Source organism: Lactuca sativa, chromosome 6 (assembly GCF_002870075.4).
Source record: "Lactuca sativa cultivar Salinas chromosome 6, Lsat_Salinas_v11, whole genome shotgun sequence".
Classification (NCBI taxonomy): domain Eukaryota; kingdom Viridiplantae; phylum Streptophyta; class Magnoliopsida; order Asterales; family Asteraceae; genus Lactuca; species Lactuca sativa.
The window spans coordinates 154212787-154284875 of record NC_056628.2 but is presented as its reverse complement, the minus strand read 5'-3'; the positions used below and the strand labels follow the sequence as shown (position 1 = coordinate 154284875).

At 35.0% G+C, this 72089-nt stretch overlaps 5 protein-coding genes across 9 annotated transcripts; all 5 read right to left on the bottom strand.

The window, feature by feature from the left end:
- Positions 1 to 29236: 29236 nt before the first annotated feature.
- On the bottom strand, positions 29237 to 31010 carry LOC111901124 (BTB/POZ domain-containing protein At5g41330). The gene has a single exon (XM_023897000.3). It carries the CDS (start codon positions 30825 to 30827, stop codon positions 29400 to 29402), a length of 1428 nt encoding a protein of 475 aa, XP_023752768.1. The 5' UTR covers positions 30828 to 31010; the 3' UTR covers positions 29237 to 29399.
- Positions 31011 to 32782: 1772 nt separating this feature from the next.
- On the bottom strand, positions 32783 to 35093 carry LOC111901123 (uncharacterized protein At1g76660). The gene is made up of 2 exons (XM_023896999.3): positions 34824 to 35093; positions 32783 to 34297 (listed from the first exon to the last, which is right to left on the bottom strand). The coding sequence occupies exons 1-2, from the start codon at positions 34917 to 34919 to the stop codon at positions 33230 to 33232; spliced, it is 1164 nt and encodes a 387-aa protein (XP_023752767.1). The 5' UTR covers positions 34920 to 35093; the 3' UTR covers positions 32783 to 33229.
- Positions 35094 to 38563: 3470 nt separating this feature from the next.
- LOC128126900 (uncharacterized) lies at positions 38564 to 39075 on the bottom strand. The gene is made up of 2 exons (XM_052765064.1): positions 38914 to 39075; positions 38564 to 38779 (listed from the first exon to the last, which is right to left on the bottom strand). The coding sequence occupies exons 1-2, from the start codon at positions 39073 to 39075 to the stop codon at positions 38564 to 38566; spliced, it is 378 nt and encodes a 125-aa protein (XP_052621024.1).
- A 4930-nt stretch (positions 39076 to 44005) lies between these two features.
- LOC111901120 (puromycin-sensitive aminopeptidase) lies at positions 44006 to 56578 on the bottom strand. 2 transcript variants are annotated; one of them, XM_023896997.3, is made up of 29 exons: positions 51529 to 51910; positions 50418 to 50558; positions 50256 to 50331; positions 50012 to 50088; positions 49617 to 49730; positions 49461 to 49535; positions 49251 to 49358; positions 48955 to 49167; positions 48798 to 48859; positions 48686 to 48713; positions 48504 to 48590; positions 48372 to 48397; positions 48226 to 48289; positions 48060 to 48140; positions 47919 to 47966; positions 47798 to 47821; positions 47626 to 47694; positions 47250 to 47359; positions 47088 to 47168; positions 46247 to 46430; positions 46022 to 46170; positions 45764 to 45902; positions 45541 to 45687; positions 45364 to 45445; positions 45097 to 45272; positions 44893 to 45003; positions 44662 to 44778; positions 44386 to 44457; positions 44006 to 44275 (listed from the first exon to the last, which is right to left on the bottom strand). In XM_023896997.3, exons 2-29 carry the CDS (start codon positions 50505 to 50507, stop codon positions 44195 to 44197), a joined length of 2691 nt encoding a protein of 896 aa, XP_023752765.1. In that variant the 5' UTR covers positions 50508 to 50558; positions 51529 to 51910; the 3' UTR covers positions 44006 to 44194. The 2 variants fall into 2 exon arrangements, 1 of the variants encoding a protein (XP_023752765.1); XR_006184438.2 differs by lacking the exons at positions 44006 to 44275; positions 44386 to 44457 and adding an exon at positions 56054 to 56578 and having other exon boundaries at positions 44739 to 44778; positions 45156 to 45272.
- A 798-nt stretch (positions 56579 to 57376) lies between these two features.
- LOC111901119 (puromycin-sensitive aminopeptidase) lies at positions 57377 to 64557 on the bottom strand. Of its 4 annotated transcripts, none has more exons than XM_023896993.3 (31): positions 64402 to 64557; positions 63266 to 63343; positions 63122 to 63166; positions 62820 to 62960; positions 62658 to 62733; positions 62486 to 62562; positions 62290 to 62403; positions 62129 to 62203; positions 61924 to 62031; positions 61628 to 61840; positions 61471 to 61532; positions 61342 to 61369; positions 61162 to 61248; positions 61035 to 61060; positions 60890 to 60953; positions 60720 to 60800; positions 60590 to 60637; positions 60467 to 60490; positions 60289 to 60357; positions 60053 to 60162; positions 59847 to 59927; positions 59594 to 59777; positions 59360 to 59508; positions 59140 to 59278; positions 58902 to 59048; positions 58735 to 58816; positions 58467 to 58642; positions 58264 to 58374; positions 58033 to 58149; positions 57757 to 57828; positions 57377 to 57646 (listed from the first exon to the last, which is right to left on the bottom strand). In XM_023896993.3, exons 4-31 carry the CDS (start codon positions 62880 to 62882, stop codon positions 57566 to 57568), a joined length of 2664 nt encoding a protein of 887 aa, XP_023752761.1. In that variant the 5' UTR covers positions 62883 to 62960; positions 63122 to 63166; positions 63266 to 63343; positions 64402 to 64557; the 3' UTR covers positions 57377 to 57565. The 4 variants fall into 4 exon arrangements, with proteins under 4 accessions (XP_023752761.1, XP_023752760.1, XP_042751846.1 ...); XM_023896992.3 differs by lacking the exon at positions 64402 to 64557 and adding an exon at positions 64070 to 64320; XM_042895912.2 differs by lacking the exon at positions 63122 to 63166.
- Between the last annotated feature and the right edge of the window lie 7532 nt (positions 64558 to 72089).

Sequence of the window (72089 nt, the reverse complement as noted above, 5' to 3'; positions counted from 1 at the left end):
AGCGTCACAATACACTACAAAGTCATCCAATCCATCGGGTAGTGCTAAAATTGGGGCCTCACATAATCTTTGCCTCAAGGTCTCGAATGCTGACTGCTGATCTGGACCCTATCGAATGGTCATGCTTTTCTTGGTCAATTGGGTCAAAGGTACGGCGATCATGGACAAATCCTGAATAAATCTCTGATAGTACCCTACAAGACCCAAGAAACTTTGGATCTCGGATGCGTTCTTCGGTAGTCTGTTGTAAATCATGGAACTCTCTCACCAAACGCTGCACCTCAATGGGTGGTGCAAACTCCCGATCAAACCTCCTCACAAACTCCTCCAAAGTCATCTCAACCACCCCGGCTGATCCCACCTCACGGGTCACCTCCTCCCACAAGTCTCATGCCCGATCCCTAATCATACAAGATGCGAACCCCAACTTGGCCACATCAGGGCAAGAACTCATGTGATGGGCATTCTCCATGTCTGCCACCCAACATCGGCTAGTGATGGGATCCCGGACCCTGAAGGACTCATGCGCTCCACACACCATGAACTCCCTAAACAAGGGAGCTCGGGCCCTAATCTGGCCTGCAGCAATCTCGACTCGAAAGGACCTGAGCCTTTCATCCATGATCTCCATGATGCCCTCCTTGACGGTACCGAAAATCACCAGGGTAGCATTAAGGATACCACAAGTAACCTCGTTTGCGATAAGGTTGCGCAACCTCTCATCCATGGGCTCTGCACCGGAGCCCAAACCTGATCCTGAACCTCGTGTGATCATCACCATCCTCAACTGCAAATATCACAAATAACCAAGATAAGGAATTCGAAAGGGATTCCTCCTTACTAGACTCTTAAGAACTACCAGGTCTGTCATTGCTTCAGTTACAGGTCCCGTGCTTTTGGTAGTACGGGCCCAATACTACTTTCCACACCAACCTATACCTTTCCTAAGGCCCTACCTGATATCCCCAAATCACCCAATCACAAATCATAACTCATAAACACATCACTAACTTTGATCCCATACTTCCCTAGGATTCTCAACCCTCACCAAACCAGGAATCCAAATTAATCATAACAGGTTGCCCTATGCATCCAAGTTATACAAAAAGAGAATCACATATACTGTCAAATAAAGCTTCTACCCTAAACCACAACCAAACAAGGAATATGAATAAGGAAGACTCCCTCATTCTAGGACTATGCAATCCTAAACATGTAGAACTTTGAAAGCATAGACTTAGAAAATAATCCATATAAGCATATTTCCATATATATCATAGCATGACTAAAACATTAGGAATACTTACTTGAGCTCGGCCGATTACGTGCATTTCATTCTCCTATTTTTCTTACAAAATTGTTTATAAGAAATTTAACTTTGGATTCTTTTTGAAAAGCAATTGTTACCATTCCTTCAGTTTGAGTTCTAACACACCTAGAAGTGTGTCCAAATCTCTCAAACCAAGGTTCTGATACCAACTTGTAACAACCCAATTTTCATAAAAAAAATTAACTTTTATTTTCATAACATCAACCATAGTAAATATAAAAATCCCAATACATATCCATGTTATTTAGAAAATTCAAAGTAAAAAGAGCTAAATGTGAAAACATCGGAGAATGCATGCCTCGTCATCAAGTCGGGCCCTTGCCCATATCAATAAAAGTGCTTGAAACATACAAATAAACTATAAGCACAAGCTTAGTGAGTTTCCCAATCACACAAATCATATAATCATATAATGTCATGCTCATACATTTACATACAAATTGCTATGGACTCCCTCAATGGTCTTCAATGGGATGACATGGGCTACCCCCATGGTCTTATATCCTCATGTCATGGGCTCCACCCATGGTCTTGACAAGTGTCATGGGCTCCCCCCATGGTCTTCACATAAACCTATACATAAATTAAATAACATACCATTTCCTATTCAATACAAACATATTACATAAATTAATGGGTTGGCCTTGGTGCCTTCGACCCATGAGTGTGGTGAGAAGACTCACCTCAATACTTGCACAGAATCTGACTAGGTCGAGATTCCAGTATCCACTCTACACAACCCCAAAAACATAAAAAAAAAAAAATCTTAATTGCAACTCAACATGCCCCAAAACCCATAAAGGTCAAACTTTGTCAAAAACCAAGGTCAAAGGTCAAAGTCAACGTCCTAAGTTGACCCAACTCGCCAAGTTGTCTCTTTAACTTGTTGAGTTTCCCTATTCTCTGATCAGATCGCAAAAAATCCCATCAACTCATCGAGTTCACCAATGAACTCGCCGAGTTGGCCAGGAATCCAACCTCTTAATGCATTAAGCTGTTTCCAATGGGTCCAAGGTCCACAAGCCTCATATCTCTTCCAAAATGATATCAAAAAGGATAAAGTTTCTAGCTTTACCCTCAAGAACCATCTAAAGATGTCAAACTCAAACCCTAGGTTCTTTAAAGAGGGTCTTTGACCCATTAAGCCCTGAAACTCACATATCAACGTCCCAAAACACATATATGATGTCCCACGGTTGGCAAAACATGTAAAGTCTCCAACTTTACATCCATGCATAATATAACACACTCTAAGGCTCATTATTGACTTGATAAGAGTCTTATTTCATAAATGGGACATAGGGACCAATAAAGTTTGCAACTTTAAGCCAATAGATATCATGAAGGGGTCAGATCTAGCTTAGCAACCCCTGGAATCCACATCTTCTTGGACAACTCAACCAAAACCCCAAAATCATGATTAAACTTCAAATAAGGAGATCTAGATGAATACAATGTTGGATTAGTGTCTAAGTCCATAACTATTTTGGTATGTACTTGACCCGATGGTGCATGGTCCTTTTGGGTTGCCTTCACCAAAGCAACTTGATAGGATGAATTATGGAGAGAAAGGATTAAATATGATTTATTAATATATTATTAGAATAATATATTAAAGGAGAAATCATATTGTTTAATTAATATTAGTCAAGAATTAATTAGTAATTAGTTTTGTGACTAAAAGAGATTAATTAGCCATGGATTGCTTTATATGAAGGAGTGGACGAATTCTATGGGGAAGTCCATAAGAAATCGTCCAAGGCCCTTAATTAAAGGAGTCAATGGGTTGCTTAGGGCTTAAGCATCCAAATTAGGGTTTCCTTGTTAGATAACCCTAATAGCCTCACTATATATAGACCCCTTAAGGTCCAAAAACGTGGCTAAGCTTTATTCTAGGGTTTCACACGTTTTAGGGCAGCCTCCATCCTCTCTCGTCTTCATCCTCTTGCTTATGGTGTTTGTGAACCATTAGAGGAGTGACATTTGTGACTCTAAGCTTTCTAAACTCAATACAAGGAGATTTGGGATTGTTATTGCTACATAACAATCAAGGTAACATCTTAAACCTATTCTCATGTTAATATGATTACTTGAATGCTAGAATTAGGGTTTATAGTCTTGGATAACTTGCATGTACAATAGAGAAACCTAGATCCAAGCATTAGGGTTTGTATGAGCACATATGATGTTCTTAGGACTATAACCCATCAGTGGTATCAGAGCCTAGACTGGTTTCTATTGTATTGATGCATTATATGATTGAAAAATTCGTTTTTTGTGTTTCTGGAGGCTGGACTCGCTGATTCCATAGATGAACTCGCCGAGTCCACCCTGACTCGATGAGTCCATGCCTGACTCGACGAGTCGGCTGGTCAGTGAGAAGGAAAACCGGGATTTCTTGTTGTTTTTGCTTGAGGATACTTGCCTTATCATATTAGATCAATATAAATCCGATTTTTTGATATATATATATATATATATATATATATATATATATATATATATATATATATATATATATATATATATATATATGACTATATTCTTGATCTAATTGAAGATATTTATCAATTAATAAAATATTTGTTTCCTTATGTGATAATTGATTAATTATTTTGATTAAATTGATAAATTGTTTTGCAAGAAATCATTAAATAAATCAAATATGGATAATTATGTGATTAATTGTTAATTTAGATTATTTGTTATTTGATCCTTGTGTTATGAAAAGTTTCACATTTTCCCCTTTAGGTTTTATAGTTTAAATTTGACCTCAAAAGTTTTGTTGTTTTGAAATTTAAATAGTTGAAACCCTGATGTTTTGAAAAAGGTTTCAAAACTTGCCCTCAAGTTTTGGAATTTAAATTTTGATTAATTGTTTAATTTTGATGTATATTTAAATTCTAAACCCTAATGTTTTGAAATGTTTCAAAACTTGCCCTTAAGTTTTGGAATTTAAAAGTTGATTAAAAGTTTAATTAGGAATGTTAAATTCTAAAACCCTAGTATTGTTTTGAAAAAATTTCAAATCACACCCTTATGGTTTTATTAATTAATTAAGGTGTATAATTAAAAGAGGTTTAATAAATCCATAAAGTTTTTGGTTTAAAATTTAATTGAATTAATAGTATAATTGTTAAATTTGACCACCTAATATTTTAAAAGTGTAAAATACACCCTATACTATATATATAACATTAAAAGTCTAACATTATATATATATATATATATGAGTAAAAGTCAGTCTTACCGTTAGTAGGCCTCATTCACGAAGCTGGTCTATAAGGGGTGTTTAAGGAAATTGCCTATAAAATGGCGATTGAATGGGTATCCACTCTTACCCACCGCACTCTTGACTAGTGGAGGGTCGTTAGCTGAACGGGTAGGATGGGACAAAACCTTCCATTATAAGTATAATGAAGTATAAAAGTAACTAAATGTTTTCATAAAATTCCCAATCTTAGTTACTTAGGCAAAAGTGAATTGATGCAATTCCATGAAATTACACTTTGTGCCCTTGTGAAGACGTTAGTGGAGCGTGTGTGGTTTACCAGCACACTAAATGGTTCTAAGCAAAGGTAGCAAAGGGTGACTCAATGTTTGTCATAGTTCGGTGGAGCGTGTGTGGTTTACCGGCACATCGAATAGATGACTGTAACATGTGAGGGCACCATGTAAGTTTGCATGGTTATTCACACCCGCTTTGTGATCCTCGGCATCCCAGTCACAAACTAGAGGGGCATATCGAGATTTAAACATGTCGTTGAAGCATTCAATGAATCTCAAAGGATCTAGGAGTTTTCATAGATTTCAAAACTAAATTTCTTTTTCGTTTTTCATGGTGGAAATTAGTGAATCGTCATTCACTTACCTTCAAATGTTCTGCAATTTGGGTTACGGCATCCCTCTCCCGAGTTGTAGAATATTGTGTTGGATCCTAGCCTTAGTATCTCATTTGGGTGATTTACTAAGGACTCAATCAATCAACTAACTTGAATTCATTTTCTCCCGTTTTGTAGATGTCAAAGTTCGACAACTATGGTCTTCCCAAATCCCGTGGAACAAGCATTCCACATGAAGATGGTATTCCATGATTCGATCGAGGAACAAGAAATCATGCTTCACTTCCTCCACCTCCTCCAATTGTTCTCCCTAACCCACAAGTTCAAAGGCTTGAAAAGTTCAAGATCACTCAAGCCCTTTTGGCAAGTAAACATAAAGAAGGAAAGTCGGTGTGTGCACACGTCCTTGGGATGAAGTCACACATTGATAGGTTAAGAATGTTGGGATCTGTTGTCTGTGAGGAAATGGCTGTTGATTGGGTTCTTTAGTCACTTCCTAACTCATATAGTGAGTTCGTAAGAGAGTACTATATGATGAATCGCGACGTGACCCTTATAGATCTCACTTATATATACTTATTGCTGCTGAATCAGAAATGTTTTGGTGCAATGGAAAAGCAAAGTTCATTGGTGAATCTGCCTTCAAGACCTCTATGGATATAGACAATGGCAACGAAAGACATGCTATGATCAAAAGGTTTGATCATAAGAGAAAGGCAATGTCTAAAGTAGTTCCATGTCATGTTCCAAAAGAGTCAATTTGCTTTTACTGCCAAGAGAAAGGGCATTAGAGATGAAGCTGCCCCATTTACCTAAGAGATCTAAGAGATGGAAGAGTCGAAACGTATGGCTCTAATATAGGTAAAATCCACTAACTAACTCTTTTAATCTTCTATTCTAGATTCTTAATACATAATGTGATAAGATTACAATTGATGTTTTGTAGAATCGAAGAAAAGAAAGGAAGCTTAAGGGAAGAAGTGAGCAGAATCTAACCGTGAAGGAATGGATTTCGATCGCACTTCTCGAAGATTAGATTCTTGAGCTACTACTTAGAGTTAGAATTAGATTGCTAAGAAAGAAGTATTAGCATAGTTTTTCAATGAATTGCATTGTAAGGACAAATTTTTCCGCAATAAAATAAATTTTGATTTTATATTATTTTTTTATCCTTGCAATGGCGTATATGAAAAATTGACGTTTGAATATTAGCAATAATGGATTTGGTTCTTATTATGTTATTTATGGAAAGTCGAGAATTTACCAAATAGGGAGAGTTTCTCATCGCCCAAGTTTCAATTGGACAGAAACTTGGAATCATGCAACTTGGTTGCACGATGAATGAGAAATTTCATATTTTGGAAATTAGACTAATTCATTGACAAAGTGTCAAGTGAAAGACTAGGAGATCGAGCACACAAAGTTGCGTGTTGATCAAGTCCACCATAAGAGTAACAAAGATATTTGTCATGATTTACTAAAGGTTTAGTAAATATGATTATACTTACAAGATTAAGTGTAATTCTGAATTGATTGAAAAATTTTAAATCAATAGCAAAACGAATAAGAAAAATCAAGTAGGCAGAAAGATAAAATTTTCTCCATTCTAAGAAGAAGGGAGAGTACCTTTTATGCTTTATGATAAGTCTTAATTATTAAGAACCATATCTCAATTGATCCTCTAAGTGAGTCTTAGTACAATTGTTTGTTTAAGAAGAGGAATCAAGGATTGGAGAAATGGTTAAATCAAGAGATCAATCATACTTCGTTCCAAAACAAGTCTTAGAGTTAAGATTGCGACATTGAGTGATAAGTATTAAGAAGGTTTATAGCATTCATCAAATATGGAAAAGTTGTGATGTCTTGGATAAGACAAAGACCAACTAGGACCAATTTATGAAATGTTTTAATAAAAACTACGCTAACTCTTGAATATTTGTTTGTCAAGAAATGGTTATTGACAAGAGAATCCTATATGTCAAGGAGTAAGTGGGAGTCTTAATGGTATTGAAAGGTTTCAAGAACAAATCAAATATACATTATCGATCATCACTAGCACACGAGTTGAGGTTTACAACCTATCGTGTTGACATTATTTTGTTTCTGTGCCAATCCAATCGAGTTAATTATGCATGTGAGTCCTATGAGTTCTCATTTGAATGCACAAAAGGCAAGGACCTTGATCAATGGAAAGTACATTGATAAGAAAATGTGAGCTTCTTAACTACTTGGAAGACATGGTGGGTAGTTGTGCTACCATAAGGCAAGAAATCGAGATTAAGAAAGTTCAATCCATATGAGTTTGAATCTGTCGTAAACTTTGGTTTTAACAAATTCACATGGATAGGAACACATACACCGTTTAAATCTAAGTGTCATAAGATTTCTCCTTCATGAAAATGATTGTGAGGAAATATTTTCACTAAGAAAGATTTTAAGAAGATAGTGATTGTAAAATTGCATTCTCGAATTCAATTATGGTTACGGTATCCCTTTCCATAATTTGAATTGTGAGGTTTGGCAATTGTTTAGACACTCATATGAACTATCTAAGGAAAAGGTGTATAAGTTCAAGAAGCCTTGATAAAAGATTATCAAAGCACTAAGTATTAGAAACATGAACTTAAGAAATTCAATAAGCATTGTTTTTCTGAAAGTTAAGCTGCTTCTGAATACATGTCAAAGCTAGTGGGAGCATAAGTGTTATGTTTATAATAATCATCACGATAGTGGGAGCATAAAAGTTATGATTGTATGATTATTAAGGAAAGTAGTGCAAGTTGGCAATATTAATTATAGAAAACAAGAGTCATCTTTGCAAAGTCGTAAGGATGGAACAGTTGTTTTGCTATAATTAAAGGGAGAGAATATTATGTTTCATTTCAAATCTAAAGGCTTAGGTTGTGGAATGTTAATAAATTTAGTCAAAGGTATATAGTGTGTTCTCAAAATTTCGATTATGGTTACGGCATTCCTCTTCACAATTCGAATTTTGAGAACATAACAAATGAAATATTATGGCGGAAGATTGATAAAGTATAAAATCTTTATGTAAGACATTATGCATCGTGTCCCATGCGCTTCGGGTATAGGATCGATTGCAAATGCTATAATATTTGACCATTCTAAAATTTTCCAAATGTCTAGCGCATTTAGAGGGAAAAAGGACAAGAATTGGTTTTGACTAAAATAATTAAACAACTATCAAAGGACAATCCAAAGTTCGCCGATGATTGGTCGCTTGTGAGTAGTTGGAAGTATGGTATTGGAAAATATGGAAATGTTTCCATACTGGATGGATCATATCGACATTATTATGAATAGATAAGATTCTATTAAGAATGAGTTGTCATATGGAAAATATGGAAACGTGTCCATATTGGGAATTGAATATTGAAAATCTATGTCTAGATTAGAAACTTTTATGCAAAAAGATGTTCAAAGGAATGTACTTTGAGTGAGAGACATCATATCTAAGGAATTGTCTTGTAACAATCTCCGATAGAGGACTTTGTAATATCATTGGCAATAGTCTTTGTGACTTTGGTGCAGTGAATTTACGAAAGGACAATTGCATAAAATGTTAGAATCTAGCATATTCTATAAGTAGCAAGAATTTGATATTCTTTCACTTATGAAAAAGGATTTGGAGTTGTGAAATGAGAATGATTGGAAATGTGCTCAATTTCGTCTATTTAACAAAGTAAGAACCATAGGTAAACATTGTGTGCATGCTAGGAGCATGGGACAAGTGTAATAATTCAAGTAAGAAGTTGATTACCCGAAACGACAAATAATGAGTAATCGATATGGTGATAAATAAAAGGTGTTTTATTTATGCTCAAAGGTTTGAGGCCATATGGGATTAGTATTATTCTTGTGTTTCACGTTTGCATGTTTTGACTTCCTGAATAATTTAATTGGTTTACAACAGTCAAATTATTCGAACGGGACACAGTCGTTCATATGTTGGAAGTAGGTATGAATGAAGACTGTCGTGAATTGGTGTGTGGATTGTCTAAAAAGTATTAGACATAAGCAAATGTTTGTTGCAACGTTCATGAGTGCTTATGAATATGAATTTGAGCATTGGATTAAACCCACGCTCACTTGGATCACTCCATGGATTGTGTCACGAGTGATTGGTGAGACAATAATATCTTATATTCTTGAAACCGAGATGTGTGAGTTGTATCTTGCGAATCGGTTGCACATTGATAATATGTAAACGCACTAGTAACTTGGTGTTATAAAACATATTGTTGTGTAATTCGGTGAGTGAGTGCAAGCAAGAATTGTATCAAAGTTTATCTGTTCCTTTTATCTAAAGTAGGATAAAAGCGATATCTTTGGGCCCCTCGATGATTTAGTGATGACAAACGTAAATGCTCGGCCGGGCTAGGGCTAATTTGATTTGTTCAATTAGTCAGTCGTCATAAATCGGGAATCGAGATATAGTACAAAGAGAATGATTTGAAATCATATCTCATATGATATCTAGAATGGAGGAATACATGATCCCTTATCTAAAGGACACGCATATCTGATAGGATCAGAGTTGAAAGCGGCTTTGGAAAGCTACGATTGCAGATCAGGATCTGAAGTCATACGCATAATAGTTATTAGACTTATCCAAGTGGGAGATTGTTGGATTAGTGTCTAAGTCCATAACTATTTTGGTATGTACTTGACCCGATGGTGCATGGTCCTTTTGGGTTGCCTTCACCAAAGCAACTTGATAGGATGAATTATGGAGAGAAAGGATTAAATATGATTTATTAATATATTATGAGAATAATATATTAAAGGAGAAATCATATTGTTTAATTAATATTAGTCAAGAATTAATTAGTAATTAGTTTTGTGACTAAAAGAGATTAATTAAACTTAAGGGACTGGAATTGTATTTATAGGATAATTGCAATTTGGGCCATGGATTGCTTTATATGAAGGAGTGGACGAATTCTATGGGGAAGTCCATAAGAAATCGTCCAAGGCCCTTAAAGGAGTCCATGGGTTGCTTAGGGCTTAAGCATCCAAATTAGGGTTTCCTTGTTAGATAACCCTAATAGCCTCACTATATATAGACCCCTTAAGGACCAAAAACGTGGCTAAGCTTTATTCTAGGGTTTCACACGTTTTAGGGCAGCCTCCATCCTCTCTCCTCTTCATCCTCTTGCTTATGGTGTTTGTGAACCATTAGAGGAGTGACATTTGTGACTCTAAGCTTTCTAAAGTCAATACAAGGAGATTTGGGATTGTTATTGCTACATAACAATCAAGGTAACATCTTAAACCTATTCTCATGTTAATATGATTACTTGAATGCTAGAATTAGGGTTTATAGTCTTGGATAACTTGCATGTACAATAGAGAAACCTAGATCCAAGCATTAGGGTTTGTATGAGCACATAGAATGTTCTTAGGACTATAACCCATCATACAAGACAAGGTGATGAATTATATACCTCAAAAATGCTGCCTTTGAAGAAGAGTTTCAAGATCTAAGTTCCTTCCTCCAAGCTAGATGCTTCCCTCTTCCAAGCTCCTTTCAAGAATCACCAAAAACTACTCTCTAAGCTCACCACACACAAGCTTGCAAGATGAAACAACAATCTAGGGTTTTCTGGACAGGGAGGCTGGTAAGGAGGACATCCAAAAGCGTTGAAGTCTTTTATATAGGGTGCAACATCCTAAAATTAGGGTTCATCTTTGGCCGTCAACTCGTTGAGTTTGATCCTTAAACTTCACGGCCAAAAAGATTCCTACGTGACGAGTTGGAGCTCCCCAACTCGTCAAGTTCCAACCCAAATCCTTAAATTATTTAGAAATGAATAATACCTGGACCAAGTGTTACAAATAGTTATGTATAATGGCATCATCACTAAGTCCCACTAATCAGAACTTCATTGTAGTCGATTTCCACTACAATGGAACGTTTGCAGCCAAGCCCTTAGTCTACTTTGATCCCGACCCAGCATCAATGCGAGATGTTGACTTCAATGCATTTGGTTACTAGCAGTTCATGGAGTTCCTTCAAAAGCTCACCAGAACGACAGGCAAAGACATCTACTTCTGCCTTCCACAAGAGTCTTTAGGTCAGGGAATTCATACACTGGTGAACGAGGGTGATTACAAGGAACTTTTGGATTTGGCGTATGCTAATGACAAGAGAATAAATATATATGTGGATCACCATAATGAACTTATCTTCGATTGGATTGAGGTTGAGGAAAGTGAAAGTGAAGATGAAGACCTAGATGAAGATGAGGATTCAGTTACTGAAGATTTATATATTGTTGATCATGAAGAAGATGATTCTACCTATCCATTTCCAACAAAAAAAACCGCACATGATAAATTTTTAAACATCCTTTGTGAACCTATAGAGAGTGAAGATCAAGATGATATATACGTGCCACCCCAATACCCTGTGCAAGATGACAGACAACTATGGGATCATATGAAACCAATGATAGGTATGCGATTTTCTAACCCTACTGAGCTTAAACATATGTTAAGAAACTATGCAGTTGCTAATGGGTATGATCTATGATTTGAAAAAAAAATGACTCTGATAGACTGTTAGTGAAATGTTGCAAAAAGAATAAGTCACCATCTTGCCTCTTCAAACCATGGGCCTCTTGGATGGGTAAAAAGAAAAAGACTTTTCAGATCAAATTTCTAGTGAGTGAACATAATTATTGTAGGGTGTTTAAGTTTGGGTCAATAGTAACTTACTGATGGATATGCAAACATTTTATGATTCAAATTATAGAGAACCCAAAAATGAGTGCAAGGAAGATGAAAGCTAAAGTGTCAAAAACATTCAACATAAATGTGAGTGTGGGGTAATGAAAAAATGCAAAGAAAATTGCATCACAAGAGATTGAAGGAAGTCTCATTGAATATTATGGGAGATTGTGGTCATATGGTGAGGAAATTATCAGGTCAAATCTTGGGTCTACAGTGAGGTTGGATGTAGACATTATGCCAGATTTCACAACCTTATTTTCCAAGTTCTATGTGTGTTTCAAAGCTGTAAGGGGTGGTTGGTGAGAAGGGTGAAGGCATGTAATTGGGCTTGATGGTTTCTTTTTAAAGGGTATAATTAGATGAGAAGTTCTTTCAGCTATTGGCAGAGATGCAAACAACCACATCTACCCTATAGCATGGGTTGTGGTATATTTTGAGAACAAAGAAATATGGAAGTGGTTCATAGATTTTCTTATGGATGACATTAATGGTGGTCTTGGTACAGGCATTACCCTTATTTCTGATGGACACAAGGTTAGTACTAGGTCCTTTTATGCTTTTTCACTCATAATGATGTTGTGATTTGTAGGGGTTATTACAAGCAGTTAAGGAAAGATGTCCGAAAGCTAAGCATAGATAATGTGTCAGACACATTGTGGCCGATTTTAGTAAAAGGCTTACTAGTCAACAATACAAGAAGTTGTTTTGGAGGGCTGTATGGGCTAGTATTGTGGAGAAGTTTAGAGGTTTAATGGATAATATCAAATCTATTGATACTCATGCCTATGATTACCTTATAAACATATATCCTACTACCTATTATAAGGCATTCTTTCAAGAGGGAAGAGATGTGTGATGTAGTGGAGAATAGGGTTAGTGAGAGTTTCAATTTTGCTATTAGGCATGTGTGACAACCCGTAAGTTTCTATCTTGTAAGTCAAGCAAATCAATCAAAAGTTAGACTTGTTTATGTTACCTTTTAGCCTTGCTAAGGGTTATTCTATGAGTTTTTAAGCCTTGTACACTTAGGTTTTAATACTAAGAAGTGTGAGTAATGGATCTATGGAATGAATTCAAGCCAATAACATCAAAAAGGATGTTCACGACCACAAACTAGGTTCACGGCCGTGAACCCAAGTATAGCCGTGAACCCCTCACTACATGTATAGATTTCCCTCTTTTTTCTTAAGTTTCTTACATCTTCCAACCAAGAACTCAAACTCTCTCAAGTATCATCAAGGGAAACCTTCCTTTCTATTCAAAAATGTAAGTAATACTCGCCTATTTACTAGTTAATATTCATATACAAGTGAAGCCCTTTGATAACATCCTTTAATTCATCACTTTTCCTTCAAGATCTTCAAATCACTATCTTTTCACCAAGAACACCAAGAACATACACTTGTTCTTGGGCCGTGAACACCTTAAAAGCTTCCAAATCGTAAGTAGTTCATTCATCTACTTGTTGTCCATTAGAAGCTCTTGAATCCCCATGAAACAAACACCTCTTTGGCATGATTCTTCAAGAGTTCACGGTTGTGAACCCTTCATTGGGCCGTGAACCCTACATAGGATCATGATATGGCTGTGAACCCTTCATCCATGGCCGTGAAGACTTCATAAACCAAGGTTGTGCTATGAACACCTCATGTGTTCTTGGCCGTGAACACTCTAAGGTCGTGAACACTTCATAGTGTGGTCGTGAACTCCCTTCAATCAATCATATGTGATTGTAACACTTCATTTCAAGTGTTTCCTAGTTCCTAAGGTTGTTTACCTTAGCATGTTAGTTTATATATACACTAATTGTATATATATGTGTCATTATATTCCTTATAGGATCCGTTTGTGCTCAAGACTTCACTTGGCATGCTTAGCATCTTATATCAATTTTCATTCGAATCACTCACTACAGGTAAGTTAATACCCCTACAACTATGCTTTTAAATACTTTTAAATCATTTTAGGGGGGGAGGGAATACAAGTATAACACAATGAAATTGTGATAATGATTTACATGTGAAAATAACAGTTCAAAGGATTTCTTATACTCAAACTTGTTGAAAACTCTTTTAAAGCTTTAATAAACTCCTTTTGTATCAAATCATATTCATCTATCTATTTACGTATAAGTATTCTTTAACAAACTTAGGACTACTGCTAGATACCTTGACTCCTGTTCCTTGTTTGGTTGTGGGCTCGGGGTAGGATCACTAGTCTGAGTGTCGGTTAAATCGTAGTTATACTTATTGAATAGATATGTGAATATTAAACCCATTTTAAGGATTTTACTTAACTTAGTTGCTTGGTGAGTAATTGAGTCTTTTCTATACGTCAATAACAGTCAAACAATCATACTAGTAAACTATAATAGGTATAGTTTAGTGGATTACTACTTACTATTTCTAAAATAGTGAAACTTACAAGAGTCAGTTCTTACAAGAGTCAGTTCATACATGAGTCAGTTCAAACATACTATAACTAGAACAAGAAGCAACATACTATAACTAGAACAAGAAGGAACATACTTTAAATAGAACAAGAAGGAACATACTACAACAAGAATAGAAGGAACATACTATACACCGGAATAGGAAGGAACATACATACAAATACAAGAACAAGATAACATTAATATGAGACACAACTTCATGGCATGACAATATACTGAAGTGTCACGTTTTGTAACTAGAGTCTCCTGGAGGGAAAGCGTGAGTTTGTGTATAGATCTATACGAGATTGACCATCCTACACCTTGTTGCTAGCTACAGTGGGACCTACAGGTCTATGGGTGACAAATGTCATAGCATTTCGATGTCTTTGGAACGTCATGTTTTATACTAGTCAATCAAGCATGGTTATAACCTCATCACATTTTACCTTAATTAAACAAATTGGTTTTAAGGTAGTAGCACTTCAGTAGTTACTATATACAATACTACTGTACATCTTTATTTTTCCCATTACATTCATATAGTGATCTTCTCACATAAAAGGTAATGTAAACTATTTTATGGTAATGATAGTCACACTTGGGGAAAACACTCACTTTTACAAAAGAACAAACATACAGAACAGTCGGGTCTTGGTAGAAGACTACTTTCCATTTTAGTAGAAAATATAGGATTTTCTAGGAAGCTTACAAACATTTACATCAAACACTTACAAACATTTTCATCAAACTAAAGCAAACTTTTGACACTAAAATACTTATGAACTCACCAGCTTAAATGCTAATCTACTCTTTCAAAATAACTTGTATTCTCAGCTCACCAGTAGACAGGTACAGATGGCCAGGTTTTGAGAAGATAGATCACTTTCAAGACTCGTCTTTTATTTTGATATATATAATTTTTGGTGTCTTGCAAATGTTGGATAAGGTGTCTAAGTCCATAACTTATTTGGTATATACTTGACCCGACCCGGCATGGTCCATTTGGGTTGCACTTCACCCGAACAATTTATGGATAATTTTATGAGAGTTATACACATATGTTTATTAATATATTATAAGTTATAATATATTAATATGAGGTTATGTTATTTAATTAGTCTTAGTCTTAAATTAATTATGAATTAATTTAGAGATTAAAAGGAAGACTAATTAGATTATGGGCTATTTGTTTTATATGGTGTGGGCTAACACTCATTTGTTAATGGGATAGGCTTGGATGGAAGTCCATGGATGATCCATGGAGCTTTTAACCCATGGATCCTTGGAAAAGGAAAGGTCATGGGTTATTAGGGTTTCACCCTAACCATGTACACTATATAAGCATGCTTATGGTGCATGAAATGGAAACTAGTGAACTAGTGTGTGTGCTTGTGTGTGGCCGAAATTAGTGTGTGTATACACTCTCTCAAATTTTTCCAAGAGTTTGTGGTGATTTGTGATTCCATTTGAGGCATTCACATTATTGGTGCTTGGCCCTCAAACTCCCTAAGAATCAAACTCATCAAAAAAGGTATGTAATCTCTTCTAACTCTTTTATGTTTAAAAGTACCCCATGCCATGTTAGATAGGTTATGAACCTTGGAAAATTATTATTTTGCATGTATTTAGACAAACATAGATCCAAGGTTTATTAGGGTTGCATGCACACTTATGAAGTGTTAGATTGCTCAAAACCCTACAGTGGTATCAGAGCCTAGGCTTGCTTGTTTGATACTTGATGCAAAATAGTTGAAAAAATCGAAAAACTTGCTGTCTGACTGATGAACTCGCCGAGTCCATGGGGGGACTCGCCGAGTCCATGTATATCTTCAACCTACTTGCCGAGTAGGTTCATGCACTCGACGAGTAGGAGCCACAGAGTGCAGATTTTCGACTTTTGCTGCTGGAAATGGACTAGAAACATTACCCTAAACTGTTTTGGTGTTTTAAAACTTGTTTTAGTTGGTGTAATGGTTGTTCTAATCCATTTACAATAGCATATATCAAAATTCCATGATTTTATGTGTTCATATAATTCTTGAAATTTTGATGATCATGTTCATGTTCTTATGAATTTAGAAGATGATAGGAATTATTTGCTAAATTGTTTAGAATTAATTCTTGATCATTTATGTGTTTTAATGGAGTCCATAATTTGTCCTCAAGTTATGGATATCCAAAGGTCACTTTCTTTAACACACACATTTAAACACATAAGTTACATGAAAATGAAGAGTCTTCATTTTTATGAACCTTTAATTCATAAGTTATGAAATGAAAAGTTTTGGATAGTTACAAAACTTCCCCTCAAGTTTTGGAATTTGTAAAGTTTCACACACTTTAATAAACTTTAATTCCAACCCTTTAGAATTTTAATAGTTAAAATTCAACCCTTATACTATTTATAACTTAATGGTTAATTATTATATATATGTATAAGAATAAGTCGTTCTACCGTTAGTAGGCCTCATTCACGAAACCGGTCTATAAGGTGGGTATAAGGTTGTTGCCTATAAAATGGCGACTTAATGGGTGTCCACTCTCACCCACCGCTTGCTTGACTGGTGGAGGGTCGTTAGCCGAACGGGTAGGACAATGACTTTAAATCCTCATTAAAAGTATAATGATTATTATAAAGTAACTAAACCTTTTTAATTCCCAATCTTAGTTATTTTAGGAAAATGTGAACATGGTGCTAGTCCATGGAATTCACACTTTGTACCTTACCAAGTCGTTGGTGGAGCGTGTGTGGTTAACCGGCACACTAACTTGGACTAGTAAGGATCACGAAGGGTGACTTAATGTTTGTCATGGATCAATGGAGCGTGTGTGGTTTACCGGCACATTGATTAGGTGATAAGATTAAGGGTACCAAGTGAATTAGCATGGTTATTCACACCTTGTTTTGTGATCCTCGGCATCCCAGTCACAAAACTTGAAGGGCACAATCGAGATTGAAACATGCCATTGAAAAGTTTAATGAATCTCAAAAGAATCTAGGAATTTCAAATCCAATTAAAACTAATAATTCATTTTGTTTTTCATGGTGGAAATTGGTGAATCGTCATTCACCTACCTTTCAAATATATTATTACTTAGATTACGGCATCCCTCTTCTAAGTATAATATATTGTGAATGGGTCCTAGCCTTAATATTACATTTGGGTGTCTTATTAAGGATTTTATATATCTAATCTAAACTTGCTTTCTTCCTTCAGATGTCTTCCAACACTAATGCTTCAGGCTCTAACCCAACTGGTTCTTTCTCTCTCATGAATCTATGTGGGAGGGTCATCTTTGATGGTTCCAACTTCATGGATTGGATTAGGAACATCAGGATGGTTACTTGTTATGAGGACAAGGAATATGTCTTCGCTAAGGAGTTAAAAGAGCTTGATGAGTCTACTGCTACTCCTGAGGAGATCGCTGAATTCAAGACACATGAGAGAGATGCTACTAAGGTGGCATGTATCATGATGGCCACGATGACAGCCGAGCTCCAAAAGTCATATGAAGATTTCTACCCTTTTGAGATGCACCAAGACCTGATGGAAAGGTACCATCAGAGTGCTCGTCAGGAGCGGTATGAAATAATCTCCTCCATAATAACTACCCGCATGAAGGACGGTGATTCCGTCACGGCTCACATGCAAAAGATGCAAAGGTATGTGGACCGATTGCTGAAGCTGAATGTGAACATCCCTGAGGAGTTGGCAATTGACATCATTTTGCACTCCTTACCTTCTTGTTATGACCATTTTCGTATGACATATCATATGAACAAGGAGGAAGTTACCCTCAGCAAGCTTCAAGGACTCTTGAAGACCGCGGAAACCGGTCTTAAGGGCAAGGTGGTTGTTACCTCTCCTACTCCTACTCCACCATCTACCCCTATTTTAGCTATTGGGAAAGGCAAAGGGAAAAAGGGGAAGCACCCTTCGAAGGGTACCAAGGGAAAGTCTCTTGAAGGCTCCTCATCGAAGACCAAGAGCGGTTCTGTCACTCCTTCTGCCATTCCCAAGGATGATGAATGTTTCTATTGCCATGAAAAGGCACACTGGAAGCGAAACTGCCCTAAGTACTTGCAGGATCTAAAGGATGGGAAAGTGAAACCCACCCATGCAGGTATTTACACAATATTGTCTAATTACTCATCATATTCTAACTCTTGGGTGCTTGATACAGGATGTGGTATTCACATATGTTCTGATATGCAGGGCCTAAGAAGAAGTGAGGATGTGGAGCACGGGAAGATAAACTTGATCATGGGGAATAGGAAGGCTTCACCTGTTTCCAAGATTGGAGTTTATACTTTGTTGCTTAATAATGGGTTAAAATTAGATTTGAATAAATGTGTGTACTCGTCTGAAATGGCGAGAAATATTATTTCTTTTCATGCTTTGTACAAACAAGGTTTTACCTTTTCATTTGATAATGAATGTGGTGGTATTAATGCTTTCTTTAAAAATGTGTTTTATTTTAAAGCGTTACCTTGTGATGGTGTGTATGAAACTGTGTCGATTGTAGACAACTTAGGAAATAATGTGTTGTATATTGATTCTTCTATTAGCCTAGATAAAGCATCATTGTGGCATTGTCGTCTTGGACATGTAAACAAGAAACGCATAGGCCAACTCCAAAAGAGTGGAGTTTTGGAATCATTCGACCTTAAATCGGATGATAGTTATGAATCTTGTCTACTTGGAAAGATGACAAAATCACCCTTCACTGGAACTTGTGAAAGGGGTGAGGGTTTGCTGGACCTAATACATACTGATGTATGTGGGCCATTTAAAACCGCCACAAGGGATGCTAATCGGTATTATGTGACTTTTATTGATGATTTTAGTAGATATGGGTATGTTTACTTAATCAAACATAAGTCAGAAACCTTTGAAAGGTTTAAGGAATTCAAACAGGAAGTAGAAAATCAATTGGGCAGGAACATTAAGATGCTTCGATCCGATCGAGGTGGTGAGTATCTTAGTACCGAGTTCCTTGACTATCTTAAGGAGTGTGGGATTGTCTCACAATTGACTCCTCCCAGGACACCACAGCTGAATGGTGTAGCTGAGAGGCGTAATCGAACCTTGTTGGACATGGTTCGCTCTATGATGAGTCGAGTTTCGCTACCAATATCTTTTTGGGGGTATGCCTTAGAGACTGCCGCCCATATCCTTAATCTAGTCCCTACAGAGAAGGTTACCAAAACACCTCATGAGATGTGGACTGGGGAGGTTCCCAATTTGAACCACATCAAGATTTGGGGCTGCGAGGCTTTCGTGAGGCGTGAGACTCATGATAAGCTTGAACCCCGAAGTTAAAGGTGTATTTTCATCGGCTACCCACAGAAATCCTTCGATTACCTCTTCTACAAACCCAGTGAGAATGTGGTCTTTGTAGCAAGAAGGGGGGTCTTTCGTGAGAGAGAATTTATAAGCCAAGGAGACAGTGGGAGGCAAATTGATCTTGAAGAAATTCAAGAAGCAATTGGTGAAGGAACCTCAGTCACTAGCAATCAACCTGAGGAGGAAACTCCTGTTGAGCAAGCTGACATGTCTGTACCTCCGAGGCGTTCCACACGGGTTAGGAACACACATTCGTTTTATTATGGCTTTCATATTACTACGGAAGGTGATATGTTTATCAGAGATAGTACACTGGTAATTTTGGATGAACCTAGCAGTGTTAAGGAAGCCATGGCAGGCCCGGAGTCTGCTAAATGGAAGGAGGCTATGGACAGCGAGATACAGTCCATGTATGACAATCAAGTTTGGAACTTGGTTGACAATGTACCAGGCCGTAAAACAGTCGGGTGCAAATGGATCTTCAAGAAGAAGACCGACATGGAAGGAAAAGTGCATACTTATAAGGCTCGACTGGTTGCGAAGGGTTTTACTCAGACTCAGGGTATTGATTATGATGAAACCTTCTCGCCGGTAGCAAAGATTAAGTCTATTAGGGTTATGCTAGCCATTGCTGCATTTCATGATTATGAAATATGGCAAATGGATGTCAAAACCGCTTTCCTTAATGGAAAGTTGGTTGAGGATGTGTACATGAATCAGCCAGAGGGTTTTGTCAGTGCAGAGTACCCTAATAGAGTATGCAAGCTTGAGAAATCCATTTATGGATTAAAACAAGCATCTCGTAGCTAGAATCTTTGTTTTGATGAGAAGGTCAAAGAGTTTGGCTTCTCGAGAAGTGAAGATGAGTCTTGCGTGTATGTCAGGTCTAGTGGGAGTATAGTTAGCTTCTTGGTACTGTATGTGGATGACATACTACTTATAGGAAATGACATCCCAACCTTGCAGGAGGTTAAGTCCTGGCTTGGGAAGTGCTTTGCTATGAAGGACCTAGGGGAGGCTGCCTATATCCTAGGGATAAGGATATTAAGAGAAAGGGGTAAAAGACTAATTGGACTTAGTCAGAGTACCTACTTGGATAAGGTGTTGAAAAGGTTCAACATGCAGAATTCCAAGAAAGGAGATTTACCGATCCAAAGCAATGCCAAACTGAGTAAGACTCAAAGTCCGAGTACAGAGGCAGAGATAGTTGAGATGAGCCAATTACCGTATGCTTCCGTTGTTGGCTCGATCATGTATGCTATGACTTGTACCCTCCCTGATGTGGCATTTGCTTTGAGCATGGTCAGCAGGTATCAGGGGAACCCTGGCAAGGCTCATTGGACCGTGGTAAAGAACATTCTCAAGTATCTGCAGAGGACTAAGGATTGGATCCTTACCCTTGGTGGGAGTGATGACTTGAGAGTATTAGGGTATAGTGATGCTGGTTTTCAGACTGATAGGAATAACTTCCGCTCTCAGTCAGGCTGGGTCTTTACCTTAAATGGAGGGGCAATTTCTTGGAAGAGTTCCAAGCAGGAGACGATGGCTGATTCGACTTGTTAATCAGAGTATATAGCAGCGAGTGAAGCAGAGAAGGAGGCGATATGGCTAAAGAACTTCATCGGAGACCTTGGAGTTGTACCAGCTATTAAGGAACCTATGGAGATTTTCTGTGACAACAATAATGCGTTTGCCTTAGCCAAGGAACCAAGAGATCATGGCAGATCCCGACACATTGACAGAAAATATCACTTCATAAGACACAAGATTGAAGAAGGACTCCTCGTGGCAAGGAGGATATCGTCGGATGAGAATCCTGCAGATCCCCTTACGAAGGGACTGACGAGGGTTAAGCATTTTCAGCATGCGAGGCGCATCGGGCTGAGGGACGATATTAGTTTTACAGATTACATAGTTTTCCTGAAACTTGTAAAATGTAATCGACGTTTGATGATGAATAAAATTTGTGATTTATTTATGAGTAAAGTGTTACTATCATTGTCAATTATTTACTATTGTTTCAGTTTTGCATGTTTTGACTTCCAGAATAATTAATTTATTCAAACCTCCACAATCGGTCATACGTCGGAAGTAGGTATGAATCAAGATTGTCATGAATTGGGTTTGTAGATGGCTAAAGGTGTTTAGACATGGAAATGGTTGCTGCAACATTCATGAGTACTCATAAGTTATGAGTATTGGTATAAACCCACGCTCACTTGTATCACTTCATGGAATTTATCTCGAGTGATCGTGAGACGATAATATCATATAAGTCTTCAAACCTAGAGATATGAGTTGTTACCTATGAGTTGGTTATGCATTGATTGCACGTAAACGCATCAGTAACTTGATGTTATAAAACGTGCCTTTGTGTACAATTCAACAAGTAGTAGAACAAGCATATGAGTCAAAGTTTATCTGTTCCTTCTAGAAATAGAAGCGATAGCTGGGCCCCTTGATGATTTTGTGTTGACCCATGTACCGGGCCCGGTCAGACTAAACTGATGTGTTCAATAAAGTTCTTTGTCAAACAAATCGGAAATCGAGAAACAACTGCCAGACAATAAGCAAGACATAGTTCCATGTGTTTGTCCGGCTGATATCATGAGAACAGAGGATTAAATGATCACTTGTCTTAAAATGGCGCTTCATAGTTCAACAGAGTTTTCGAGAGCTACGATTGCTGGTTGGTTCCTGAAGTTATATAGGCAAATACAGTTATTAGACTTATCCAAGTGGGAGTCTATTGGATAAGGTGTCTAAGTCCATAACTTATTTGGTATATACTTGACCCGACCCGGCATGGTCCATTTGGGTTGCACTTCACCCGAACAATTTATGGATAATTTTATGAGAGTTATACACATATGTTTATTAATATATTATAAGTTATAATATATTAATATGAGGTTATGTTATTTAATTAGTCTTAGTCTTAAATTAATTATGAATTAATTTAGAGATTAAAAGGAAGACTAATTAGATTATGGGCTATTTGTTTTATATGGTGTGGGCTAACACTCATTTGTTAATGGGCTAGGCTTGGATGGAAGTCCATGGATGATCCATGTAGCTTTTAACCCATGGATCCTTGGAAAAGGAAAGGTCATGGGTTATTAGGGTTTCACCCTAACCATGTACACTATATAAGCATGCTTATGGTGCATGAAATGGCAACTAGTGAACTAGTGTGTGTGCTTGTGTGTGGCCGAAATTAGTGTGTATACACTCTCTCAAAGTTTTCCAAGAGTTTGTGGTGATTTGTGATTCCATTTGAGGCATTCACATTATTGGTGCTTGGCCCTCAAACTCCTTAAGAATCAAACTCGTCAAAAAAGGTATGTAATCTCTTCTAACTCTTTTATGTTTAAAAGTACCCCATGCCATGTTAGATAGGTTATGAACCTTGGAAAATTATTATTTTGCATGTATTTAGACAAACATAGATCCAAGGTTTATTAGGGTTGCATGCACACTTAGGAAGTGTTAGATTGCTCAAAACCCTACAGCAAATACATTCAGAACACACGTGTGCTAACTATATTATTAATGTAATGGATGATGTTGTTGCTTGTTTTACTATTATGCATTGTTATGATACTGAACATGACATCCTCCACCCCCGAACGTTTCCGCCGTTCTGGTTTGGGGGTGTGACATATTGGTATCATAGATTTGTTTATAGTGAATTAAGTATATCAACCCATAAAAGATATACAACTATAAACACATCGGGATTACTATACTCTGACCAAGAGTTTGTACTTTTTAAATAATAAAATATTTAACAAAAGTATGCATACATGCATTTATACTAGGATTAGTGTCATACTAGAACAGAACAAAAGTATTGCAGTTGTTGGACAGCACAAGTAGGCTTGGGGACATATAACCAGATATGGGAGTGATATAGCCTGATCAACTATATCATTCCGAGAAGTAATTAGCATGTGCCTAGGAATGGTTGTGGTGTTGCAGCAAGTCTAAAAACTTACCAATTCTATTACAATGAAAAGTTTAGAACATAACATAAACTTAAAATACTATAGGAGTATTTTGTGATACTATAATTACTTATTTGAGAACTAAAAGGTCTTTATTAGTAGGTCAGTAGTTGATGAGTGGATACGCTAAGGTTATATGTGACTAGGGTGTCATAGACTTAGAATTTGTGATCTTTGCTTTACTTCTTGTTCCTTGTTTGGTTGTGGACTTAGAGTTAGGGTCACTTATTTGAAGGTCTATTTTATCTTGGTTACATATAACAGGTATGCACTACGCCAGTATTGAAGTAACTGGTAGAGATCATCCTATGATTATCTTAAGTAGTACGTCTATTATATGTTTCTTACATCCCTTTTCTCGCTTGGATAACATGGTTGAATTCCATCTCCCTATAGACCCGTACTTTCCCAATCAAGGAGTCGAAGGATGGCTCGAAGCTGAACCCAAGAATGAGAACCCAATGGAACCAGCAGAAGAAGAGCCCGAGGAGAGTTCTGAGGAAGAGAACGAGGAGGAAGTCCAAGAAGAATCAGACTCAGAACCCGAGGTCTATAATCCAACCCAAGTTGCTGAAAATCCTAACCCTCGTCCGGCTTTTCAAGGCCCAACACCTTTGTGAGCAGTGAACTTGGGTAGGTGGAGCCTAGAACATGGACAACCACCTCCCTAAAACAGATATCAGAGTTACTACAACCTGAATGAGGGAGGCTCAGTAGACAGAGTCCTTCCTATTATGGTTCGTCGTGTTCCTTGCAATGATGAGCAGGGAAGAGCGAACTTTGACCAAGTCATGGAGATTCATTCCAACTCCGGAGTCAACATAGTTCGTCTTCGTCATCTGACTGATGACCAGGACTTTGAAAGGTCTCGTATTGACGCCCTACAGGTGGAGCTGAATGCCTGTCGATCTGAAACTAGGGATCTTCGTCAGAACCAGGTGGTACTGCAAAGACGTGTTTGGGAAACGGAACAGCAAACTGGCTGAAGCCAGGGCTGAATCAAGTACCAACCAGAACAACTCCCCTTGCGAGTAGAGCCTACTCTTCTCTCTCTCTCTCTCTCTCTCTCTCTCTATATATATATATATATATATATATATATATATATATATATAATTTAGGTCTATGTATAGACTCTAGTATTAATTCCCTGTTTATGTTAAGACCTTGAACTTTCAGTCTGTTAGGTCTTAGTGCTGTCAAATTTTCTCATTTTTGGTTTGATGTAAGACCTACTCCAAGGTCATTTTTCCCGAACTTGTTACATCTTTAATGCCAATGATATTGAAAGACATCTAATCTCATGGGAAATCTTTATCCAAATGCTTTCATCCTTCTATTGTTAGATCTCTATTGCAAGTACACTCTCATCTATTTGTTGAACTATGACGAGTTAGTTCATGGATCACTCTCATTATTCTCACTATTGAACGCTTACTATCGTATTCATCTTTGTAAACTTTTAGTTGAGCGATGCCTCCACGTAGAGTAACAAGACGCAATCCCCTGATAACTCCAACTCAACAACCACCTCCTCCACGTAGAGTAACAAGACGCAATCCCCTGGTATCAGAGCATTGTTTATAGTGAATTGAGTATATCAACCTATAAACGATGTACAACTATAAACACATCAAGATTAAAATACTCTGACCAAGAGTTTATACTTTTTAAATAATAAAATATTTAACTAAAGTATACATACATGCATTCAGACTAGGATTAGTGTCATACTAGAACAGAACAAAAGTATTGTGGTTGTTGGACATCACAAGTAGGCTTGGGGACATATAATTAGATCTGGGAGTGATATAGCTTGATCAACTATATCGTTCCGAGAAGTGATTAGCATGTGCCTAGGAATGGTTGTGGTATTGCAGCAAGTCTAAAAACTTACCAACTCTACTACAATGAAAACTTTAGAACATAACATAAACTTAAAATACTATAGGAGTATTTTGTGATACTATAATTACTTATTTGAGAACTAAAAGGTCTTTATTAGTAGGTCAATAGTTGCTAAGTGGATACGTTAAGGTTATATGTGACTAGGGTGTCACAGACTTAGAATCTGTGATCTTTGCTTTACTTCATGTTCTTGTTTGGTTGTGGACTTAGAGTTAGGGTCACTTATTCGAAGGTCTATTCTATCTTGGTTACATATGACTAGTATGCATATAGAAGACATGAAGGTTAAACAGAGGTAAGTTTTTTTAGTTTAATATGCATATATTAATTATGGAGATGTGTTATTGATTTGTAGTTTTTTTGCCTTAAATAGATTGTGGGGGGTTACTCCTTGTGGTTATCAAAAGTATGAGGTTAGATTCACTGATTTTGCATATGGAGTGGATCTAATTACAAAGAAGTGTGCCTATAGAATATGGCAACTTACAGGGATACCATGCTTACATTGAGTGGCTGCAATCTCTTACCTAAATCAGGATGTAGAGACATATGTGTTCTAATCCTACACTAAAGAAGCTTACCTAATATGATACAAATATTACATTAATCCTCTCAATGGTAGTGATACGTAGCCAGATGTTCCCTACCACAAGCATTTGCCTCCCAAAAGAAGAAGATTACCTAGTAGGACACCAATGAAAAAGAATATGGATGCAATTGAAAGAGGGATGAGTAGACCAAGTAGAAAAACGGTCACACGAAAGAGAGCCCTGATAAGGTGTGGTATTTGTAAGGAACTAGGTCATAACAAGAAAAAGTGTCCATCTAAACCAACAAAGCAATACATCAGGTAATTTTTTTTAAACGTTACATCATTTGAACAAAGAATTGATAGTTTAATTTTTCTTTGCAATACCAAGTTCATCCAGGGGCGGTGGAGCATGTCCAAGTTCATCCAGACCACCACCGCCACCTACAACCCAACCACCTCCTCCACTTCCACCACCACCACCTGCAATTCCTGTGCCAAGAAGAAGGGCCCCAGTTAGTAGAAGTGGAAGGAGAAAATATTTTGAACGGATCATCAAATAAGCATTGAGGAGGAAGATACATGGGGTTGGGAGCAATGCAGAGAACCGTTCAATTATTGATTAAGTTTAGGTAGTGGGTGGGTGGGAATATCTGTTGTGATTCGGTTGTGATGTAAAGACAAAGTAGCAGTCTTTTTATTATGCTTTTCTATGAACTGACAAGTGGGTGTGTGGGCACATGGTGGCCCTTCTTTTGTGTATGAGAGAATCTTTTGTGTTACCTAGAAACTACTTTTGTGTATGTAGACACAAACTTATTTAATTTCGAATAGTAATGGAGTATTTTCAATGAATCAAGCCACCACATTCAATTACTTCTTTGTTATATGTATGTACTATTGTCTCAGTGATTCCATTCCAGTCAAAATTACTTCTTTGTATTCATTACAATCAAAGAATTAAATCATATATGTATGCATTGTTATATGTATGCTTCCATTTATTCATTGTTATTGATTTCATTCCATTCAAACTTGAAGTTAAGATAATGATTCCATTCCATTCAAACATCTTTCAACACATCATTTCATCATATACACGATGATCAAAAAAGAAATCCTATGGTAAACTTATATATTTTTTCCTTCATTGCAATGTCATGAGAGTACTTTTCCTTCTTCATTTGCTCCATGTCTTCCTTCACCTTCTCTATTTCGGTTTTTAATGCTACTAATTCAGGAGGAAGCACATACGTCCCTCTTTTAATAACATTAGCCCTACATGCCACGTAGGATCAAACTGACACATAGGATAGACAAAACCATTGAAACCAGCAAAAAGCAGTCTGAAGGGGGAAACTTACACAATTCAACAAGTTAAAGGGTTAATAGAGCATGAAAAAAATTTAGTGACCAAATGTGACCAATCGCAAAAGTATGTTACCCTCTTAAATCATTTTCCCAAGATCTAAATGTTGATTTGAAATGGGATAAGAGTCTAAGATGGGCGATATGTACAAATAGAGAATTCCTTTACAACCCAAAATAATTACAAAAAAACATATGCAACCAATGAACTGGTAACAAGGCACACACGAATACCGTTTAATCTACAACTATTATGAATTTTTCATTTAACATATTATATATATATATATATATATATATATATATATATATAAACACTATTTTCAAATTGAGCCCTCAACTTTTATGGGGCCTGGGCCATTGCCCAGCCTACCCCACCCCTTGGGTCAGACCAGATTATAAGACGATGGATGTATGTTATTATAGTTTCACCGACATTTGGCAAACCTGAATTTCTAACTTTACATATAGAACCTAAAAAAATAAGATAAGATTAATGTTAGAAAAAAGAAGATGTAAGATTATTTGAGGTTATACTAGTCCATAATGTTAGAAAAAACGGGATACATATAAACTTGGATCAATGAGAGTTGTGAAACACTTTCAGATTAAAGCATTTCGAGGGTACACTCAAAATCTCTAAACGGATGAAACTCACTGTTTTTCTAGATTGGAGAATGAAGAAGATGTTATGAAATCTGTACCCAAAATGAATCTGAAATTGATCATATAACAGAAACTAACTTCCTGTCCTAAAACTGTCATATGGTAGTTACATGAAAACAACTTCATGTCCAAAAACGGTCATATTACCTGTCAAAAACTAACATAAAACTGAATCTATAAATGGATCACAAAACTGGATGTTTTTACAAAAAAATACGAATTTATGAGACATTTTTTATATAGTAACATAACTCATATGAAAAATTTCCGCACTAAACTGGCAGCTCGACCCCGGCCAGGGGCTCTGCCCCTTGGACCCCATCAGGGGCTGCCGCCCCTTTCACCCCGCGCCCAGGGGTGCTGCCCCCGGACCCCCATCAGTTCAGGGGCTTCGCCCCTAAATAGTAGTATACTTTCAACAATGACAAAATCAAACAAATGTGCACTCCGCACCATACTAATTTGTTCGATAATCGTCAAAGTGACATTGATCAACAAATTAACCCCAATACACTTGAATAATATTAGTGATATAAAATCACCAACACATAAAACCAGAGGGAATTGTGTCATGTCTTTTGCAGTGTTCATTAGTTTTTTGGAAGTCACGTCACTACAACATCAATTTTGTCATACTAGAGGTTCAACATGTCATTTAAAGAGGAGGGTTGCCAACTTGCCGTGGAAGTATTTTTGTTTTTGAAAACCTTAATACACGTGGAAGTATTTTTGTTTTTTGAAAACCTTAATACACATACAAACGCAAATGTTTTTCTCTCTCCTCTTCAAGACAATAGGAAAAACTGTGTTTTTGCAACATGTTAAGGTGTGTGTATGGGTGTGGGTGGTGAAGGAGGGGTGTTGGGGGTGTATATAATGATAATGCTCCCGACTCCCTTCGGCCTAATAACCAAGCCATTGTGATTTGTGAGTATTCGAGCATTATCCATCAGACTTTTTCAGCAAAATAATCAAATATGATAACATAATGATAATGCTCTATGCGATTATCTGGTCCATTTCATACTTTTTTATCGCCCATTCCATATAATCAAACCTAATCATTCAATTAAAAATGTACTCAAAATACAAAAGATTACAATCAACACTAGTTTTATTTGTAGTGATCAAACAAGAATCAAAGAATCAATATAACACAAAACCACTTTACAAATGAACAAAACATTAATCATATAAATCACTTCAAAAAATCAAAATCTTTTCCCTGAACTTTGCCAAACTTCAACACATTGTTGATCTTTCCTCGTCACAAACATCTTGTTTCCTCCAAATCCTACATTCGTGATCCTATTTCCACCCAAATCCTTCACTCTCCCTAAAACATTCTTCCTAAAAATTCGATCTTTTTCATTGTTCAAAGAACCCATCAAAACCTCCGACCATAACTCCAATTCCCCTTTCTTACCACAAAAAACTTGATTCCCATGGCTTTCAATCTTACACCCAAACCCTTCTTTCTTGCCATTGTTAACTTTTCGAGTGTCACCAAGACAATTCCATGAGTTATTAGATCCCAAATTTCTTAAATCAATGTAAGAAACCTCCCCTGAGTTTACACCAATCTTGAAAACAGCCAAAAGGGCATCAGAAACTGTTATATCCGAAAAACAATCAACATTTTCTTTAATTTCCCAAACTGCCCTCCCAGATCTTATGTCCCAAAACTTTATGTTTCCTGAAACCCCAAAAGGACCACTATGAGACCCAGAAGCCATTAACAGATTAACACTAGGAACCCAATTCAATTTTGTAGATGGGATTGCGGAATCAAGATCAGCACCAAAGATTTCATTACGGGCAATTTCTGAAACAAGTTTGAAATCATCTTTAAGATCATAAACCATGATTGAGTTTGAATTTCTTCGACCTGATTCGAAGCTAGTGAACAAGAATTCAGGGGAAATACCAATTGCTTGAACAGTTGAGCTGGATTTCGTAACATTTTCCCAATTTAGAGTTTGTCTAACGAAACCCAAATCGAGATCAAGAATCTGCAACCCAGAAAAATCTGTAGCGCCAGCTGCTACGATATTTGGGGATAAAGCTAATAAAGAATCGATAGCTGTGAAATTGGTCAAAGTTGTTGACTTTTTTTGTAAAGACCAATCAAAAGATGTGATTTTGCTACCATGGGAAACATGAAGTGACCCGTTTGGTGTTGTTGCAATCGCAGAAGGTGAGTCTCTACCACTCAGAGGCAAAATTATTGATTTTTCGAGGTCGAAAGGTTCAAATTGAGATGGGTTTGATTGTGATTCAACTAGAAGATCATTAATTCCGTAAAACTTTGCTTCGAATATGATATCTTGAATGTCGAATGCTTTTGCTTTTGATGGAAGATTACCTGTTCTTAATAACGAAAGAAGAATCGAGAACAGTTCAGGGTCTCTATCAATAAAAGGGACGCCATTATTGTCTTGATCACATGAATCAAAGAGATTAGAGAAAAGGGTCTTAGAGCCAGCTAGGGTTAGGGTTTGTTTGGTGGTTTGAAAGAGTTGACCACCCACATCAATGGTGATGGCATTGGTGGAGGGTTGGTGGTTTGTTTGGTTGAATTTGTTGTGATTGAGCGAAAACCCATTTGATATAGGGGTAGATTGTGAGAAAGGAGGCATTTTTTCAAGATTGAGGAAGCGGTTTGATTTCTGTTGAAGAATTGAGAGGGAAGATTTGGGGTTTGAGAAGAAAGAATGTGTAATGATTGGGAAAAGGGATTAGTTTTGTAGAGGAGGGATAACGGTGGTCAACAGAGATGGCTGGTAGTTTGTTTTAGAAGAAAGACGAGCTGGACGAAAGATACTTGGAGATTTTTGTAAAGTTTTTTAGTTGGTGTTTGGATGCATGTGTTGTAATTGATTATTTAAATTTTTTGTAATTGATTATTTAAATTTGTAGTGGTTGATAACTAATTATTTAAATGAATCTCAATTATTTATTTTTCATTTTGAATTAAGACTGCTTGATATGTTTCTTATAGAATATGGTAAGAGGTTGGTTTAGTCTTATTCGATCGGATTGAAATTGTTTGATATTCTAATTAGAAGCTTCGGTCAGATTCAAACTATCTGATACTCTAATAAGAAGACTCTTATTCGGTTATATTATTTATGATATGTATTTTTATTGTTATGATAAAAGGTTGTGTTTAGTTTTGACTCAAGTATTCAATTTGATCTCAAAAACTATCAAACAATCATTTAGTACAACCTAAATGATAATGTTCATTGTTAGAGTTTTCGAACAAAAGGAAGAAAATAAAGTAGTCTAAAGTACTTATACAACCGAATTGACCCAATTTGTTAAATAATCAAAACATAATATGAAATCACATGAAAGAGAAAAGACATTTCACCAAAAAGGTTTGAAGAAAATTTTGGAAGATGTTGCGGTTTTTACATGTTTTGAGGATATTTCATATTTCATTACACAAAGCCACAAACTCGTTGCTAGAATAGGTTTGTGAAAAATGTATTCGAGAGAATTTGGGAAGCGTGTTAACGGTTTGCAAACAATTGTCACGAAACAACAAAAAAAGATGGATTAAAGTATTAAGGACCATTTTGCAAATCATAAAAATCCTTATTCGCAAACGACATGCTCATTTTGTAATAAATGTTGAAAAAGATGGACAAATGATGATATCACATCCTCCATTTGACCTAATGTTATGATTAGCCTTTTCAAATTAGTTAAACTTTACATTTAAAACGGATAGTTGTGACTTTATCTCGTAATAGTCATTTCAACTATACATAAACGCCATCATCTTTTCATTATAATGGTCTTTACATATGTATTTCTAACAAATTATCCAAGATATATAGCAAATGTCAAAATACAGGTCGAATAACGAATCAAAACATATATTTTTAGTACCCAATGAAACAGGTAAGTCATATATGTTACAAAGATGACCTGTAACAAGTTAGCATGGTCAAACCAAACTTAACCATGGTTGAGTAAGAATTTTGACTTTGACAAGAATAATGGCCACTCATGCACACTTAGAGCATGCTTCTTTTTATATTTTCTTGCGAATATCTCTGCAAATTCTGACCTAAGTTTGACAACAAAGATAAACCATCCCAAGATTCCATTATTCATGATCATTCACCAGCCAATATTATAGAAAATTCCACACGATTGGTCAAACACCAATAGGATCATATCTAATTCAACAAACATATACATGTTTTTAACATAAAAGTTAAAAGTGGAAATCATAATCACCTTTAAGAAACCAATTATAGAGCAAAGGAGATGATTTATATATAATAATTTTTGGTTATACATAATAATTTATATTTTAAACAACTATATAATATATTGTATAATCTTTTAAAACATAAATTATTATGTATGATAAAAAAAAATATTGTATATGGATACTCGAGTTAATGGGGCATCCCCAATTCCCAAAAGATCTTTTAACTATGTATCATAACATCTAATCATATACACAAAATCTTATAAATACAATTATACAAGAGAAGATTTTTATACTATACAGAATGCATCATAACTTACACTTTCTACTCACTATTCTAATACATGTAAGAATACCAACACCTACGACTTCAAACATTCATAACTTTCAAACCACTTTCAAACCGAACAAAGTCACATTAATATATGAAATTAGTAAATATCATGAATAGAAGGAAAACCATTTCTGTAATTATCATGTTCATATGACTAAACTCACTGTGAAGGTTATCAATGTTTGCTCAATGAGCTACAACAGTCATGTCCGAGCTCACAGGTTTTAATCTTGAACCGGAGCCGAGTTTCCCTACTACCCGCAAAAAAAAAAAAAAAAAAAAAAAAAAAAAAACATATTTATTTTACATATATATATATATGGTAAAGTAAAGTTCCAACTTCCATGCCACTTTTTAGGCAGAAAAAAGAGTTCTTTTCTGTGTAGGAACACCAACCCCAAAAGGGTCATTGACTATCTAATTCTTGATTCTTGATTTCTTGGTTTCTTGGTTTCTTGTCGGGTGGTGTCCAATCATTAGCTGACACCTGGCTGCATCATCGGGAAGAAAGACCAGTTCTTGATTGACCCGTTTTCCCTTCCAAGAACTTTCTCATTGGTCCACCAATCCGATTCGGCTCCATCCGTACTATCAAAGTTGAACTCTTTAACAGATCCAAGCGTTGTATTTGATCTATGCCTCTGATGTTTTGCCATGTCATCGCCATGCGAATCCCGTCCATTTGCCACGTCAGCACACCGTCTCCTCTCCACACATCTCACAACTTGTTCCGGAGTAACCTCAAACGAAACCCTATGATCAACTAAATGTTGTTGATCTTCGTTTCTTGTTCCATAAGATGGTCCCATACTCGTGAGCAGGAAACCCTCGCGAGACCTGGGACCCACGGGATCCGGAGTAAGAGCCTCGGATCCCTGTCTTGATTCCCATTGACAAGGATAAACCTTGCCATGAAGGAAGTAGGGCCCGCCAGGGCCCCGAGTAAAGTCTCCGTCCGGAAACGGAGACGAGTTGCCGGAATTTGAGATTCCGGAGCTCGGTGATATCAGATTACCCATCGGGCTTCCGGGGTATAACTGATAAGATTGAAACTCATACGGTATAACATCGTTTTGGTTACTAGATCCGAGAAGCCGGGCATACGGAACTTCCGGCGAGGATGGGGTGGTCAGGTGGACGGATTCCGGCGGCGGTGTGAACGGCGCGGTGGATGGCTCGGTGGTGTAAGTGGAGAAAACGGGCGGTGACACCAGCTGGGTTTCGTGTGCGTATGGTCCAATGGCAAAAATGTTGGCTGGGCCGCCAGGTGAGTACATGCTGGCGGACACAGAGGTGAAGGAAAGGAAGCCGCCAGGGGAGTGGGTGGCAGACGGTGGTTCTGATTGGAGGAAGGATGCCGGAGATGAAGGAGGAGCAATGAACGGAAGGACTATTGATGATGGTTGTGACATGTGTGTGGTGGTCGGAGGTTCTGTTCTTGAGGAATTAGGCTCTGGAACAAGAACTGCGTGTCCAATTCTTTTGCTTTGCTTTTGAGATCCGAAACACCATGAAATGTTCCAACATCTTCCCCATCTTCTTTTCTGTATTAAGTCAAAAATTAAACACCTTTGAATCAAACAGAGGAACCACAGAATGTTTTGATATTTCTGATCAAAATCAACATTTTTTTTATCTAATACTGATTCATTCAGTCTTCCAGATTGTAAACTTTCTGTATTTCTCTATAATGATGGTAATTTTTAAGCATAAAAATACATTAATACTCAGAAAAATTCCAGTTAAAAACCAAAAAGAATCGGCTTTATTTGTTAACTAAAACTCGGAATACAAGAACAAATCACCTTAGCAATAAACAGCATATACATACATAATATACGAGCTAATAGTATAATTACATATATACCCTTTGCTATGATTGACACCCTTAGCTATGATTGACATGTATCAAGATCTATAGCTATGGAAATGATCAAACAACGAATCCCAGATCTTAAATTTTAAAGAAAACATAAACCCGTGAAACAATTTCATCAAGAAGGAAAACCCATCAAATAACTGATTCAAAATAGCAGAATCGAATCAAAAAGATTGAATTTTTGTTTTCACCTGAACTGAAGAAGATTGAGTTGCTCTATTCTCCGCCGACTGGATCGCCGTCGCGGCGGCGTTAATGGTCACCATGGTATCATTCACACCTCTCATCTTCCAAATCAAGGTACCAAATAAAAATCAATCTCTCTCTCTAGATGATTTTCTCTCTTTCTCTCTCTAAAAGTATGTATGATGCTCTATATCACGTTTGAGGTCAAACACGGCAATGACTTGAAGATTTTCTATAATTATTTGTATGTAAAAGTAAAATATTATTGGAAATATAAGCTAAAAAGTCTAAAAGGTGCTTTCGTATATATAGGGTTGCGCATTGTGAAATTACATAGATACCCCTTTTTTATTTCATGAATTGGTAATTTAATAGATGCACCTGAATTTCACTTGCCTCATTGAATGATTCACCTTATTTACTTTGCATTTAAAAAGCTCACACCAAATGGGCATTGTTCCTGCCATTATTAAACCTTAGCTTGCCAATGGCATGAATGTGGGCTGGCTTATTGTTGTGGAGTTATTGTGAGGGTATAAATGTAAATTGATGCAAGAAATTTTTAAAAAATGATTGTGGATGAATTAGATGTTCATACTTCATAGTTGATATATGAATTTGAATGTTGGGTTATTATCTTTGGGCATTTTGATGTACTAATATATAAGTATTGTTAGAAGCATTTGTATTGACATAATTTATTCTTATAACAAGATTCTTTATCATATCGACTTAAGGGAACTTAATGTCTTGTAAGATAATTTTAAAAAAAAAATCTTTATTTTTTCGAAATATAAACTTACAAAGAACTGGTATCCAATTTACTCTTAATTTATTGTAAGAAAATAATTAGTGATATCGAAATATTTAAGAAAATTATATTTTTCTAACGCAAGCATAGCAAAAAAGCCAACAAAAAACTGGACATCAATATAAAAAAATACAAAGTTAAGAGTAGTAACAACCAAGACAAACCCAAGCTAAAACAATAAGAAAACTATAGTAAAATATAAACGTATATAAAATATGGTAAAAATTATTTTAATTTATGAATATGTAAAAAGGTTACAAATGCAAAACCAAAAAATTATAAAAGTAATTTTTTATAAAATACTATAAAACCTCTTGTTACATATTTTGTTCAAAATAAGAAATATACACAATCCATGTGAAGATGGTGTTTTGCATCAACAGTTTAGGTTTGAATTTAATTGCTCAGGTAATTTAAAAGAAATTGACCCACCTTTTTTCGTTAATAAGGTTAGATGTTCTTTCTCTTCAATTATTTGGGTTTTGTGGGTTATTATGAAGAGGATAAATTAGTCATTTCAAAAGAACATGACCCTGTTTTGAAGCAAGAATGATAGCAATTAAATATTTATTTAACAAATCTTTAATATTAAAATAAAGAGGATTCTTTATAAAGTTGGAGTATAATAATGATGTGCACGTGTGTCCATCCACTTCTTTTATGGCTTTTCTCCCCTGCCTCCCTCCACCCTCTCTAGGTACCAAGTGGGTCCTACCCTTAAAATATTCTGACCATTTTACCCTTCCAAAGTATATTTACTTTATTCACCCTTTTTAAACTATTTTACTTAAAAGTTTAGTCGTAAGCCAAATAGTTGTTTTGGGAAAAATACCAAATTGTATCCTTTAATTTGTATTACGGAGAACTAAGTTAAAAAGATTACCATTTAAAAAGGTTTATATTATAAGTCTACACAAAAGTTAAAATTCAGAAATTCTTTTATTGAAACTAAACTTATTTGTGTTGGTCGGTCGTTGATAAACTAAACTTAACTTAGATTATAAAATTTTACGTTGAAAATTTATTTAATAGTTGAAAAATTAGCTTATTAATTAACAGTATTTGATAAAAACTAATTGATAAGGTTCTATATACTTTTTAAAAGTTATTTCAAAATAGTTTATCAAAACTAGCTTACAAAATAAATAAGTTACTTTTTTGTTTTACTAAACAACAAATTACAATAAACTAGTTTATAAGGTAGTTTATTTTTATTAAAGATTTAATATTAACTTTGAAAATATGTTTTTTTTTAATATGAATCAACTAAAACTATGCTTTTACATGTAATTTTTCCATGTACGAATGTCAAACATATATTATTGTTTGAATGTTTGTAGTAGTTGTTTGTATTTAATATTTTTTTCAGTATAGCATTAATTTATGTTTGATCAAACTTTATTTTAAACGATATATTTAGTTATACAAAATAATGATTTATTTAATGAATCAGCCACTTCAAGTTGCATGTTGTTTTCTCAAAGAGATATGCATTTTCAAAGAAACCAGTTTCAGTGTAACGGTCTATTATTTGCCGAATTATGGAAACCTAGTCTCCATGGCATTGGCCTTTTTCAGCCGCCTATGAAATTGAAAGATCATACAACTTGTTTAACTATTTTTTATAAATGTATATCATAAAATAATCAAATTAAAAAATATCTAAATAATTATAAAGTTCAACATTGCATTTTTTAACTTTATTATTATTATTATTATTATTGAAGTTAATAATTGTTTCCTCGCTATTTCAAGTTGTGTGACCTTCACGATCACAAGTTCAAAATTTTCATTCACTTGTTTTCCTTTTTGTTTGTAAATAGCTTTTCATACAAAGAAAAATTATGAAAATAGAAGAAAAACGTAAAAAAATATTTTTATTTGAATGATTTGTAGTAAGGTCTACGTATTTATATATCTTATTTTTAAGTAAAAAAATGATGAAAACTCCTAAAAAAGAATATTTCGAAAATCATAAACCATGAAGAATATATCTATTAATTTTTAGCATGTTACTAATCTTCTGTTCGTAAAATTTGTTAGGTTGTTTGCGTTCGATATATCATCAAACCAAGAGAAATGAAGACAACTATTGAAGTATTCATGTCTACTAAATGAAACATGTAGCATCTTTGTGGCCACCACCCACCAAAGTTGAAGTCAGATATGAGATGTTCATTGGAATCCTTCACCCAGTTGTGTTGTTGAAGGGACACAACATTAGTAGATAGAACATCGGGTGAAAGGTCCCTATTATGCATTATCTAGATGTCGAGTTTTTTTTTCCAATGTTTAGATGCAAAGAAGATGTTAAATGAAGCATATTCCTTACAAACACCCATGAATGGTTATCTACACTTTTTGGTTTGATATTTTGATAATAACTTGGGTGGAGTGTGTCTGAAACTAATCTTTTACGGAAGTTATTCGACTAAAGAGGTAGATATTTATTTCTAGTTTTCGAAATAACATGGTAGATGATTAGGAAATATATCCCTTGTATTAGTCATAAAAGTTCTCTTTGTTCTTAATACTTGTTCTAGATGCATCATCAATTCTAAAGGGTTGCAACAAGGGTTGCCCTAGAGCCTGAAACCTTTAGAGATCAAATGGAATTTCCCGAGCTTTTGAAAAGTCTCACATTGGCTCTCTCGTGGCTACGTGTGGAGTCTAAACTAATGAATATGAGTTTTAACATTTATAATCAAACAATGGGCCCAATTACCAATAAATCTCTTCACATTTCAAGCTACAACTCATATCGTTTGGTTCGCTGAAATCCACTGGAATTAGAAGGAATTGGAATTTAATTCTATCACTTTCTTTTGTTTGGTTCAAGCTTTCAAAATGAATTGGATTCCATAATAAGTTAAATTTTCCTTCCAATAAGAGAAAATAAATTTCATTCAAAAACTTAAGGAATTAAAATTTCTTTCAAGTGAAAATGTTGAATGTTACCATATTACCCATTTTACTTTTAACACTACATATGAAAACCTCTTTGTCTCCACCACCACCTCCACCGCCACGCACCATCACCACTACCGTTACCTCTGCTACCACTACCACCCTCCACCCACTAGCACCGTTACCTCTACCACCATCGATCACTGTCGCCGCTATCACCACCTCTGCCACAACCACCACCACCTTCACTACCATACATCATTGTCGTCACCACCCGCTATACACCACCTCTACCACCGTCGTCACCACCCGCTACACACCACCTATACCACCAAACTACATTCCACCTCCACCACCACTCACCACCGCAACCATACCACACGGCCACCATCACCTCCGCCACCACCACCAACACCTTTGCCACCACCTTCATCACCACCACTGTTACTACCAACATTGCCACCTCCACCACTACACCACCCATCACCTCCGCCACTACTCATGACCACCACCATCACAATTACTACCGTTACCACCATCATCACCTTCGCTACTACCCACCATCACCTTTGTTGTCATCATCATCGTTATTGTCACCGTCAACATCACTGCCACCATCATCATCACTTACTAATTTTATAATTTATATAATATATTTTTACATATAAGTTATAAAACAAAGTAAAAATATGCAAAAAAAAAAAAAGAAAAAAAAGAAAGAAAGACAATTTTGTCATTGTATATTATTTCAGTTTCATTTTCTACCAACCAAACATAATTTATTGGATTCAAATTTCAATCCTGCCAACCAAACTGAATATGGAATTTGATTGCAATTCCTGACAAATTTCAATTCTCTAACAGATTCTAATTCCTTCAAAAACATTCTGCGAACCAAACGACACCTATTATAAATTAATAAAATTTGCCAAACATTAATTTTAAACATGTGTTTATTAAATTAAAAACCGACACAAAAACATGTCTTTTTATGTGCAATTTTCCGTTTTAAGTCCAATTAAACAACCAACCTCGTCCATATGATGTTTATGTACTCGTATCTAATATTAAATATATCTAAGTTACAAAAATTGAGTGAAAATACATTGTTTTTGTTTGATATCATAATGCAATCATAGGTAGGGCAACAACCGTCTTTATTGGAGAAAAAGGTTCTTTTTCCAAACCAAACTTTTCATCAAGGAGTTCACATAAGGGAATAGCTAAAATTGCTTTATAGTAAGTACTACCTTTTACGATCCTTATAACAAAATTTACCAAAAGGTTAAAGGATTAAAAGCTTTTTGGATATGGATCCCACAAGACCATAACACATCTTTCACCACATAAATCATGTAGGCAACACCATCTTTCAACACATTGATGACGTATACAACACTTTGAGAAGTAGGATAGATTATGGTATTCTTTTTATAAATTATAAAATTCTTAAACAACCTCACAATAAAGCTTATAAAAAAACAAAACTTAACACACTTTGATTTATATAAATAAATTACTATCGATAGAACTGATCATCGAACTGTTGATATTTAGTTATGAAAGATCAAAACATGTTAAACTAGACCCCTAAATTTATAAAAATGTAAAAATTTCTCCACATGGACATTACCATCCTATATTCCTATGTGCCATGTCATGAAGGCAAATTCTTATCTATCTTCATCTAGGTGGTGATCACATGACGGCTATGTGGATTTATAAGAAAATACTATTTTATTATATATATCATTATTATTTAAAGAGTAAATTACAAGAATGGTCACTCTGATTTTGGGCAATATCTTCGTCCATAACTTTTTTTCCATTTGTACGGTACAAGTGGTTTGAATTTGTTTTGGTTTTAGTCACTACTAAATGTAAAAATATCAAATTTCTCTTATTATGTATTTTATTTATTATTATTTATCTATTATTATAAAAATAACATAAATTGAAACAAACTAAAAAATAAAATCAAAACAAAACAAAAAGAAAACTTAAACCTAATCAAAAGATTATAAACACTCTCTTTGTCTATTGTCTCACCGTCGATTCCATATAGCATCGTCGGAGATACCCTCATCCATTCTTTCTCAATCTCTTGTCGAAAACTGTCATCGACAACCAACACCAACATTTACTCTGCATCCTTCTAATGCACATGAATCCCTCCAAAGTCCAACCTTACATCTTCGCTGATTCACCACCATTTGCATCTTGAAGCATCGATGATGTTGGTCGAGCCAACCATCTTCGGAAACCCTCTAACCCCACATTGTCGTCGCCCCTGAAAATCGATAAGAAAGATATCGAGAGATAAGGTTGTGACTTTGATGAATGTTTTATTTTTGTAGTGGTATCATTTTTTTTCTACGGGAATCAATGGCTTGTTGGTATATTGGAGTTGTGTTGATAATTTTGAGCTACATTGATGGTGGTATTTCCATCATCTTCTTCCTTCAAGGTTTATTCATCACTCTAGTTGTGTCTTCTTTCAACTATTTTCTATATAATCATGATCTTCTTCATTCAACATTTATCTATTCTTGGAATCTCTTCTAAGGTGCATCAAAGTTGCCTAAACAAAAAATATTAAATCAAATAGTACAAAGATGATTTCTTTTCCCTATTTAGGGTCGTTTCAATTTGATTTGTAATGAATTCATTCATGTTGTTGATATTGCACCAACCTATGTTATGTCTCTTTGTTTTTCATTGTAGTTCTCCTACGAAAAAAATGATGCATGTTTTATTCAAAAGTGAACATAACATTTGACAAAATCTAATTTGATACACATTGTATACATATGTTATTATAACATTTAATGAAAGTTGATAAAAAAAAAATTAGTTTTTATACAAAAAAAAAAAAAAAAAAAAAAAAAAAAAAAAAAAAACTATATTACGTGTGTGTTATAATCATATGTGAATAAAAAGTGTATTAGATTTTTATTACAACACATTCATGATGAGTCACATAACAAGATAAAGGTGTAGAGAAAGATGGTTCCTTTCGAGGACAAGAGATAGAAGGTTCCTTCGAGGACAGAGTATAGTTCCTACGGGAACGAGAGTACGGTTCCTTTGGGTATAAAGAGTATGATTCTTACGGGAATATAGTAGAGGTTACTTCGGGGACAAGAGTTAGAGGTTCCTTCAGGGGCAAGAGATAGAGATTCATTTATAGAATAGAGTAGAGGGTCCTATAGGGACAAAGAGTATGATTCCTTCGGGAATGAGATTATGTCCCTACGGGGAAAGAGATAGACGATCTATTTTGGGGATGTAGATAAATGGTTCATGTGGGAATCCAGATTGGTATGGTTGTAGAAGATAAAGAAAAGGTTCCTTGAGAGGAACAAGATAAGAGAGTTCTTTGTAAGAACTTAGAAGTAATCCATGAAGGATTAAGAGTAAGGAATATGTGAGGGATTCAAGAATAAGAAGAAAGAGTAAGGAATGTATGAGCGATTCAAGAGTAAGAAAGATTAAGGGTCCACGAGGGATCACAAGAGAGAGAGAGAGAGAGAAAAGAGAGAGAGAGAGAGAGAGAGAGAGAGAGAGAGAGAGAAAGAGAGAGAGAGAGGTAAGATCATATGAGTGTGTGCGGTAATGTAGTGAGAAGTTGTTCCCTTAGAGTAGAGTATATGATGTGATTCTTGGGTCTAGATGAGAATAGAGTGTTGAGGCATTAGAGATGAGAATAAAGAGAGATGAAGAGTAAGTAGAGCATGTGAAGGCATGCTAAGAGTTAGAGCATAGATTAGAGAAGAGACATGTGACTGTTGGGTCTAGATGAGAACATAGTGTTGAGGCACTAGAGATAAGAGTAGATAAGAGATAGAAAAGAGAACATACCAAGAGATATGGAAGAGATGGATTAGAGAAGAGACGAAGTTAGAGTATGGGAAGAGCATGATAAGAGGCTAAGAGAAAGAGATAGATGAATGAGAAGAGTAGCAATGTATGATACTAAGAGAAAGAGATCAGATGATAGAGTATAAGATAGATAAGAAAGATGAAAGATAAGAAAAGATAAAATGATAACTCACCGAACACTATGTGTCTGATGTTGTAGATATGTTCAGATGTAGATATGTTCACTATGTGTCTGATGTTGTAGATATGTTCTTGTTTTGTAGATATGTTCTTGTTTTGTAGGTTCAGAAGATGTAGTAACAAAAGAGATGGCATGAGCACAAGAAAGATTTAGATAATAGGATGCTATTAATGTATTTCCTTGTTCTAATGTGTATGTAGATTTTTTATGTAAACTCATGATTATTCCTGGGAAGTAAAGTGTTTTAATTTTAGTAGAATTCCACATTTGTAAGAAAACACTGATATTTCCTTTTAATTAGATGTATAAAAATTTAGGTCGTTACAACATGTGAGTCATCCACCTCTAGGTTCTATGTATATCTTGGCGATAATCTTGTATCCTAGTCTTATAAACAACACGCTGTCTCTCGTTCCATTGCCTAAGTTGAGTATCAGGGGATGACTAATGTGGTGACAGAAGTTGGTTGGCTTTCTTTCTATCGAAGCTTTCTTGTCCACTTCCACAAGCCACTGTGGTCTTTTGTGATAATGTCGACATCATGTATTTAGCTTCAAACCCAATACAACACCAACATACCAAGCATGTAGAAATTTATTTACATTTTAGGGAAAGTGTAGCAACTAGTCATGTTCATGTTTTGCATGTTCTGATAAGATATCTTATCAGTATGCGTATATTTTTACAAAGAGTCTTCCTACATAGTTATTTTTAGACTTTAAAAACAATTTAAGTGTTCAAAAACCTCCTATTCCTGTTCCAACTGCAGGATCGTGTTAGACTATTATTTGTTTGTTTATTTATATTGAATTCTTGTATATAATATAGGGATCCTCATATAACCTGTACTTTATTTATATTGATATCAATATAAGCATAAATCCTACAAGGATTTTCCACGTTATCAAACAATATTAACTACCAATATTTTTGATCCATCAGTAACATTAATTGGTTTTGCTTGGTACAAATAAAGAGTCGTATTGTATGAATTGTTACATCACACATAAAGAGCAAATAATTTTGTTTTATCCTAGCTTTCAAAGTCTTTCGTCACAAAAGCATTACCCCACCTTTTTTACTGTATCCATCTTTAAATAACTAACAAATAGTAGAAAATTTTGTCCATTTTTACATACTCGACCAATTAAGATTATCAACCAAACCAAACGGAGCTAAAACGTCTTCGTTTACATGGGTTAATGACTTTTGTCATATGCATCCCCTATAACCATGATACATACATCATACATCATACATCATTTTCAAGTCATATTCGAGTTGAAATTCTAACCCTAACCTTGCCCGTTTTGTAAAACAGGTGACCTTGTTTTTTATGTTAAAATGATCAAATGCAATAAGCATAAAATGTATTATATTTGTTGAAAATTTCGGAACATAAGGACTAGACCAAGAAAAATAGCATTTCTTTTTCACCTGAAGATCTTCAACAAACTCAAAGGAAAAAGTTGTAAAATTATTCATGTTCTTACCATTTCAGGGGATTTTACCAGTACATAAGTAACTAAAACATCATTATTCTAATTCAAGTTTTATATGATCACCACTTTGATTCTTTCATAAAAAGAAAGATTCTAAACAGCCAAACTCTTTGAGGCGATTTCAAATACGTTCTCTGAGAGCCCGTTACAACACACAATCATCTCCAGCTGTGCCTGTTTTTCCAATTTCATCAAGAATTAGCAAAACATACTTTCAATTATTACTATTTTTTTGTTTATTATATATAGCATACGATAATTAATTAAAGATCAAGATTCATTACCTTGGCAAGGTTTTGGCGGGTATCATCATATCGCTTCCATCTGGAAAAGGCTGAAACCATCCTAGACGCCACCTGGATCAAGACAAGGGTAAAATGGTAATTTCAATCAACCCCAGAAGATTCGTATTGTAAAAGAGTTGGATACAAGAATGATGCAATTGCAACATCTTGCATCCAGCCCTATTGTAAAATGCTTTACAAGGGTGTTTTAAAAATCTGATTTTGGTCCTACTCGAATGAAGAAAGATAAAAGAAGGGTAATTAAGTCATTTTCACCTGTGGGTTCAGTTTGTCAAGCTGCACCACAAGGTCTCCCAAGAATTTGTAGCCTGAACCATCTTTAGCATGGAAGTTAACAGGCGATGCACAAAATCCTCCAATCAGTGAATAAACCTGTCCAAAATCAAAGTTCAAGAAAATAAGACTTCTAAACCATTTTGACCCATTTCTCTTTTTGCTTTTTTTTTCCATATAAAATGGTGAGTAAAATAAGAGTAAAGTTGTGACCTTGTTGGGATTCCTTAGGTCAAATGCAGGATGATTCAAAAGTTTCTTAACATTCTCAACATTCCCAGGAATATCCGATGCAGATTGAAGTGAAAACCACTTGTTAACCACCTAAAATTCAAGAAAACAAAACAAACATATAAAAAAAGATCCCTTTTTTTACTTTAATATATCCAAATTAAATTACATAAAATAACAATTTACCAAGTAATCATGCTGCCATTTGTCATAAAAGTCAGCCAAAGCATCTTCACGGGCTTTACCTGGTTTTTGAGCAATGGCTGCAAGAGCTGAGAATTGATCTGTCATATTTGTTGCACTTTTGTATTCATTCACCACAAGCTCGTTGATTTCTTCATCTTCAAGAGTCGCAAGATACCCTTTTTTTTCCAAAAAAAGTCAAAATCATAAACATCAACACTCACCAATATAAAAAAAAGGGTACTTAAGAGCAAAAATACATATATATACCAAGGGCAGTGTTCTTAAGAGCACGTCTTGCCATATTAACATGGTCAAACTCATACTTCTCTGAGCTCCTATTTTCTTCCACCTGTCAAAGTCAAACATGTCAACATTAATTCACACAATGTTCATATGTGGAGTGGGGTGGGGTGGGGTGGGGTGGGTAGGAGGCATATTTTTTACCTTGTTTATGAATTCTTGCTTCAACTCCAAAGCAAGTTGTTTTCTAATAAAAGATTGAACAGCATGAACAGCATCAGGGTCTGCTACTTCCATCATGTCCATAATCTCACCTTCACCAGGGAGTGTTATTGTTTGTGCAATAAACTCCTAAATATAAATGAATTGATTTAGTGTTGAGTTACCTCAAATCTAGAAAACTACGACAACTTCAAAAGAAAAATACCTTGTCTAGGCTCGAATCCAAAAGAATACATTTGATCCCATGAACAAATTGTGGATCAAGAACCAATTTATTATCTTTTTGAAAGTTAACAACTTGGCTTAGCATCAGTTTCCTTGCCAATATTTGTCCAGCTTCCCAACTAACAATAATAATAATAATAATAGTTTAATAAGAAAACCTTGAAAGTATAATGATGTAATAGAAAGAAATGAAAGTATAACACACACAAATATATGAAAGTAGATTGCCATTTCTTACCGATTAAATTCATCTGAATCATGAGCAAGAAGGAAAAACAGATCGTTTTCTGTAAGATCAGAGTGTAGGTGAATAGGAGCACTATAACCCCTTAACAGTGATGGAATTGGTTTTTCAGCAACATCTGTGAATACAAATTCTTCTTCAGCCTAAATTTAAGACACGAAAAATGATTTAGTTAGTAGATGGATAACTTGTATGGGGCCCTACGAAGTGTAAAATTACCTTTGTAACCCTGAGAACAGTAGTGTAGACAGGCTGAGCACCAGATGTGATGGACACTAACTTCCCATCTTGATAGAAAGATGATAATGGCATGTCTTTTCCACTTGAATCAAGAAGCCCCATAGCCACAGGAATGAACATTGGCTCTTTTGTAGGCTGACCTGGAGAAGGTGGCAACGTTTGACTGAAAAAAATAAAAATAAAAAAATATAAATACAAGCTTTCTAGGTTGTTTTTTAGGAAAGTTATTATAATAGGAAAGTATAATTGATTTACAACTTTTTTCCCTATTTTTAAGAATTTGAATTAGACAGCCCACTTTCGTATCTAGCCCATTGTAGTCCATTTGTATTTTGTGGTATATATACTACACGAAAAGCATAATGCCATTTTATGGGAAAATGTTTTCATAACATGTTGTAGATATTATGTAATATGAGAAATCAGACCAAGCCTTGTTTTCCTGTTTCATGTGTTGTTTTTATTTTTAATGACAAAAATTCAAGCATCGAATTACATTTACGAATATAGCAACAATCTTTTCTAAGACATAAGATTTAATGTTGTTTTCAAAAATTCAATAAAAAGGTATAGTTGAAAGAATTTTAAAAAAGTTCATAAGCTCGTTAAAGCACTAACCTTGCTAGCTTTTTAAATAACTAGCTTACAAGCTACTTTTTGGTTTGTCAAACATGTTAAACTAAAAAAGATTTCAAAAAAAAAAAAAAGCTAGTTGTGGCATGCCAAACATAACCTTAGTCACACCAGGGATTTTTTTTGGGAGGGACAAAAACGTACTTTTGTCCCATTGACATCAGCCCCACTCAAAGAAAAAACTTACCTAAACTTCAAAGAAAAGGTATGAGCTTCAACATTGTAAGAAGATGTAACCTTCACGATAGGGGTACCAGCTTGTGAATACCTAAACACAAGTCATGTTTGTTAACATAACAAATCTTTAAATAAAAACCATAAAAAAATATATATTGTAAAAGTAAAATACCATAATAAGAAATTAGCAAAATCCGTATTGTTAGCATCTCTCATAGCAGCAAAGAAATCTTCACAAGTTACTGCTTGCCCATCATGCCTTTCAAAGTACAGATCTGTCCCCTAAAACAACAAACATTAATTCTACAATACAACTAAGTGCTAAACACAAAAAATAGCAAAATATTTTCATTTATTTTTGTATTATAGCATCTTACTTTCGTTTTTTCTATTATAGAATTGTATTTTGTAAGTGAGAAGATTTTCAAACTACATGCTTTAATAGAAATAAATGAAAGTAGGATGCTAATTGAAGCACATTGCTATTTTCTACATTTAACCCTAAAAATAATCAGATTTGGTTCAGTCATTTAGCCATCTCTCCTTACCTTCCAGAACCCTTCACTTCCTAATAAAGTTTTGTACATACGGACAACTTCAGCACCTTTTTGGTACACCTGTCAATATTATATATTAAAAAATTAAATTCATTGACTTTTTGTGTTTTCATGTCAAAATAGAACAAATGGCAAACCGTGGGTGAACGAATCAGAAGCATACCGTTACTGTATAGAAATTGTCCATCTGGAGGGAAAAAGAAAAAACAGTTGAAAGTTGAGGGTAAGTTTTGAAACTTTAATAGACAAAAGAGAGATTACAAAAAAGGAAATAAGCTCCAGACCTTAATGTAAGAGTGAGGCCTAACAGGATGAGCCATGGGTCCTGCATCCTAGAAAAGACAAAGATTACGACATATCCAAATAAAAAATAAAAGGAAAAAACAATATTTAATTGATGTCCAATTTAGATTAAAGATGAGAACCTGTGAAAATTGGTATATACGAAGCTTTGAAACATCACCAATTCTCTTAACTGTTCGACTGCCTAAATCAGATGAAAATTCCTGCAAAACATGTTATAATCATTAAACGCATATTAATGATATAAATATAATGATTTTTTTTTTTAAATCTGCAACAAGATCTTACTTGATCACGAAAAATGGTAAGACCTTCTTTCAAACTCAACTGGAACCAGTCACGACATGTCACTCTATAAAGATTTATAAAAAAAAATCAGAACGATATTTCATATTTTTTTAGAATATGATCAATAAAAGTTTATATAATCAAACCTGTTGCCAGTCCAGTTATGGAAATACTGCAATATATAGAAAGGGTTATATATAATATACACGTTACTGTTTAAGCAATTAAAGAATATAAAACCTTTTTTTAAAAACACAAAATGATTAAAAATCTCAAACCTCGTGACCAATACAACTCAAAATTGCAGCATAATCCGCATCTGAAGCCGTCTCCGGTGATGCCAAAATAAGCTTAGAATTGAAAATCTATTCAAGAACGAAAAAAGATTAATAAAAAACTTTTTTTATGCGGAAAAGAGATTAGTTATATAATTTACTACTATATGTCTATACACACATACATTCAAGCTCTTGTTTTCCATGGCTCCCCTGCCAATTTAAAACCACAAAAAAAATGTAAGGAAGGAAATTAAATCTGGATAAGAGAACAAAATAAAAAGGGGTTTTGCCTACAAGTTGAAATCGGGAACAACCACGATGTTGAAGAGATCAAGATCATACTCTCGACCGAAAACCTAGAACAAGAGATGAAAAGACGAAAACACCCTTGAGTCAAGATGTTAATAAAGATGGAAGGAAGTGGGAGTATGGAAGAAGAAGAAGAACTAACATCTTCATCCCATTTCATGGCTGCTTTGAGAGAATACATGGCATGTAGGGTTTTAGGGAGATCTTGTGGTGGGGTCCATATTCTTAAATCAACTTTTCGACCCGAACATGTTATGAAAGTGTCATCTCTGCTCTCTAATTCTCCTGCAACCAATGCAAAAAGATAACAAGGTTTCTTGAATGGATCCTCCCAAACAGCAAAATGCTTCCCACCCTGCAATCAACAGCTTAATCTCTTACTTAATGCAGAAAAAGAATGACTTGATTTGTTAAGACATATAAGAAGACAAGTTTCACCTCTAAATCTCCTTGATCAATGAGGTTTCCATTGGACAATAACACAGGGTAAAGTGACTTGTCAGCCTCAATACGAACAGTATATTTTGCCATAATATCAGGGCGATCCTGAAACCAAAATAATAATATTAATAAAATATTTAAAAAAAAAAAGGGAGAAAGAATAACTAGAAAACAAATCAATATCAATAATCACTTCAAATAACAAACCTGAAAATAAGTTATCTTTCTGAAACCTTCTGCTTCACATTGTGTGCAGAAATTACCAGACGACTTGTAAAGACCCTACAATACAAACATTAATCAAATTTTACCAAAGCCCTAAAGAGAAGTAGAGAACAGAAATAAATAGTAGATTTTTTTTACCTCTAATGATGTGTTATGTTGTGGTGAGATTTCAGTAACAGTTTCCAAGGTAAAACTCCCACTTGGAGGTGCTTTGAGAATTAGATGCCGAGCATCTATATCATAATCTCCCTCCTGAAATTTAAAAAAAAAAAAAGTAAGGTTTAGCCTTCGGTGTTGTTTCTTTTTTACTTGATAAACTTAATGTGGACATGACTTAATATGAAAAAGAACGACTTAATAAAGAAGCTCAAGGAAATGAGGCTTTCAATATTAAGTACAACTTTTCAGAAATTTGTTGTATTTATCTTTTCGTAGCATTTCCAAAGTTTATCATCATTTTCTCAAATAAATAAACATCATTTATCAAGAAAGGACTTAATGGGAAATCAAATGTAAACTTTAGTGTTCCATACCTTCAGTTCAATACCATTAATCCTAACCGAAATCAGCTTGAGATCAACCCCATCCAAAGCCAATGGAGCAGCGACACCTGTCGCAAGTCAAAACAACATCCATTCACTAAACAATCAAGAAAAGAACGTAACTTTGACTCTATTAAAGGTCTTTTCATTTAATTAATATATGTTATTAGAAGTTAATAGACTTATTTTGGAAAGAAAAAAGTGTATGTCAATGAAAATCACAAAGCATATATACCATCAACTCTAGGGACAACTCTGATTTTTGCACACACAATTGTCTTTTCTTCACCCAATGAAAAGCTTAGATCCACCTGAATTAACAAATCATTAACAAAAAAACCATAAAGATGCAAACTTTAAAAAAATAACATGCATTTTAGTTGAACAAAGTACAAACTGTATCAAAGTAGTAATCTGGTAATTTGTAATCTTTTAGGAAAATCTCTTTAGGACCCTCCATTTTTGATTCTCCAACTGATTCTGACATGGATTTGGTTGCCACAGAACAAATGAGTCTCCTACTCGTTTGATTAGTTCTCTAAAAACCAAACATGAATCATTATTAAACAAAATGTACTCATTTAATAACAAGAATCTTATGAGTTATGAGTTATGACTTATCTTATGTGGAGTCCTAGATCATATATAGTATATACAGGGCCAGTCCAAACACAGAAGAAAAAAATGACCCCAATGTCAAATATCTCAATGCCAAATATAATAAAAATTTCAAAAAAAATATCATTTATAATAATAATCAATAATATCATCCAAACCAGAAATATAGTCATAGTATTTACAAAAACACCACCAATATTTACAAAAGACAATAAATTTCTAGCTTTATTAGATACAAAACTAACAAGATCAATTTAATCTAACATTTTTTTTTCTCTATACATAATATTGCCAATATCTTTCTCTATACATCTATACATAACTTTCACCTAAGATGTTTCTTCAATAACTTTAGCTAGCTTTGAACAACTTCAAGGTAAACTTCTCTCTATAGATGCCTTTTGACCTAGGTCATTTTAAGTTCTTGAAAACTTCTAACTTCTTTAAACTTCTTTATACAGTTGTAGAGATGCATCTACAAATGCAAGCTGTCAAATAAAACCACTATGTAATAAAAGTCATAAAAATGATAACTAAACTAAAATAAAAAATCTAATAAACAACTCCTCAAATTACAATATTAGCTTGTTAAACGAGATATGGAACTCTGAAAGAATAAAGTCATAATAAAAACAGTAGAAAAATTGGAAGATAAAACTTTTCTTTAGATAATTATATACAAATATCTAGAAACATAATACCTAATTGAGTGGAAATTCTTAAATTTAAAACATTGATTATCAGAACTTTCTGAATAAGTAGACTTCAGAAATCTGAGAAACAAAAAATCTGATAACATAGAATGAGAAGCAAAAATCAGGAAAAAAAAAAAATCTGATACACAAAGCTATAAGCTTTCAGAAACGAAAAATCTAAAAGAAAAATCATACCTTCTTAAATTCTTATCTGATATCAAGGAAGTCGCAAAGATTCGAAATCAGCATAGAGAATCGAGAGTGCGAATCATAATGAAAATGCGAGAGTTTGTGAGAAATAGGGGTTAGAAGCCGGGAAGTCGACTGCGACTGTAAGAGAGAACAGAGTGAGTTGGAAAGATGCGTTCTATTCATTTGAGTAATTCTTGAATCCCCTTATCAGAGGTATGTCGATTCACGACGTCGAGGTGGAGATATCTATCAAGTATGTCGATTCGATTAATGATTCATAAGACGCCCTGATTGGCTAATTCTTGCCTCCTTCGGTCTTTTTCCATTCCACAGAGGCATTCAAATAGAAGTAGATAATTTATACACACCAATCTACAACACCATCCTATACCAGCTTACTTTTTAGGTAAATGATGACTATATAATTATCATTTGCATTATTTTTTAGGTTATGATTACAATATAATTATTATTTTGAATAATTTTTATCGTTATTTCATTATAACAAAATCAATAAAATTTTATTATTTAATAATTATATTTTTATTACTAACTTTATTAATATTAACAATTTTAAACTTATTTTTAATTAAGATTAAAAAAAAAAAATTTATTTTTATAATATAATAATATAAATAGTATTATAAAAAATAAAATTCAAAATAAATTTTTATCCATATTTTTTTTACTTTATCCACGACAAAAACAAACGACAATAATAATTTTGTGCGGCTATGCACCTACGAAAGATTTTGGGTTTGTTAATGCCCAACATTGAGTAAATAAAAAGGGTTATAAATGTAATATTTGGAGATATCATTTCACTTCATCAACAAATTTGATTTAACAATTTAATTGCTTGATATAAAAATATAAAAGATTAAATAAACACATGATTAAAAAAAATAGTCATAAACTCATATAAACTCATATGTTAAAGAATAAATGCTTTTATGTAATGTTAATACATTATTATTTTATTTCAAAAATTATATATATATATATATATATATATATATATATATATATATATATATATAACTAAAAAAAGATCAAAGTAATGATACTTAATGTTTAAAAAAAATAGAAACCAATATAACTAATGAAGTATCATACATGTCGAATTTGTTTATATGCGAGATAGATTATTTATATTAAAAATAACACAAAATAAATATATCCAAAAATAAATTAATAAAAAACAATATGTTGTATATGTTTGTAAAGTTAAAGGGAGGAAAATAGAAAATAATATATAAATAAAGGGGCATAAACATAATATTAAATTAAATGTATTTTATTGTTTTCCTATTCTTATAGTTAATCATTGCGTCACTAGTGTTAAAAGTTGTGTTTAAGAAATAAAGAGAAAGTTAAAGTCAAATATATAGGTCAACACAATATTAGGTTGGTGTGCAGTAGACTTGGAATAGGATGATGTGTAAAAAGTAAAACCCTTGTTTTTTTTTTCTTTTTGCTAAATTGAGTTTGGGGCCGACCCTAGGGCGCTAATAGAAGAAAAGGTAAATATAGTCCCTCTACTATCAATATGTACAATGTAGGCTAAAAGTAATTATTAAACTAGTTTGTGTAAAATTTGCAAAACAAAATACAATTACGCCATGAAAACTAGAGGTGAGCGTGGTGCGGTTCGGTGTGGTTATTAGCCAAAACCTTACTACTAACCGCAAATGCGGTTAATCCATTTTCAAAACCGCTTTGTGTGGTTATTTTTGCGGTGCGGTTTTATTTTTTTGTGTTGCGGTTATTTTGTATTTTTTTTAACCACAGTTTAGAGCTCAAACGGTTTTCAGAGTTCAAACATATTACTTTTATGATAAAAATAAAAAAATAAAAAAGAAACATAAGGTATAAAACAATTAATTTAAATCACAAACAACTAATATTTTAAAAATGTCAAATCAATAGTAATTAACAATAAATATCTTTAAATTGTTTAATTTCATCATTTTCCAAAGTTAAGCATAACAAAAAACCAACACTTTTGTCTTCTAGTATTTTATCTATCTTTCAACCATGAAACTTGTCTTATTTTTAATATTTAATATAGTAATAATTAATAAAAAAATTATATGTAATATATGCGGTGCGGTGCGGTTTTTTGCGGTTTTTGAAAACTGATAACTGCACCGCACCGCAATTTGCGGTTTTTGAAAAATAGAAAACCTCACCATCGTTTTTTATTACGGTTGCGGTTAATTTTAGTTGTGGTACGATTTTTGCTCACCCTTAATGAAAACATATCAAGATTAGTTTTTAAAACACAAACAGGAAGATTATTTAATTATTATTGATGCGAACCTTTGACTTATGATAATATATGTATTTAGAGATGGTGTTTGAGCATTTTACTAATGGGATACGACACATAGGCTGAAGCTACAATGTTTCAATAAAAAAATTGTAAACCTTGCGTGAAACGTTTTAAAAAACATTAAAATATAGGTCGAGAAAATAAGTACGAAAACATAAAATAATAATAATAATAATAATAATAATAATAAATACGTCGAAACGTAGACAATCTCAAAGGTTTCTGGTGTCTTTGTCCTCTCCGGTCACCTTCTTCGACAACTCTCGCCTTCTCCGGCGAAACATGATATTCCGACGAGTTCTTGGCAAAGGTCGCACAAATATGAAGCAATTCATGTCGGGTAAGAGAGTTTTGATGGAAATTTTACACATACACAAACACAAAAATCTGATCCAAACTCGAAATCAGAAAATCAAAACCCCTAAAATCTAGGGTTCGTTCGTTCTTGAATCTCCTACCTATAAGAGAATTTTAGGTGTGTGTTGTGTGGAACAAATCGATTTCAAACCATTTGATTTCAAGGGTTTTGTTTCTGGGTTTTCAAAAACAAAGAAGAAACCCTTCGATTTGTGTGGAGTGTGTTCTTCGTATGTATTCTTCAAATTTGGAAACAAAATGTAGAAAATATTCTTCGTTAAGATCAACTTTGAGGCTTGATTTTGCCATCTTGTTCATATGAAAACCCTATAAACGATTTCAGATTTTGATTTCTCACACACAAACAAGATTTCATATTTTAGTTTTCGCGTTTCTGGGTTTTCAAAAACAAAGAAGAAACCATTTATTTCTCCATTAACAAGAACAATGAAGCTTCCATTTGCGATTTTCGATCTCGATCTTAGATTTTGAAACTCGATTTTGGATATGGAGTGTGTTCTTCGTGTATGTTCGTCAAAACTAAACAACTATATGTCGACAAATGTTCATCGTTAAGCTTGATTTTGAGGCTCGATTTTGCCATCTTCTTCAAATGAAAACCCTAAAAAACGACTTCAGCTTTTGCTTTTTCACACACAAACACAATTTCAGTTTTCAATCTTCGACATGTGTGGGTTATGATGTGACAATGCTTAAAACGATTTCGGATTTGACAAACAATAACACATATCTGATTTGCCAAGAACTCGCCGGAATATTCATGTTTCACCGAGAAGGTGCCGGAGAGAATAATCACCAGAAACCTTGAGTAACAGGTGATAGCCGTCAAAATGGTTATTGCGAACACAACTAATAAGTTGTATGGTATATTTGATACAAAAAAAAGAGTTCCCAAAAAAAATGATCTAAAAGTTAGTTCAAATAACTTTTTGGTAGCTTTTATGTTTTAGTTTTAATGTAATTTTACATCTTTAAAAGTTGACAACTATTTTTGTCGAACACTACTTCACAGATAAAAGTTATAGCTTTCGGTCATCAGTTAGTTTTGCCAAACAATATCCTTATCGATAATAAATTTTCTATCAACTAAATGTAATAATAATTATTTTATAGTTAATATAAATGACATAAATATTTTCAATAACATATGATTACCAAAAGTTTAATTGTATAATTTTATTCCGAGCAACATGTATAGGTTTTTATGATAAAAACGTTATAAGTTATAAAGTGTTATTTATAGCGTCATTAATACTCTTTTTATATAAAAATGAAATTAATATCATTTTTATGGCAAAATATATAATTTTCTTATTAGTAGAAAATCTATATAAAATTTAATACACTATATAACTTCAAATACACAAAAATTCTATTTTGTGATAAATACTCTGCTGTATATTATTCATCTGGAAAAATACCAACTTGTATATAAATAATCCTTTATGTAAAAATCCATTTTTACAGAAAACATAAAGTTTCATTGTATACTCAAAATCAATTATACATAGGTTATGTTAAAAATACATAATACGGCTAAAAAACTCGTATAATTAAAAACTCATTTTTGGTTTATTTTACTTTTCCAATTGAACCAAAACTATAGAATAAATATATATTTTATTTTTTAGATGATTTTTACAGAAAGTATATCTATAACTCTTTATATAAAACATACTAAAAGTACATATAAATAGGATTTCAAGTGTGTTTTATACATATTTTTGTGACTCCAAGTGAGTGAATGTAAACTTGATGGTATAAAAATATAAACTTTATGAATTTAAAAAGGGGAGATCTTAGACATATGTATACCTTAAAATGAACACAACTTCAGATTTTGAAGCTTCAAAGACCAAGCTTGCGAAGTATGTTACCTAAATACCTCTCTTGATATACCAACTCCTTGTAGGTGTATTTTTGGGGTTTTGCTTCAACAAAATAAGCCCCAAAACTCGAGAAATGTTGTTATATATTTAGAATGTATTGGGGAAGAAAGATTATGGTTATCTTGGCTTAGAACTCACTTAAGTACTCTTTTTCATGCATGCAAAAACTACATATGGGTTTTGAAGTAAATGAGAAACTATATCGACTCTTTCTCTTACTTGTGATCAACTAATGACTTAAGTAGATGTAATAATTAATGCAAGCCTATCTCACCTTTTTTCCTTTCTGTTTCTCTAACTGACACATATGGAATTCAAACTCAAGTTTGCTTGACTTAATGGTTAAAGACAAGAAGAAAGGATTCATTGTGGAAAAATGAAGCAAGAAGAAATTATGGGACTCTCCCAAGCATTAAATGCAAAAGAAAAAGACAAAGATGACTTAATCATTTATATTTACTACTAGTTTATAAATTTTCGCTTGAGTTATATATATTTATTAAGATCTCCATAAAATATGTGTCTTAATTCACAACCGTTATTTCCTTTTATGAATTTTTGAATGTATATATATCATTTCCGGCATAAAGAGATCAAGCAAAAGAAGGGCTTAATCAATTAAGTACTTGGATGTTAAGGCTTAATGATGTTAGGAACTAGTTTGGTTCAGAGTTTGTCCATTAAGTACTTAAAATTTGACTTAATCTCAATGTTGAAAAGGAACACACATCATTGGAAGCAACACAAATCCTCTGTTATCTGCAAATCAAATTCCAGTAGTTTACAATCTCGTCTGTTTTAATGATTAACAAACAAAAATACCCAGAAAAACTAAGATTGAGGAATTGTTAGCAAGTGAACATACAAAGATAACTAAAACTTATACCTATAAAGAATTTTACCAGTTGATATGAACAATATGTGGTCAAAGGGATTGTATAGTTTAGAAGAGAATGAAAAAACTGAAAATAAAGTTTTGATCTTCACGGCTAAGTCATTTCAGAATTACAAAAACGACTCGACTCGAAGGTTTTCTTTTCCTTATGGTTTTGGTTTTGTATTTTTCTAGTTTATTCGAAAAACTTGCATATAAATAAACGGGTCATTTTCAAGTCATATTCGAGTTGAAATTCTAACCCTAACCTTGCCCGTTTTGTAAAACAGGTGACCTTGTTTTTTATGTTAAAATGATCAAATGCAATAAGCATAAAATGTATTATATTTGTTGAAAATTTCGGAACATAAGGACTAGACCAAGAAAAATAGCATTTCTTTTTCACCTGAAGATCTTCAACAAACTCAAAGGAAAAAGTTGTAAAATTATTCATGTTCTTACCATTTCAGGGGATTTTACCAGTACATAAGTAACTAAAACATCATTATTCTAATTCAAGTTTTATATGATCACCACTTTGATTCTTTCATAAAAAGAAAGATTCTAAACAGCCAAACTCTTTGAGGCGATTTCAAATACGTTCTCTGAGAGCCCGTTACAACACACAATCATCTCCAGCTGTGCCTGTTTTTCCAATTTCATCAAGAATTAGCAAAACATACTTTCAATTATTACTATTTTTTTGTTTATTATATATAGCATACGATAATTAATTAAAGATCAAGATTCATTACCTTGGCAAGGTTTTGGCGGGTATCATCATATCGCTTCCATCTGGAAAAGGCTGAAACCATCCTAGACGCCACCTGGATCAAGACAAGGGTAAAATGGTAATTTCAATCAACCCCAGAAGATTCGTATTGTAAAAGAGTTGGATACAAGAATGATGCAATTGCAACATCTTGCATCCAGCCCTATTGTAAAATGCTTTACAAGGGTGTTTTAAAAATCTGATTTTGGTCCTACTCGAATGAAGAAAGATAAAAGAAGGGTAATTAAGTCATTTTCACCTGTGGGTTCAGTTTGTCAAGCTGCACCACAAGGTCTCCCAAGAATTTGTAGCCTGAACCATCTTTAGCATGGAAGTTAACAGGCGATGCACAAAATCCTCCAATCAGTGAATAAACCTGTCCAAAATCAAAGTTCAAGAAAATAAGACTTCTAAACCATTTTGACCCATTTCTCTTTTTGCTTTTTTTTTCCATATAAAATGGTGAGTAAAATAAGAGTAAAGTTGTGACCTTGTTGGGATTCCTTAGGTCAAATGCAGGATGATTCAAAAGTTTCTTAACATTCTCAACATTCCCAGGAATATCCGATGCAGATTGAAGTGAAAACCACTTGTTAACCACCTAAAATTCAAGAAAACAAAACAAACATATAAAAAAAGATCCCTTTTTTTACTTCAATAAATCTAAATAAATTACATAAAACAAGAATTTACCAGGTAATCATGCTGCCATTTTTCATAAAAGTCAGCCAAAGCTTCTTCACGCGCATTACCCGGTTTTTGAGCAATGGCTGCAAGAGCTGAGAATTGATCTGTCATATTTGTTGCACTTTTGTATTCATTCAACACAAGCTCACTGATTTCTTCATCTTCAAGAGATGCAAGATACCCTTTTTTTTCCAAAAAAAAAAAAAGTCAAAATCATAAACATCAACACTTGTCAACATAAAAAAAAGGGTACTTAAGAGCAAAATATATATACCAAGAGCAGTGTTCTTAAGAGCACGTCTTGCCATATTAACATGGTCAAACTCATAGCTCTCTGAGCTCCTATTTTCTTTCACCTGTCAAAGTCAAACATGTCAACATTAATTCACGCGATGTTTATATGTGGGGTGGGGTGGGGTGGGTAGGAGGCATATTTTTTACCTTGTTTATGAATTCTTGTTTCAACTCCAAAGCAAGCTGCTTTCTGATAAAAGATCGAACAGCATGAACAGCATCAGGGTCTGCAACTTCCATCATGTCCATAATCTCACCTTCACCAGGGAGAGTTATTGCTTTTGCAATAAATTCCTAAATAAAAAGGAATAAACTTAGTGCTCAATTTTACCTCAAATCTTGAAAACTACAAGAACAAAAAAAAAAGAACTTCAAAGAAAAATACCTTGTCTAGACTCGAATCTAAAAGAATACATTTGATACCATGCACAAATTGTGGATCAAGAACCAATTTCTCATCTTTTTGAAAGTTAACAACTTGGTTGAGCATCAGTTTCCTTGCCAATATTTGTCCAGCTTCCCAACTTCAATAATAAAAATAATAACAGTTGAATGGCTAAATCAACAAAATGGTGAAACTATACATAACATTTTGTCTTTCTTACCGATTAAATCCATCTGAATCATGAGCAAGAAGGAAAAACAAATCGTTTTCTGTGAGATCAGAGTGTAGGCGAATAGGAGCGCTATAACCCCTTAACAGTGATGGAATCGGTTTTTCATCCAAATCATGGAATACAAATTCTTCTTCAGCCTAAATTTAAGACACAAAAATGATTTAGTTTGTATGATGAATAACTTATAAAAGTTTTCACGGGCCCTACAAAGTGTAAAATTACCTTTGTAACCCTGAGAACAGTAGTGTAGACAGGCTGAGCACCAGATGTGATGGACACTAACTTCCCATCTTGATAGAAAGATGATAATGGCATGTCTTTTCCACTTGAATCAAGAAGCCCCATAGCTACAGGAATGAACATTGGCTCTTTTGTAGGCTGACCTGGCGTAGGTGGCACTGTTTGACTGAAAAAAAATAAAAATTACAACGGTAATTTATAAAAATAAACTAAAAATAGTGTCTTGAAAACTTACCTAAACTTCAAAGAAAAGGTTCGAGCTTCAGCATTGTAAGAAGATGTAACTTTCACAATAGGGGTACCAGCTTGTGAATACCTAAACACAAGTCATGATTGTTGACATTATAAAAATCTTTAAATAAAAACCATTAAAATATATATATATATATATATATATATATATATATATATATATATATATATATGGTAAAAGTAAAATACCATAATAAGAAATTAGCAAAATCGACATTGTTAGCATCTCTCATAGCAGCAAAGAAATCTTCACAAGTTACTGCTTGTCCATCATGCCTTTTAAAGTACAAATCCGTTCCCTAAAACAACAAACATCAATTCTACATCACAATCAAGTGCTAATATGAAGAAATGAAAATAGGAAACATTGTTATTTCTTGCATTTAACCCTAAAAATAACCACTGAATCTCTTCTTTCTCCTTACCTTTCGGAACCCTTCACTTCCCAATAAAGTTTTGTACATACGGACAACTTCAGCACCCTTTTCGTACACCTGTCAATATAAAATATATATAATAAAAATTTAAATTCATTGACTTTTTGTGTTTTCTTGTCAAAACAGAACAAATAGTAAACCGAGGGTGAACGTATCAGAAGCATACCGTTACTGTATAGAAATTGTCCATCTGGAGAGGAGGAAAAGAAAAACAGTTGAAAGTTGAGGGTAAGTTTTGAAACTTTAATAGACAAAAGAGAGATTACAAAAACGGAAATGAACTCCGGACCTTAATGTAAGAGTGAGGCCTAACAGGGTGAGCCATGGGTCCCGCATCCTAGAAAAGACAACAATTATTATAAAAAGGAAAAAATAAAAACAATATTTAATTGATGTCCAATTAGATTAAAGATGAAAACCTGTGAAAATTGATATATACGGAGCTTTGAAACATCACCAATTCTCTTAACTGTTCGACTGCCTAAATCAGATGAAAATTCCTGCAAAACATGTTATAATCATTAAATGTTTATTAATGAAAAAGATACAATGATTTTTTTTTTTTAAAAAGTCTGCAACATGGTCTTACTTGATCACGAAAAACAGTAAGACCTTCCTTCAAACTCAATTGGAACCAGTCACGACATGTCACTCTATAAAGATTTATAAAAAAATCAGAACGATATTTCATATTTTTTTTAGAATATGATCAATAAAAGTTTATATAATCAAACCTGTTGCCAGTCCAGTTATGGAAATACTGCAATATATAGAAGGGGTATATATACAAATTATTATTTAAGCAAATTAAGTAATATATATTTTCTTAAAAAAAGACCAAATGAATAAAGAATCTCAAACCTCGTGACCAATAACACCCAAAATTGCAGCATAATCTGCATCTGATGCAGTCTCAGGTGATGCCAAAACAAGCTTAGAATTGAAAATCTATTCAAGAACAAAAAAAAAAGATTAATAAAAAACATTTTTTTATGCGGAAAAAAGATTATATAATACTACTATATGTCTATACACACATACATTCAAGCTCTTGTTTTCCATGGCTCCCCTGCCAATTTAAAACCACAAAAAAATGTAAGTAAAGAAATTAAATCCAGACAACAAAACAAAATTAAAAAAAAAAAAAAAAAGTTTTGCCAATTTGCCTACATGTTGAAATCGGGAACAGCAACGATGTTGAAGAGATCAAGATCATACTCTAGACCAAAAACCTAGAACCAGAGATGAAATGACAAAAACGCCCTTGAGTCAAGATGTTAATAAAGATGGAAGGAAGTGGGAGTATGGAAGAAGAAGAAGAACTAACATCTTCATCCCATTTCATGGCTGCTTTAAGAGAATACATGGCATGTTTGGTTTTGGGGAGATCTTGTGGTGGGGTCCATATTCTTAAATCAACTTTTCGACCCGAACATGTTATGAAAGTGTCATCTCTGCTCTCTAATTCTCCTGCAACCAATGCAAAAAGATAACAAGGTTTCTTGAACGGGTCCTCCCAAACAGCAAAATGCTTCCCACCCTGCAATCAACAGCTTAATCTCTTACTTAATGCAGAAAAAGAATGACTTGATTTGTTAAGACATATAAGAAGACAAGTTTCACCTCTAAATCTCCTTGATCAATGAGGTTTCCATTGGACAATAACACAGGGTAAAGTGACTTGTCAGCCTCAATACGAACAGTATATTTTGCCATAATATCAGGGCGATCCTGAAACCAAGATTAATAATATTAATAAAATATGAAAAAAGGGAGAAAGAATAACTAGAAAACAAATCGATATCAATAATCACTTCATATAACAAACCTGAAAATAAGTTATCTTTCTGAAACCTTCGGCTTCACATTGTGTGCAGAAATTACCAGACGACTTGTAAAGACCCTACAAAACATTACAAACATTAAACAAATTTTAGCAAAGCCCTAAAGAGAAGTAGAGAACAGAAATAAATAGTAGATTTTTTTTACCTCTAATGATGTGTTATGTTGTGGTGAAATTTCAGTAACAGTTTCCAAGGTAAAACTCCCACTTGGAGGTGCTTTGAGAATTAGATGCCGAGCATCTACATCATAATCTCCCTCCTGAACATTTAAAAAAAAATGTAAGCTTTAGTCAAGACAGAACTTAATGGGAAATTAAAGATAAACTTTAGTGTTTCCATACCTTTAATTCATTTCCATTAATCTTGACCGAAATCAGCTTGAGATCAATCCCATCCAAAGCCAATGGAGGAGTGACACCTGTCAAAACAGCATCCATTCACTAAATAATCAAGAAAAGAACATAACTTTGACTCTGTTACACGTCTTTTCAATTAATTAACATCTGTTATTACCATTGACTCTAGGGACAACATTGATTTTTGCAAACACGATTGTCTTTTCTTCACCCAACGTAAACTTTAGATCCACCTGAATTAACAATTCATTCACAAAAAAACCATAAAGATGCAAACTTTAAAAAAATAACATGCATTTTAGTTGAACAAAGTACAAACCGTATCAAAGTAGTAATCTGGTAATTTGTAATCTTTTAGGAAAATCTCTTTAGGACCCTCCATTTTCGATTCTTCAAATGATTTTGACACGGATTCGGTTGCCACAGAACAAACGAGTCTCCTACTCGTTTGATTAGTTCTCTAAAAACCAAACATGAATCATTATTAAACAAAATGTACTCATTTAATAACAAGAATCTTAAATGTTTGTTAGATATGTGGAGTCCTATACTATCAATATATACAAAATGTCGGCTAACATTATTTGATATTTATTAAAACAGTTATGTGTAAAAACTAACCGGTGAATAAAGGTATGGAAATCGGCAACTTTTGCGTATAATTTGCTAAACAAAATACAATTATGCCATGAAAGTGGATCAATATCAGATTTTAAACACAAATGGAAAGATAATTTAATTATTATTATTGATATAAATACAAACCTGTGAATTATGATAAAGCCTGTATTTAGAGATGGTGTTGGAGTATTTTACTGATGGGATACGACATGTAGGTTGAAGCTGCAATGTTTTCAATCAAAAAATGTAAAAAAAACTCGTGTGAAACGTGTTAAAAACCATTAAAGTATAGGTCGAGTGAATTAGGAAAATATAATATAAACGTTTTATCGCACACTTTATGGGAACTTTTAATTATATAGATGAAAAAGTGTTGCATTTCTTAGGCTCCATAGAACATGGTTGACTTGGAAAAATTAGTCAACACATGTAATCTAGCACACTTAAATTTGACACCAAATATGACATAAAAATCTTATAAATGAATCCTGGAGGGGAAAAAGATTAAATTACGAAGAAAATCAACTTATAAAGATGTAAATAGATCAAAAGGGTAAAAGAAACATAAAGATGAACTTAAATTACAAAATATTGCATTTATGGAGTGTTTCAATGTGAGTTTAAACTAATTCTTGTAATTTGAAGTCACGATAATCAGTTCCATTTCTTTAGGTAAACTAAATATTATTCTGAATTTCTGATTATTAATTGCCAAAAAAGTAAGATTTTCTGCAAGAATACTGCTCCAAATAATAGTCAGATTATTCATGTAAAATTACACGATGCTCAAAAATCCCACCACTGAGAGTAACACACTAACACGTATCCTTAATCTTCACGTATCTTGAAAACAAAACGCTAACTGTGGAAAACTTTTATTAAGTTAATTAGATAATAATCAAGAACACAAACGAACATAAAAATTAATAAATGGTATTCGGTAATCACATGTGCAGACGAAATCAAACCCAAGAGACAAGTCCTCGGCAAGCTCGAACCTTTGCAGGGAATAATCAATCGAGCCATCGTCAACTAATTAAGATTCGAGTAGAGATTCGCAAAAAAAGGTATAAATTATTTCAAAAAAGATATCCAGAAAAACAAAACCCCATAAAAAAAGCTAGCCCTTTTAAACCCTAGTCCCTAATTGATACAATCGACTGTGAAGTGAGCTCTACCAGTTGGGTGTTTCTTATACGGCTTGTATACAAGATAGGGTTAATTTGAAATAATGGACAAGAAAAATCTGATTAAAAACACGAAATGAAAAATGAAATTACCTTTCTTTGATCTGAGTGATCAGTGATGAGGTGGGAATCTGATAGCCTCGATAAAACCTACGATGAAACAAGGATAAAAAGAATCGGCCCAATGAAGGGGTATTTATATAAAGTTTTGATGATGATAACGTATAGATGGGTATGGCCAGCGTGATAGATTCTTAGTTGGATTTGTAACGTTTTACAAATTAATTACATAACCTTTTTCTTAATTAAAACTTAAAAGATTTATTTTGTAAATTGTAATTGTAATAATGTATAATCCCTAAAATAGTATCGGGCATCTTTGTAAAGCAAGGGGTGTAAAATGTTCAGGAACCTGGAATTTACATTTTAATAGAATTAAGAATCGGAATGATATAATGAAATTGGTTTCGGGGATTTGGATTTGGAACCGAAATTGGGTTTTGGGCATACTGTGTCCCTTTTCCAATTTAAGGTAAAAAGTTAACTCTTAATTCATTATTTTTGTAGTTTTTATCCATCTTTTTCAACCAAATTGTGTCTATTGTGTTTTATTCGATTTATTCAATTTGCGGTTTTTATTCATATTTTGGGTGTTTGATGGATCAAATCATACGTTCGGACTTCGCATTGTGTTGGGAGGTATGAGGATAAGATCAGCGGAATTCAATTATGTTTTAACAAATAACGTGGAAGTGATGGTTGTCAAGTTCGTCGATATGGTCGTATCGAAAGGGTTTGATATCACACTTGAATTGATTTTGAACATATTCACAAAAGTGAAGAAATTTGGTAAAAACACCAGACTTGTTGTGTAAAGGATACACCGAAAAAAAAAATAAGAATATTAGTTTAAAAACATGATATAATATTATATACCGGGCCATTTTAGTCAAGTTACGAATCTTGATAATTGAAAAAGTTTTGTACCTCGACATCATTATTTGAGTCAAGTTTTACTTTTACAGTAAAGTATGTATTTGATTATAATAAGAAATAAGAATCTTTGTTTCTTTTCAAATAGAATTGTAAATGATTTAAAGCAAATAAGCTAAATAAATTGAACAATAATAAGAAATATCATTGTTAAATATTTAAATTTGAATATTTTAGGATTAATTGCAAATTCTTTCTCACAAAAATAGAAAGATTATTGTTACTGAAATAGGATGCTAATACATATTCATAGGCTAAGCACTTTCTTGTTTTATATGTATTTTCATATTTTGTTTAACCTGATGTTAAGTAATCTCTCTACAATTGTGCTATATGTCACATCTTATCTTTGTGTGGATCACAAAAGGATTCAAATGTCACTAAGACTAGTAATAGGTGAATTTCAAATATCATAATGAACCACATCAAACATAGAAGAAACATTTATATTTAAACTAATAAAAGGTAAATGAATGTGTTTTCTAAAATGACTTGCATGACATGACAGACTAGCAATGTTTTTTATTACAATAAATAAAATGACTTTACATTAATGACTTAAGTGCATGAGCACTGAGGTGGACCAAACTTTGATGCGCAACTGGAGACCAAGACTCGGTGGTCGGATATAGGTCACATGAGCTTACACATCGAAGAAGGATCTAGCGGGTGCAGAAAGCCTTCATAGAAAATCCAAATTTGTCAAATTCAAAGGTAACCTTATTGTCTCCGGTAAACTATATGAGATTTTCAAAGGTTTCTGGGATTTTGTAAGTTTGGATTGCACGACATGGGTGACTAATACGTACGACCATTACCCACTAATATCATCTTTACTATGTAACACCAAGTTCCAAGTAAATAACACCTTTGAGTTTTGGTAATTCAAGTCATAAATAATGAATTTTGTGGTGACCACAACGTGGCAAATGATGCACCACGACATGGTTAAGGCTAGATGAAACGCCCATTCATTTGGGTCCCCACGACATGGCATGATGTTAGCTACGATATGGCGACGGTCAGGTTGTAAAAACCTAATTTTCGGGCTTTAAGGCCTATTTAAGAGATGTGATGGTTAAGGCTTGCACACCCTCAGCCTCCATCGGCTCCCTTTCGGCCTAAAAGCACCCATAGCCACCATTGTTGAGTTTTTGAAGTTTTGTGGTGGTGTTTGGTGAAAAAAAAAAAGAACAAGGCATCTATTGTGTGAATATTCAGCAAGCAAGCCACTCCTCCACTTTCTAGCTCATTTTCTAGACCATTATGAGTCTTCAAGTTTCAACCTTTATGTTTCATTGTAACGCCTCGATTCTCAAGTATTGATTTTATAAGAATTTTCTTGTTTTCAAGGTCTACTCGACGAGTTGGTTGCCCTACTCGTCGAGTAGCAGCGGGTTGGTCCGCGTGATTTAGTGACTTACTCGCCGAGTCAAAGAGGGGACTCGACGAGTAGGAGTTGGCAGATGAAACCCTAAATTACGGGGTCTTGCACCCTATTAAAAGGATCATTGGCCTCACCCAGCCTCCCCTTTACAGCTTCTTGGCACCCTTAAACCCTAAATCGTGTGTGTGTGTGTGTTTCTTTGGTGTGTTGAAGCTTAAAAGATGAATCTTGGTGAAGAAACATTTGGGAAATAAGTAAACTGAAGCAAGGAAACTCGTGGGAAGCAGAGATCTACTCTAGTGGACACCCTTTTTGAAGGTATTAGGTTGTTACCTTGGCTCATTTCATTCTAGATCTCTTTTGGGTGGATTTTAGGGTTTTCCTAGTGTGTTTGGAAGCTTTGCTTGTGTATAAGCTAAGATCTGAAGTTGTAACTTCAAATTGGAACTCTCTTGGTTCTTTAAGTCCATAAAGTTTCCAACTTCTACAAAGACGAGACTCTCCTTAAGTGCAAAACCTCCATTGCAACTTTACGTGATAAACATGCATTGGGGGACTGGATCTACAATATGGTGCATTTAGGTGGTGGAGTTGTACCGGCAATCCAAGAGCTTGAGTTTATCTTCGAGTCGAAAGTGCAAGGTGAGTTATCCTCACTATACCAATAGGTCTAAGGCACCAATGTCGGCCCTTTGTATATTTGTATTTGGATTAAGGCATGATATGTTTATTGATTACATCCTGGTAGTTAGGATGGTGGTATGCTTATGCTTAGTGACCTGGTTAGGTCAGTGTCTTGGTTATAGGATGATGCTATGTTAGTGACCGGTTAGGTCTGTATCCCGATTATTGGGATGTTGTTATGAATAGTGATATGTTAGATCGGTTTGACTGTTATATGATATGAGCTAGCATATGATATTTATGTGCAGTTGTTTGTTTGATTGGGGGTTGGGTTGAGGCGGTCCTGCTTTGTGTTGTAGGCCAACATACCCGGTGAGCGGTTGGGATAGGCTGTATGCCTTGTGAGGCGGTCCAGTCATGTCGAAGGCTCGGGAGCGGTCCAGATAGGTTGTAGGCCATGCGAGGCGGTCCAGTCATGCTGGATGCTCATTATGCATGTTTTTCTGTGTTTGTTATATGAAGTGGTTATATTTGTATGGCGTTGGTATTTTGGGGGAACTCACTAAGATTTTGGGCTTATAGTTTTAGTTTATTGTTTCAAGTACATCAGGGATCGCGGCAAGGCGAAGGCATGATCGTACAGCTCCTCATGATTTGTTTATGTTTCTGGGAAAACTTTGATATTAGATATTTTGAAAACAAACTTTGTAATAATAAATGGTTTTAAATGTTTTGAAAAAGTTTTAATTTGGCATGAAATTTTTGGGTGTTACATGTTGGTATGAAAGCCTTGGTTTGAGTGAATTGGAGGAACACTCGTGTGACTCCAGTCTCAAATCAAAGGAAAGATTTAAAATGATATTTTTTTAAAATGTTTTTCAAAATAAGTAAGAAAGCATGCAAGGTGTACGATCAACCAAAGCCTGTAAGTTGACCCCAAAATACCATACAATTATTTGATATTATGATATGATAGAACAACATGCTAGTACTCGGCTAGGGATCCTCAGGAATTACATGATAGAATTGCATGATTACGTGATGCCTGCTAGCATAGGGTTTCTTTACATGAGATTGACATCATGACTGTAGTTACTTGTGTATGTATCACGATTGTACATAATTAAGATCTTATAGCCCGAGAATGTTTGATTTGACCTTATGTTCTGCTCTTATTGATTAGGGCTTAGGGTAGGGTCGGATATTCGAAAGTCTATAGGGTCTAGCGTTATGTATGATTAGCATACACTAATGTTGCAGGGTTTGTGGAAGTTTCATGAATGGGTGGGTTATGTGAGGCCGGTAGGTCAGTTGTGATTCAGTTAGACTTCCTCTAGGAGTGAGGATTGAGCGCTCGCTATGCTTATGTATATTGTTAGGGTGTTGTGGTGATACTTGAGACAAATATGGGTAGGTGTGGAAGATAGTATGGGCCCGTACTACTGAAAGTACAGGACCCATACACGTATCAAGGAAGTCACAACCCCTAGGTTTTAGTCGGGGGTTGGTTCCCAGGTATTTATGTGGATTATCTGATATCTTGTGGTATGTTTCAGAATGGTGATGACGAGACGCTTTGTAACTGTATCCGGTTCAGGATCAGGATTAAGAGACGGAGGCCAGGAGGGGCCAACAACACCTGAGCCCATGGTGCAGATGGGTACAGAGGAGTTAGATGTCAGGATTTGGGAGATCCTGCATGATGAGGTTGTTGCTGCATTCTGGGCACAACTGCCGGATATGTTTGGGTCTATTAAGACCGCCATGGTCGAGTACTTTGACGAGCGATACGCAACCCTTGCGGAGATGGTTGTCGTTGTAGTTGCATCGGCTGTAACAGCGGCAGGGGGAGGAGGAGCCACTAGGGGCTTCCAGTACAAGGACTTTGATAACACGAATCCCTCTACTTTTGATGGGACACAGGACCCCATCAAGGCTATGAGGTGGATTTCAGATGTGGAGGGGTGTTTATTTACCTACTCGTGTCCTACTGACCATAAGGTCATGTGTGCCCTGAACCTGCTAAGATCCGGGGCCAAGGACTAGTGGAGATTGGTGACTGGGCCGTACACTGATGATCAAAGACCTGCTGTCACTTGGAGCAGTTCAGGGATATGTTCTGCGCCCGATACATTCCACGGGTCGAGCGGGAACGTTTGTCACAAGAGTTTTTGAGTTTGAGACAGGAGGGGGTCGGTGACGGAGATCACTCGCATGTTCATAGAGAGGGTGATGTTCTGCCCAGAGTTTGCTTCTGAGCATGCTCAGATGACTCATTGTTTGAGCATGCTCAAGACTGACATCCGTCAGTTTGTGTCTACCTAGCGATGTGATACTCTTTTGGAGTTACAGGAAGCCGCTAGGCGGCGTGAGTTAGAGATTGAGCGGCAGGTGAGGGAGCAGCGGTAGGCCCCGACGCAGTTGAAGTCGGCGCCTAAGCGATATAAGATCGCTAATTCTACGACCGGGGGACAACATAGTCGTACTTGTGGAAAGTGCGGCAATAGTCATTCCAAAGTTTGTCGGACGGGTAGTGGATGCCACAAGTGTGGCAATGAGGGGCACTATGCTAGGGATTGTCGCCAGTCAGCCCTTGCATATGATATGAGGATATGTTATCACTGTCATCAGGTTGGTCACGTGAAGACCAACTGTCCACATCTCGCAGCCAGACCGGCGCAGGCTCCAGTGCCGACTACATTTAGGATAATGGATGGGAGGCCAGTCAAGACAGAGCCTTCGAAGGCTCAGGGGCATGCCTTCCAGCTGACCGCAGATGAGGCCAGGGCAGCACCAGATGTGGTTGATGGTATGTTTCTCTCCTTTATTTCATTTATTATAATTGTATTATGTTAATCTGTTTTACCTGTGATTAGGTACGTTTTTAGTGAACTCTTTGCCTGCTTTGGTTTTATTTGACTCGGGGGCGAGTCGGTCCTTCATATCTCAGTCGTTTAGTAAGGAGTTCAGTGTGCCAGTGGGCGAGTTAGAGTATCCGTTGCGAGTCTCTATCACTAACAAACACGGGGTTTCTGCTTCTTCGATCTACCTAGGGTGAGAGTTGGAGATTTCCGGGGTGTCCTTTCTGATAGATTTGAATCTGATCCCCATGGGGGAGGTGTGTGTGATCGTAGGCATGGATTGGCTCAGTCGGTTCGGTGCTATGATTGACTGTGAGGGCGAGTTGGTGGTAGTTTGAACCCCAAGTGGGGGAGAACTGGTGGTATATGGTGAGGGCACTAGAGTGGGATCAGGATTTTGTTCAGCTGTCAGGGTTCGGCAGTGTATTCAGCACGGGTGTGCATGTTATCTAGCGTAAGTGGTGGATACACGTGTTAGGGATCAGATTTCAGTTTCAGAGGTTCCAGTGGTTGGGAGTTTGTTGACGTGTTCCCGGAGGAGTTGCCAGGGATACCTCCGGAGAGGAAGGTCGAGTTCCGGATCGATCTGGTACCGGGTGCGGTTCTTATCGCCAAGGCGTCGTACCGGTTGGCGCCACCCGAGATGCAGGAGTTGTCTTCACAGCTGTAGGAACTGTTGAGCAAGCAGTTCATTCGACCTAGCAGTTATCCATGGGGAGCACCGATCCTCTTCTTCAGGAAGAAAGACGGTTCACACCGGATATGCATTGATTATAGGGAGTTGAACAAGTTGACGGTGAAGAACCGCTATCCATTTCCTATGATAGATTATCTCTTCGATCAGTTGCAGGGTGCATCTTGGTTCTCCAAGATTGATTTGAGGTCGAGATATGATCAGGTCCGGGTCAGAGAGGAGGACATCGAGAAGACCGTGTTTCGAACTATTTATGGTCCTTACGAGCTCGTGGTGATGCCATTTGGGCTCACCAACGCACCAGCAGTATTCATGGACCTGATGAATCGGGTCTATAGACCGATGCTTGATCGCTCGTTCATTGTGTTCATAGATGATATCTTGGTGTATTCCAAGACCCGATAGCAGCACGAGGAGCACCTCGGGGAGTTGTTGGGAGTAGGGGTGTAAACCAAGCTCGAGCTCGGCTCGTTTAATTTGAAGAAGCTTGAGCTCGAGCTCGGCTCGTGAACAATTTAGTGAGCTTGCAAGCCTAAACGAGCTTAAACGAGCCTATATATATATATATATATATATATATATATATATATATATATATATATATATATATATATATACACACACACACTCTCTCTCTCTCTCTCTCACACACACACACACACATATATATATATATATAGGCTCGTTTAGGCTCATTTAGGCTCGCGAGCCCACTAGCTGAAGCTCGGCTCGAGCTCGTTTAATAAACGAGCCTCATATTTGGGCTCGAGCTCGGCTCGGGCTCGTTTAATTCGATCTCGAGTCGAGCTTTTAACGAGTCGATCCCGAGTAGCTCGCGAGTAGCTCGACTCACTTACACCCCTAGTTGGGAGTTCTGAGACGAGAACGGTTGTATGCTAAGTTCTCGAAGTGTGATTTTGGTTGCGAGAGGTCCAGTTCCTCGGACATCTCGTTAACCAGGAGTGGATTTTGGTCGACCCAGCTAAAAACGAGGAAGTCATGCAGTGGGAGGTGCTGAGGTATCCTTCGGACATCAGGAGCTTTCTGGGTTTAGCAGGATACTACCAAAGGTTTATTCGGGATTTCTCTAAGATTGCAGTACCCCTCACTCGTCTGACGAGGAAGGGAGTGGATTTCCGGTGGGAACCGGATCAACATAGGGCATTTAAGACTCTCCGTCAATGTTTGTGCGAGGCTCCGTTCTTGACACTCCCAGAGGGAG

Coding starts and splice junctions, on each gene's coding strand:
- LOC111901123 (XM_023896999.3), bottom strand. CDS start 34,919: ATGAGAGGTGTGAATGATACCATGGTGACCATTAACGCCGCCGCGACG. Junction 34,298..34,823: donor CTCAATCTTCTTCAGTTCAG/GTGAAAACAAAA, acceptor GACTTAATACAG/AAAAGAAGATGGGGAAGATG.
- LOC111901119 (XM_023896992.3), bottom strand. CDS start 64,147: ATGGCTCGATTGATTATTCCCTGCAAAGGTTCGAGCTTGCCGAGGACT. Junction 60,163..60,288: donor GAAGTGAAGGGTTCCGAAAG/GTAAGGAGAAAG, acceptor TTGTTGTTTTAG/GGAACGGATTTGTACTTTAA. Junction 59,049..59,139: donor TAGATTCGAGTCTAGACAAG/GTATTTTTCTTT, acceptor CTTTTTATTTAG/GAATTTATTGCAAAAGCAAT.
- LOC111901124 (XM_023897000.3), bottom strand. CDS start 30,827: ATGCCTCCTTTCTCACAATCTACCCCTATATCAAATGGGTTTTCGCTC.
- LOC111901120 (XM_023896997.3), bottom strand. CDS start 50,507: ATGTCAGAATCAGTTGGAGAATCAAAAATGGAGGGTCCTAAAGAGATT. Junction 48,591..48,685: donor TGGAAAACAAGAGCTTGAAT/GTATGTGTGTAT, acceptor GTTCTTGAATAG/ATTTTCAATTCTAAGCTTAT. Junction 44,458..44,661: donor TTGACAAACTGAACCCACAG/GTGAAAATGACT, acceptor GTCTTGATCCAG/GTGGCGTCTAGGATGGTTTC.
- LOC128126900 (XM_052765064.1), bottom strand. CDS start 39,075: ATGGTGGTAACGGTAGTAATTGTGATGGTGGTGGTCATGAGTAGTGGC. Junction 38,780..38,913: donor GAGGTGATGGTGGCCGTGTG/GTATGGTTGCGG, acceptor ATGGTAGTGAAG/GTGGTGGTGGTTGTGGCAGA.